The 61,678-nt window shown below is 46.6% G+C and overlaps 1 protein-coding gene across 1 annotated transcript; it reads left to right on the forward strand.

Annotated features, from left to right (window-relative positions):
* Positions 1-14,744: 14,744 nt before the first annotated feature.
* Positions 14,745-52,986, forward strand: AMOTL1 (angiomotin like 1). The gene is made up of 12 exons (XM_027883304.1): positions 14,745-14,954; positions 17,526-18,411; positions 29,192-29,468; positions 33,152-33,296; positions 34,374-34,463; positions 39,126-39,271; positions 44,517-44,666; positions 48,233-48,423; positions 49,175-49,300; positions 50,713-50,939; positions 51,647-51,910; positions 52,883-52,986. Exons 2-12 carry the CDS (start codon positions 17,585-17,587, stop codon positions 52,984-52,986), a joined length of 2,547 nt encoding a protein of 848 aa, XP_027739105.1. The 5' UTR covers positions 14,745-14,954; positions 17,526-17,584.
* Positions 52,987-61,678: the final 8,692 nt, after the last annotated feature.

Here is a 61,678-nt window from a genome sequence, read left to right on the forward strand (position 1 = left end):
AACCTGGCCCTGGCTGAGCAGGTTATAATAAAAAAGGGTGTAAGAATTAATTTTTTGCTTCCCCAAATTTATTAGAAAAACCACATCAAACAAACAAACAAACAGAGAGACGAAGAAATAATAAAATAGTAGAGTTACTCCCAAATTGGGAAAACAATATATTTTAATATATAAATAAATAAGCAAATTAATAAATGCACATAAATTATATTAAAATAGTGGAGCTGCAAGGAGAAGCTTGAGTGACAGTTGCCTTGGCCTTCTGGGCAGACACAGCTCCCCAGAGGTTATCAGATGTATCAAATCACAAGAGATTAGAGAACTCCCTCTCCAACCTATTGCTCTTTATGGACACTTACAAGTTTATCAGATCAAAATGGAGTTGAACAGGAAAAAAGATTTTGAAAATCATGTGGAAATAGACACCAGAAAATGAATAATGTGGGAGAAAATTGGAATGACACTTATCCTTTAGCAGAAAAAACAGGGTCTATTCCTTGGAAATGTAACAGCATGGCTCACCAGGTCCTTGCAATGCTACTGAAAGACAAGACAGCAGATAATCCTTTTTCTTGATGTATTTGTTTCTCTAGCATTGAAATCATCTCTGATCACCATACAGTAGTAGGTGAAAGGGGAGTACAGACTCTGGGGCCAGTATGAGAAACAAAACAAGCCCTTGAACAGGCTGGATCCGCTTGGCCAAAGACAGTACAGCTAGATTGTCCCCAGTCCTGCATGACACAGACTGGGAAGCAGAATAACCAAAATAACATGTCCCATTTTGCCCAGTCTAATGACAAAGTTGGAACATGACAATAAGTAGTACTTGAATTGCTATTTGAACTGGGCTCAAACAGCAGTGCCCTCATGCCATTTCATCCACCGCTGTGAACAGGCATCTGACAAGCTAAGGGCAAAATTTCACTTTCAGTAACAGCTGAGCTGGTTCATGGTTCATTTGTGTCTATAAGCAAAGCCAATGTATACCTCTTGGGAAGTTAGGAGAGGTCAGCTATACAACCTGAAAAATCCAAGGCAAATTCCTCCAGGGGACAGAGATGTCTTATTACCATCAAGGTTTTTGCAGAGAATTTAGGCATTCAAAAACCTGAATTTGGGCTTAATTTGCTCCCAAATACTCAGGGCATCTGCAGGTCACAAGGAAACCGAACATCCCTCTCTCATCCAAGTCTGGTACCCTAAGCACTACTAGCCTGTAGTTTTCCCCCTGAATAGGTCAAGGATGAAATGGTTTCCCTTACCCTCCACACTGCAAACAGCAGCATATTTGCAATTCACTGCTCCCTCCCTTGAGCGTAAACCCAGCCTGTAGTAGGTGACCTCAGGGAGACAGATAATAGATGCCTCAGTTTCAAAGTTTCAGAGACACCCACAGCAACAGTACCAGAGCAGCTCCCCACTTTGGTGGGCCAGCATGCAGGCAAGGGCACATCTGAGGGTGCTCAGGTCACACCAGAAACATCATTCTGGGGTGACTGCTGCCATGGGAGATGCACCGATGCAGGTACTGAGGAACTTGATTTCATCATCACTGTTTTTTCCTCCTTTACCTGTTCCCCATATACTGTAGCTTCCCCATGTCTTGCACCTAAGCAAAAACCAAACTCTGAGCAAAGCTGGGTTTTGAGATTCAAAAAAGCAATGCCTCAGATGGCTGTGATTCAGAGCACTTTCCCAGTGCCTGGAGCTGCCAGGAGCCCCCTCTGCATCTATCCAGCCCTGTGGTGATGGCACTGGGCCAGCTCCTGTCTTGCTGTGCCTATTCAGAGGGCTGTAGCGGTACTTGGTATGTTCTTCTTCAGCCTGTTGCTGCATTTCTTTCTACCTGCTTTTATCCCTTTGGCACAGTATTTAGGGGGCAGAAGCCACCATCAGTTCTTGGGAGAAAGAAGTACAAATTGAATGGGTAATTCTGGGATCACTGGGCAGCTTGCTGGACTGAAGGAGGTTGAAGCACTGAGATGGGGAAACCCAAGCAGTGTCCTGTCAATGCCAGTTATCTGAAAAGATGCCTACCCTGTGGGGCAGTGCTGGGAAAAGGGTATGGTGGGAGTGCCCAATCCAGTCGGTGCCCACACAGCTGCAGGGATGCGTACAAAGTGCATTGCCAATACCCAAAGAGCTCTGCCTCCATGTTCTCCTCATCAGAGCCTTGGCAGCAGGGTTGGATTGGTCTGAGAAGACAGAGCAGTGGCTCCAGCCCTAATGAACACTTATCCTGTGGAGCTGGTGTGCCAAACCACAAAGACACCCTGAGATGGCAAATGTCCTGTGTCCCTGTTATCAGAGTGCTTGTGTTTGGCATCAGCTGTAAATCCTTTGACACTGAAGATGTGTACATGTCACTCATGTGAACATGTGTGACGGAGCAGGTGGGCAGCAGGGGAAGGGGCTGTGCCCAAGAATGCATGGTTAGTTTAGGAAGGGGTACTGTCCCAGTGATATACGGCCCAGTCACTTCTCCAGGCACAGGGAGCAACTGAAGCCCTGGGAGACGAGGAAGACGCCCGGGGTTAATTCACGTGAGTGGGGTAACCCCCATCAACTGCCCCGCGAGGGACCAGGGAGCCTGTGGCGGTACCGAGGACGCGATTTAGGTCTCGAGCATCCCCAGGGCATGAGGCAGGGGGGCCGTGCTGCCACACAAGCTCACCCCGGGCGCACTCAGCTGTCTTCAGTGGCTCCGTCTGAGGTGCGAGGCTCCAGCAGAGAGCTCTTGGCCCAGCCTGAGGACCGGAGCATCCCGCAAACTCGCCTACCCCACAGCTCGGAGGACCAGCAAGGGCGGTCGCTGCCCGGGCGGGTGTGAGCAGCCAGCCCGCCCCGGGAGTGCCCGGCCCGCCCCCGAGCCCGCCCCCTCGGCTGCGCCCGCCCCCGGCTGTCCCCGCCCCGGCCCGGCCCGCGGCGGCCGGCGGAGCGCGCCCGGGGGCGGCGGGGAGCGGCGCGGATGGCCGCGGTGCTGCCGGGGGCGGCGGGGCGCGGAGCCGGAGGTAACGCCGGGGGAGGGTGGTGGTGTCCGTGTGTCACCGCACAAGTGCGCGTCCGCGCGTGCATGTTCGCGCACACGTGTGTCCGTGCCCACCTGGGCGCGTGGGGGGTGCGTGTGCCCGCGTCCACGTGTGTGCCGGGGAGCACGCCGGGGGTGCGGGAGTGCCGGTGCGAGATGTCCCTTCTCATGCCCGCCCGTGCGCGGTGCCGTGCCCCGCCGCCCCCCGGGAGGATGCGGGAAGGCCTGGGCAGCCCTCACCCGGCTTCTGGACCCAGCGCACCCCGCTGCCCCCGGGATGCGTGGAAGCCCCAGGCGGTGCGGGAGCGGGGCCGAGCCCGTCGTTCCCCGCCCCGCCGCACCGTTAGGGCCGAGCCTCCAGCCCGGCGGCCGCCGCTTCTCCTGCTCCTCCGCTCCCGGAGTCCTCCCTGGGCACTCCCGCGAATTTTCCCCGCTCCGGGAAGGCAGAGCGGCTCGGAGCGAGCAGCCCTGGTTATAGAGTGGGGTGTCCGCAGGATATCCTGAAGGAGGAACGCGCGAGGCTCCGCCGCCCCGGCGCTCCCGGGAAGAGCGAAGCGCCGGCCGGGACGGCGGGGAATGTTTCCAGCGCACCCGGAGCGGCCGCCGCCGTTCCTGCAGCAGCGATCGCGGCGTCCCCGCGGGTCCCCAACACCGGGCTGTCACCGCCCGTCCCAGCCGGGAGCACCCTCCGGGGATACCGGCACCATCCCGTCCCGTCGCGCCGGGTCCGCGGGAGCGTGGGACGGCAGCGCCGGCCACAGGAGACACGCGGGAGGGGCCTCCCACGCCGGGGGAGCGTTTTCTCACGTTGTTGTTGTAGGGGGATGGTGAGAGGGAACTTTTTTATATTTAACCTTCTTGCCCATGCAGAGAGCAAAGCTAAACTTCGGCTCAAAAAAAAAAAAAAAAGAAACAGCATTAAAAAAAAAAAAAGAAAAAAAAACGCCAGAATTTAGCCCGAATCTTTCTGCCAGGTTTTGTGATTCATAGTTTTAAGCACAGGAAGGTCACTGCTTGGGCTTTTTCCTCTTTCGATGGAAAGAGTTTTTTTTTTTTCTCTTTCCTGGTGCTGTGTGAACATCCCGGGAGCCGTGGGCAGCTGCTGCCTGAGACTGGGACCTGATGGCTGTGGGTCTGTAAGACCCTTCTCAAGCATCTACAGAGCTCAGGTTTTGTCTTTTTATGTATAAAAATAAGCCTAAAAGCTTCCTGAGAGAAGGGTGGCTGTGAACATGAGTCCTGTGATTTTTCCTGGGTACGGCTGGCTGGCAGTGCCATTCCTGCTCACAGGTGTACATGGATATAAATAGTTACAGATATATATAGATAGATACTGAATATGTATATAAATATATGTAGATATATATTTATGTATTTTTATATATTTACTTATATACGTAGGCATATGGCTACATATATATAAATAAAAAGAGACCACATATATATATTTATATTTATTTCTGGTTTTATATATGTTTGTATATAATATAGATTTTTGTATATGTTTGTAGTCATTGCTAATGACCGGAAAAGCTCTTTAAAAGGTCTTATAAATACCTTATCGAGAAATGTCAGAGTGGTGAGGTCAGGGAATATTGGATGGGTAAGAGCCGTGGCCCAGCATGGAGGGGTCATTTCCTGCCTAGCCTTCCTCATCCTCAGCCCTGACTGGAGCGGTGGTGTGAGGGGGTGAATTCTGGGAGGCTGGTTTTAGGTTGTTAAATAGGGAAATGTGTGCCCCGCAGCACTGCTGGGGTGGACCGCCATCAGTTTCCCCAGGCTGTGTGGGGCCAGTGGGAGTCCCCCCTGCCCCAGTCATCTGCATGTCCATCCTCCTCAGTCCTGATGTCTGTCTCTCCTCTTTGCTCTCTGCCAGCATTTGGCAAGGGGAACTTTGTTTTCCCTCTTCTTTTGGAAAGCGTTCAGCTGCTGGAGGAGGGCAGCTTCAACCCAAAGGGGCAAGTGTTGTCTCTCGAAAGCCCAAATATCTGCAGGATTGGTGGTTGCTCTCATTTACTTTTTATTTCCACCTGTGACATTGTGGACAAGCATGGGGGAAGTTCCTGAGTCCTGGCCCACCCCACAGTGATCTGGACCAAACTGTCTGCACATTTGCATCCTGGATGGAGGGATGGGTGCACAGATACAGCTCTGGTGCTCCTTTGTGAGGAGACACCAGCAGAGAACTAAAGCTTTGCATTTCTCCAGTGAGGAGACACGGGAGGGGGTTTGTAGGAGTCCCAGCAGCAACCCCAGGGGATTCAGGCACAGCTGGACTCTGTATGCACACAGAATTTCAGGATTATGCAGAGATGTTACTGATGACCATTGCAGCTTTCCTTCAGAAAAGGGAAACCTGAGTCCACACTTGCTTCTTTTTTCACTGATAGGTGTGTAACTTGCTTTAAAGGCCATGTCTGGTATAAATGATATTTGGTGTTAAGGTGAGAGTGTGTGCCTTGCACAGCTTCCTTGTCCTGGAAACGATTAGGAGAACGGCTGCATACTTGGGTTTTCACACACAGACTCTCTGCTCATGTAATAGTCCCAGTGGAAACTTTAGTGCTCGGGAATATTTTGCGGATTTGAAAAAAATCCCAGGAGGATTTTCCGTTTCATACAGCAATTGCTTTTTGGCAGCTTTGGGATAGATGTAATCTGGTTCCCATTTGTGTCCTGAATTTTTAAATAGAGCAGCCTGCCTTTCACTCAGAACAGAAGTAGAAATAGATGGAAGTAGATAGAAAACAAAAGTAATAGTAACAAGAACAACATCACCTCTATTAAAAAAAAAAATCTTGGGGCAACTTTTCTATTAAAATGTTGCATTTAGGAAGAGTATCTCTTCTTTTTTTGTCCTTCTAGTGACTTTTTCAGTAGGTGAGATGCTGCTGTGGGTGTAAATCTGGAGTAAATCTGTAGAAGCTGGTGAAATTGCTCCGGATTTGGATCAGCACATGTGAGAACAGAGTTTTGCCACACAGTAAGGTGCATCCCTTGAGTGGCAGGAGGTCCTGCAGCATTTTCTGTCTCTCGATGGCCTTGTCTAGCTCGGATATGTCCCACCATGGTATGTGGCTGTGCCTTTCTGGAGGCGCGTCTGTGCCACATCTTGAAGTTGTCGTGTGTCGTTCTTGTGCGAGCCAGGCAGGGATGGCCGGCATGTGTCGAGGCAGCACCTGCTGAGGAGGGGTGTTCTATAGGGGGATGCCATATCTCAGGAGAACATAGCATGGGATTAAATAATTGAGAAATACTTGGGATTCATCTGCTCTGACCATATTGGCTAGCTCAAATATAAGTGTGCTTTAGACAATGGTAACTCCAGTGATCAAGTCTGAGGCTGGAAAATAATGCCAGTGTTAATTTCATGCAATGAATGATTTAATGAATTAAAATGCTTTTACTGCAATTCACTCTCTATTTAGGACCTAAACCAACTGAAGTAACTGTTATGCCTCTGTTCTCTCACTTTATTTGGTCTGTTGTGAGCAGATATTTCAGTGAAGTCCCTGCTGGGCTGAAGTATGACATGTGGGTCCTCCAAACTTCAGGGAGGGCAGGAGACATCCAGGTCTACCCCAGAACCTGTTCTGGACTACTGCGTCCCTCAGAAGCAGGGAGGTGCTTCTCAGGGGGCATTCTTCCCCGTGACAGCTACCTGGGATGGCAGTGGTGTGTCCTGTCAACTGGGATATGTCCTCCCTGCCTGCACTGTGCACTGTTTTGGGGCCATTTTTGAGATGATGGCTTCACATCATCAGCTGTTAGTGTGATTTTCCCTGTTCTAAATCTGAGCTGAGCCATCTGGGAGCAAGAACTAAATCTTGTTAACATGTCTATGTATAATACCTTTATTAAATTTCTGCGTTCTAAAAGTTGCTATATACACATTGCATGTAATGATTTAATAAGGGAAGACTTGTAATATATATTCTGGTGGGAAGAAGGTCTGATTTCTTTTTGCTTTAAGTTATGACACTTAAGGGTAGTGCAGAGACTCTGTGTAGGGTTATCACAAGCAGTTCTTCACATGGATCAAATGAATGCGAATCCTTAGCTGATGGTTTGTTGCTTGTGTTAAAATGGAAAAGCTCTAGAATTCTGAAGATCCATACTATAGCGTTCAATGTCTGCCTTTTCAGTTAGAGAGTACTGTACAGTCTTTGTACTATTTTTGTTCTGTCCTTATCCCAGGCTCCTTTGTACGCTGCAAGTTTGTGGGAATGACTCAGGGAGAAAGCTATTTAACCTAAAGGACACCACTGGCAAAAAAAAAATAGATGGATAAAGAGCAATGTCAGTGACTGTGAGTGGGAAGCAAGAGGAATATTTGTGTGTATCTGAGGAAGAGAGATCCTGAAACCTCCTCCAAATGGTCTGAAAAAAATTCTTCTTCAAGATACTGTTTGTTCAGTTCAAATGGGGAGTTTTATAGTATGGTTGCTCGAAGTAACAAGGAACTAGACTGAATGATCCACAGTCCTAGGTCCTATTTCACTTCTGGTTAATTAATGGAAGGGCTTAAATATCCAAGTGACATGGATCATGCCAGTGCTTTTCTGTAACATGATCGTTTTTCAAGGCAGTAAGTACAGCAAAGTTAATCATAGGCTTAAACTCCTGCTCTGCAAGTGTCTTGTTTGTATGTTGTAGGTGATGGATGATTTTTTTTTCCCCTCCCAGTGGAAGAAAAATTCCTTCCCTAAGAATTTACGTGATGAATTTTTATCTTGGAGGCTTTTTATTGCTTGGAAATCAGAATTTATGGTATAGTGAAAATGTCTGCAGACAGTCGTTGTGCTGACAAGTGGCGGGGCTGTAGCAGAAGCGTTGTCTCACTCGTGAGCTCCATTTCAGCCTTTGTATTTCACTTTTTACTGACAGTTTCTTCCCTTACCTTCAACTCTCAGTAGTACTTACCCTTTTATCTCAGAGCAGCAACGCTGACATGAGTTGTCATTGTGCCCCTGGCAACTTTGATCAAAGCAGAAGTTTCAATTATTGATTCAATTCTTTGAATAAATTTAGGCTGGCTTCATATAGTAGACTCAATGTTATAGCTGCAAAGGCAAATTTGTAGCTTATAGTACATAGAGACCTTAAAAATGCACATATTTGTGCAAAGCCCAGCTTGGCTGCCTAAGGATTAGGCATCCTTTCCTCTTTCGGGTTAATGCCCAGATAACTGTTTGGTGCCTGGAAGTGTGATGATAATACTCTGCCTGCATCCTACCTCTCCTCTGGGATGGGGGAAAAAAATCAGCGGGTTGTTCTGACGTTATAAAATCTGTAACCGTCGGAGATGAAAGAGCAGTGACAGGCACTGTTTACCCCCACACTCCCGCACACCTGATTTCCATTGGGAGGGTGGAGAAGTGTGGGCATCCAGGGGGATCTCCCAGGCAGGCAGACTTGGCTCCGTGCTTTCCTTTATCCATCTGATCTCATGCCAGGTTTGGGAGCTGCTTTCAAGGCACATTTGCTTTGCTTCTCCCGTAGCCTTTTTTCTTGTCTGCCTTGTTTTTTGCTGAGGGGAAGCACATATGAAAATAAGCACGTGATGCTGAAGCTTCATGGAAAGTGTTCATCCTTGTAGGCAGTTAAATTTGGATGTGTTAGCACTAGTCCTTGGGAGAGGTGTGGCTTGGCTGCCTCCATTGCCTGTTCTTATTAGTCTTTCTAGTGCTTTTTTGGATGATGCACTTTCTGGAGAGTGACATGACAGTACCCAGGATGGCAGACTACAGGAACTCTTCTTGAGCAAGGGAATAGCACAGTGTGGATCCTGGAGCCAATACTGGAATGAAGATTTCTTTCCCCAGGGTGGTGAGCTGTGGAGGGGGAGCTTGGTCTGGTGAATCTTGCCAGGCACAGGGGTGCGGCTTCTGCCGGCTTTCATGTGGGAAATGAGAGGTGCTGTTCGCTCACATCTTGTGTGCATTATATGCGTTGGGTTTCTGTCCTGCAAGATGTTGCTCTGCTCCTGTGAAAACAGTATTAGTGATGCCTTTTAGTCCTCACAGGGCTTGGGAGCCCTGGCAGCAGATGCGAGGTTCCCAAGCAGAATTATGGGGTGTGAGAATGAATTAGCCACCCCAGAAGTGACCGCCGGCCACCCCAGAACTGACCTAGAAAACCTGTGCATTGACTGGGGACCTGCTCATGCGAAACAGTCACCAGTGGCTGCCTGAGTCTCTGCGCTTCACTGGAGCTGGGGCTGCAAAGGAGTCCCAGCACTACTGAAGGAGAGCTGCTGGAGGTACCAAGAGCATCCCTTGTGACATTGTTGGAAGTCCAGTTTTTTTACCTAAACCAAGAAGCGGGACACACGAGTTTGTTTTTTTTCTGTGCAAAAGGAAACTCCGATCCTCCTCCCAGCCTTGGGAGAGTGGCATGGCTGTGTGGCTGAGGTATGGCAATCCCTGCTCTCAAAACCGGGCCAGTGCTTAGGAATAAGGTTCCTGGGCCAGGGTGGGGTGTCCAGCTTTGACAAGGTCCCTGTGACCCACTAGAGGGACTGATGGGTCTGTCCTGAGCAATTCATGTCACAGCCTTCATTCAGCCCCTGGGACCCTGGAATGCTTTGACTGTCTTTTGTTGTTTCCCTGAAATAATTATCTTCCTTGGTTGACCTGAGATTTTTATGCAGCAACAGGGAAGAGAAAATATTTTAAATGTGGAATAAAGTAGTTCTTTTTGGCTTGGCTATGAGACAGAAAGACAGATGTGGGCTTGGAAACGATGTAATTTTTGTTCTGTCATTTTTGGACTTCCCTTACAAACTGTGGCAGGGTTTATAGGAAAGTGCAAAGCCGCCTTTTTAATTTCAGATGATTGCTTTGGATGGTATTTGAAATACCTCAGTCTTTTTTGAACCGCTTGGTGAGTAGGGTACACATTGAAAGAGGATTTTTTGGAGCACAACTCTGCGGTTTTGTTTGGCTGGGTGGGTTTGGGTGGCAGAGAAGGAGCCGTATGTGCTGGCAGCATGGGCTATGCTGCAGGCAGCCACAGTGTGTGGGTACCTGAGTGGGCAGTGGGGTGGAATGCAGAAACTCATTACCTGGGCTCTGCCTTGAGGTGTTGCCTCTAAATAGCACCAAACTGTCCTTGCACAATGGGCGTCTTTCGGTGTTTCACTGAAGGTGAGAGTAATAGTACGGTTTGGCTGTAAGAAAACTGTCTTCTTTGACTCTTTGTAGATTTGTTTTTTGGGATGCTGTTATTGCTTTAAAAACATGGCTTTCCTCTAATGTTGCAGCAATGAGCTTCCTATGAGGTTTTACTTTAGATCCTTTTTAAAACCAGACTGAAACCACATCAGAAACAGGAAATAGTTAAGTTTTGCTCCTCTGTCTCTGGGTCCTGGATGACTGTCTGGTGTTAATCTTAGCAACTGATTCATTTAAATAGTTCTGAATCTTCAAATGAATTCTACTGCTATGCAGTATCCTCCAGGATAATATGTCTGCTTCTGTACAGTGTAATGCACGCTTATCTAAAGGAAAAAGGAAAAGAAAACAAATGAATTGGTGTCAGGCAGTCACTTAGATGCAAGAGAGTTGGTAGAGATGCAGAAGTGAAGGCCTGGAGCAGCTACCCAATTTAGAAAGGACTGAACTAGGCTAGAGATGTGGTCATGTCTTACAGAGCTAGCTGTAAGGGACACTGGATATATGGCAATGGAAGACATGGTGTCTATGGACTAGATTGCATCCTGGCACGCTGGGGCTGTAGGGGGCTGGGCTGGCTTTGAGAGGGGAGAGGAGAGGGCACAGCACAACTGGCAGCTGCCTGAAGGCACCTACAGACATGATGAGGCCGGTTTTCTTTGGTAGTGGCGGTCACAAAAACACAGTGCAGCAGCTGTGGTTTGTGGCTTAGGATGTTTGGACTAGATATGGGTGGAAAGCCATTCCCCAAGGGCACGTCCTTGGAGCAGTGATGGTCTTCATTCTAGGTTGCCCTCCACCAGCTGCTTACTCATGGCTGCTGAACACCACTGGTTCGGCACCCGGAGTTAGTTATAGGGATGGAAATTGCTCTTTTGGTGAGCATTGTAAAGGAATGAGGATGTTTGGGGAAGGAACAAGTGCCTGAGCATGGGACGGGCACCTTGCATCCCATCAGAGCTGGGTGTAGCAAAGTCTTTCCCTTCAGAGAGGGGAGCTGGGATTTGGGAGGCTTCAGTGACACCAAGGGGGGAAAGAAAAAAAGTTTTTGCCATGCTCCAAATGGCTCACGAGGCTTCACTAAATTTGCAAGTGGTACCTTATTGCTCATGATCTGGATTGTGGCTGTGTGCCAAGCACTGATCTTTTGGGAACTATTTTCTGTGTTACACAAAAACTGCCTTTCTTTGCCAGTTACATCTGACATTTTATTAAAACCTACTGTGAATGAACATAAAATATTGTTGCATCATTTTTAACATCATAAAACATCATGACATCATTTTATGATGATAAAACATCAACATGGGTATAGCAAAGTGCAGTAGTTTTTGGCTGTGTTGAAGCTACTTGATTTTGACTTTGATATAACAAAGATCAGAAACTGATCAGTTTGGCAAATGCTGGAATTTACCTGTCGTGATTGTAGTAGAACATCATTTTACCACGACAACCAAAGGCAAGTGTTTAGGTGAGAATTTCTGCTCTTATTGTAGAAAAAGCACGTATTTGTTCTCCATCTTAGAAAATTTGAAGCCATGACTCAAGGGTGCCTACAAACTTCAAAATGCAGAAGGCAAGCATACAGTGTTACTAGCAGTTTATTTCTTTTGAATTCTGTTCAGTGAGTGGTGAGGCCAAGCCAGTATCTGCAGGCTGTTCAGGTTGCCTGTAATGCTTAAAGCTGCTCATCTTCCTTGGGTGTGCAGATTTTCTTTGTTTCACCCTAGTCTACTTTTTATTCATAAAACAGGCTCAGGTTCAAAACTCACTTGTTTCATCCAGGATTTTGAGTTCCAAGGCAAGACTGTGTGTGTGGAGAAGAAATGAAGGGTGTCTTTAATCCTATTCTCTACCAGAATAGGCCAATAATTTTGGAAAGTAGGGTTCTTGAGATTTTTCTTGAGTCTGTGTCAGCATCAGCACAATTTCCAGACCAGTCTACCATGCTTGTTTTCACAAACATATTCGGCTTAGATCTACTCAAGCAAGCAGTCTTTCCCTCTTGCTCTCTAAATATAGATAACTGCCACACACATTCATGCATAATATGAATGGTAAAGTGATGAATTCATTAACATTTCGCAGAAATGCCTATTTCCTCTCCTCTGGGCACAGAAGAAAATAGTATCTTCGTGCCTGTAGAAAAGACAGGCTGGATCCTACCCTCCCATGACCCTCCTGCTGCCTTACTCCGTGTAGGTGCATGGGGTTCGCGATAACCTGTACATAAGGAGGTAAGCAAAGCAGCTTCCCTGTGTCATACATACCAGTGAGCACGCAGTTAGCTGAGCACAAAGCAAGCAGTCAGGATTAATAAATCCAGATCATTCATGGCCAGTTGTTCTTCCTCAAGAGCAGAGTGCTGCAGGTCTCAGTGGGCTTCCTGCCCCACAGGGGACATATGCCCCATTAGGACAGATGGATGCATCGCTGGTGCCACTTTGAGCACTTCACCTCCTGCTCAAGTAAGTCCCTTGGCAGTGGCCATGGCAGTGGCCTCGCCAGAGATCAGTGGCCATTCCCTTAGTCTAAACTTATGACAATCAGTGGGGTAAATGGAAAGTGCTTCTGCTTTGTCCCTGCTGTGCCAGGTTCTTGGGGTCAGGAGATGCTCATCTCCAAGATCTGAACCTCAACGAACCTTCTCTTTAAAAAAATGAGGTAATGTTCAGAAAAAATAAGTCGAAAGGAAAAAATCATAGAATCACAGAATGGCCCAGATTGAAAGAGACCTCAGCAGATCATCTGGTGTAACCTTTTGAGGGAAGAGGGCAACTTAGATGAGATTATCCAGGACAATGTCCATTCGCATCTGGAAAACCTCCAGTGATAGAGAGTCTGCCACATCCCTGGGGAGGTTGTTCAGTGAACGATTGTTTTCACTGTAAAGGATTTAATTCTTATGGCAAGATAAGATATCTCATAGTGCAACTTGTACCTGTTGCCCCTTGTCTTGTCCATGTGACTCTTTGTGAAAAGAAAGCCTCTGTCCTTTCTGTAGCTCCCTTTGAATACTGGAATACTGTGATGAGGGCTCTCCTCTAGGCTTCTCCTCTAGGGAGGAAGGACCTAACTCCTTCAGCCTTTCCTCATAGGGCAGGTTCAGCAGCCCACTTTGTGGCCCTCCTTTGGACCTTTTCCAGTCTGTCTGTGTCTTTCTTGAATTGTAGCGTTGTGCCGGTCATTTGTGACTTTAATTGTGAGATCAAACCAATGTCGTTTATGGCTTAACACTGCTATGATGCATTTTGTATCAGCGTTGTTAAAACAAGCACACTGGAGAGTACCCCTGAGAACAGATTTAGGATGAGTTTTGTTGCTTGCCAGGAGAGCTTATTCTTACTCACTGATTGTGAAGGGGCTGGGGCACTGTAGTGACATAACCTCAGTAGCAACCAAGCCCCATGCAGTCACTTTCTTGCTTCTCCTTGGTGGCACAGGGGAGAGAATTGGAAGGGTAAAAGTGAGAAAACTTGTGGGTTGAGATAAAGGCAGTTTAAAAGCAAAAGCCACGTGCAGAAGCAAAGCAAAACAAGGAATTAATTCATGACTTTCCATGGGCAGGCAGGCGTTCAGCCGTCCCCAGGACATCATATATAACACTGACTTGAAAAGACAAACACCATCACTCTGAAAGTGTCCCCCTTCCTTCTTCTTCCCCAGCTTTTTATTGCTGAGCATGACACCATATGGTCTGGAATATCCCTGTGGTCAACTGGGGTCAGCTGTCCCAGCTAGGTCCCCTCCCAACTCCTTGTACACCCCCAGCCTTCTTGCTGGTGGGGTGGAGTGAGGAGCAGAAGAGGCCTTGACTCTGTGTAAGCACTGCTCAGCAGTAACTAAAACATCCCTCTGTTATCAACATGGTTTCCAGCACAAATCCAAAACACAGCCCCACACTAGCTACTGAGAAGAAGATTAACTCTCTCCCAACCAAAACCAGCACGGTCCAACCATCAGTGTCTGTGGGATGCTGGAGCTGGGGCACGCAGCTCCTGTGCAGTTGGTCTGCCAGACAAATTCCCATGGCTCTCCAGCTGCATCTGCTGCTTACCTTATTAAGAACATCTGGACAAAGTGATTTATAAACTTTCTCCCTTGATAGCACTGGTTGTATTTTGTGTCTCAGCAATTTTCTATATTGCTAAACTATTACTTATGAGCAGATTTTGTGGTAAAGCCTTTCCCAGACTTTGGCCCTATTGACTGTGGCTGTGTCCTCGCCTTTCCTACTTTTTATCCACTCCCTCTTTCAGTTTTACACTGGCTCTCTTGGCCTCATTTCCTGGAGACATGCCTTGATTTGTGAGCTTGTGACTTGTCACTGTTAGCTCTTATAAGCCCTGCTTTTTACCTTGAAGAGCAGGCTGGTGCATGAAACAGCACTGATGACTTGGTGTTTGCCTCTTGTTCCTCAGAGCTAATGTGTTATATGGGAGGTGAGGAGAGAAGAGATGGTTTGCTCAGTGGCCTCAGAAGGGTTTCTCCACACCTAGCCATGCTCAAGAAATTTTTGGGGTCTTCTATCATAAGTCATGGCTTCATATTTTATCATTCAAGTGGTTTCTTTCCTGACATCCTGTTCGTCTTTCTTACAGGCTCCACATCTGTTTGTTACAAGCCTACTAGCCCAGTCCAGGTACTGGAAGACACTGGCTTTCTTTACCAGGATCACCAGTTGTTTGCTGGCAGGCATGATGTTTCTCCACTAACAGCTGAAGTGATCAGTGCCAAAGAAAAAGCTGGTAAGTGCGTGGCCACACTTCTATATGAACCCACTGCATTTACTTCCCAAAGCATAAATTGAGCAGTTTGGACCATTTACAAATTACATTTATGGAGCTGAAGGCCAGCTTCTAATCCTTGGTAAAGTCAAAGGGGAGTTACCTTTGACTAGAGTGTTATAACCCGTCATCACTTGTCGCCTGTGCTTGTAGAGGTGCAGCATTTCCACTGGTCCTTCAGGGGCATGGCTGCTCTTCACTGCACAGCTGGACCAATGTCCGTGGCACTTCTGCTGATGGAGCAGGCAATCAAAGTACATCTCCCAGGATGCTGACATGACTAACTGTTGTGGGTTTTGACTCTGACCGGATTTTAAACACTTACTGAAAACCGCTTTCCCCCCTCCTCCCCCCTTTTGTTCTTCTCTGAGTTGAGGGAAAAAAACCCAGAGAATTCCTGAGTAGAGATAAGAACTGGGAGATTCACCCACAGGAGTGGAAATCCTGTATTGACTGTTGCCTTTATCCACCTTGAGGTTGGCTTTATCCACTTTCCTCAGGCTTGTCTCAGGCATTGCCTAACAACCTAGACTGTAAGCCTTCTGGTATGTTAGGGAGACATTATTGCCTTTCTGCAAAAGTGTCCAGTGTGGTGAGGCTGCTGTGTGCTGTCATAACATGAATAAAGCACTAAGAGTTTACTGTAACTGCAAGGAAATATAAAGCAAATGGATACTGGGCTGTTGAGCACACAGGTAGATGGAGATGTGTGTGTCTGTGTATCTTCCTAGCTCAAACACCATTCCAAGGAGCTGACAGACCTTCTGGAAGCTGGTGGCCAGGCTGCAACCCCAGTGAGTCAGGCTGGCAAGCAGATAATGTTGTTTCAGGGAAAGCAGGAGAGGTGTATCTCGTAGGACTGGCATGGAATTCACAGTCTGTGAATATTCTCTCCCTCTTGAGTCCCCCACAATCATCTTTAAGGCTTTGCCACAGAATTGTTAGTGGTAATGACCTATTCTCGGTTTTACGAGTCAAAGGCTTTTGATTCCCTCTGGCCTCTGGGTTGCACGTAAGTTATCCCACAGCATGTGCAGTAACTGATGAAACCTCGGGGAAATACCCGACCTCAAGAGAAAATTTGGTTTTTAACTACTTTCAAATGCCAAAAAACAAATGTCCTTCTGATGAACTCCTCTGAGGATTGGAAACAACAGGAAAGAGAAAGTTACCAAGAATGATCTCAAAAACCTGAACTGCAGTCAGCACTTCCTCTTGCCTAGGGCCATTGGAAGACTCTGTCTGGAGCTGCTTTTTTCTCACTTTTGTCTGTACTAGAGTCTTTCAGGAACATCCCTCTGGGCTCAGATATTGCTCAGGCAGATATCTTAAAGCACTTTTGGGATGGGAGTGGAAGGAGGGCTCCAGGAGGGAGGGAGGGATTTCAAACCTCTCAGCCATGACTATGTCATACAATCATAGAATATGCTGAGTTGGAAATGACCCATCAGGATCATTGGGTCCAACTCCTGGTCCTACACAGGACACCTCAAGAATCACACCATGTGACTTAGAGTGTTGTCCAAATGATTCTAGATGCTTAGCTCCAGGCAAGCTCCACTGTGTATATAGTGCAGAGAGGGTGCCATTGGCTCTGAATTACTTCAGTAGCCTGTGTTAGGGTTGTGCAGCTGCTCTTTTGAAAATGCTGGTGTTACATCTACGACCATAATGTCTTCCTTATGCTGACCCAGCAAAACTATGAAAGTTATTACTGACTCCCTTAGAAACAGCATTATCAGCCAGAAGGGAAATGGCAGTTTTAGAGGAAGGTGCCAAAGCACAGATTATTCTTTATTTAGGCGGTTAGGACCCTTTTATTTTCTGTACCATTTCACAGTTTTTCTGTGACACATTTTACAGTTTATTTTGTCATGGCATTCAGTACACTTACGACTTTGGTCGTCAAAAATACAGCATCTTGTTTAGTATTGGCATACAGGTTGCCTCTCTAAACATTTCCAGGGGTGGGTCAAACACTGGAGCAGGCTTCCTAGAGAGAAAGCCCCAAGCCTGTCAGAGTTTAAAGAGAGATTTGGAAAATGCGCTTAATAAAATGCTTTAACTTTTTGTCAGCCTTGAATTGGGCAGGCAGTGGGATGAGATGATCATTGTGGGTCACTTCCAACTGGACTATCTTATCCTATGCTGTCCTATCCTATCATGTGCATTTTAGAAAATGCCAAATTTCCCTATGACATAGCCTGTCCCTTGTTGACTTGGAAGGGAGTTCAGAGCTCTGGGTATGGGATGCATGGAGTATTATGGAGGAGAGGGCCAAGGAGGGGACTGGAATATATTTTTAGGGTTCATTGCAAACAGAATTAGGGTCTAGGATTGGGAGGATGACCAGGGAGCAGGGCCCCGCCTCCTTTGTTGGCTTCTAGCCATGTCCCCTCTGCTGTCAGGGCACTGGCCTTGAAGTGCATCTGGGACAGAGTCACAGCTGTGGGATGTAGCGGGTAAGAAAGAGTGGGAGTATTGGAGCTCCTGGGCAGCAGAGCTAATGGCCACCTCTCTCTCCCTGCCCAGCCGAGGAGACCCTCTGCACCCTGCGCCCACCCAGCTTCCGCCGGGTCCCAGAGACGGAGATGCGAGGGGCAGAGGAGGTGGCAGCCGGCACCGTCCTGCAGCGCCTGATCCAGGAGCGGCTGAGGTATGGCAACCCCAGCGAGAACATGAACCTGCTGGCCATACAGCACCAGGCGACGGGCAGCGCCGGCCCCTCCAACAGCACTGCCAGCACTCTCTCCTCTGCAGAAAACCTTGCTCCCGAAGACCTGCCAATGGTCCAGCCGTCAGGGCGGCAGGAACCACAGGGGCAGGAGCACCAGGGGGACGGTGCTGCGATGGAGAAGCAGCCTCGGGCCCCGCAGCCCCCGCACGGCACTGAGGAGCTCCCCACTTATGAGGAGGCCAAGGCCCAGTCTCAGTTTTTCCGTGGCCAGCCCCCGCAGCCGGCCACCACTGCCGCCCCAGCTTTTTATGGCTCCTCCAGCCAGAAGTCCAGGACGGAGGGGAGGCCGACAGTGAACCGGGCCAACAGCGGGCAGGCTCATAAGGATGAGGCACTGAAGGAGCTGAAGCAGGGCCACGTCCGCTCGCTGAGCGAAAGGATCATGCAGCTCTCGCTGGAGAGGAATGGGGCCAAGCAGCACCCTCCAGCCCCGGGAGGCGGGAAGGGCTTCAAGGCAGCCCCACCACCTGGCAAGGCTACAGACCCACGGGGCCCACCGCCCGAGTACCCCTACAAAGGCAAGGCAGCAGCCCCGGGCAGCAAGGCACAGGAGCACGGGCTCTTCTATGGCGAGCAGGCGACACAGGACGTCCTCAAGGCCGCCTACACCGCCCCACAGCCTGCCCGGGCAGAGCTGGCCCTGGTCCGCTACCAGCCGCCCCCAGAGTACGGGGTCAGCAGGTAATGCCCATCGGTGGGGGGGTCTGCAGGGGCGACTGGTCCTGCTCTTGCTGGAGGAGCCAGCATTCTGTGGGTCCTGAGCCTTGTGTAAACACAGCCATGGTGGGGACCGTGTCGTGTGGACATCACACCCTGTGGTGGGGACATAACATCCCACGGCCAAGCTGGCAGGGCTGGCTGGTGGAGGCACCTGCATCTCCCAGAGGGCTCTATAAAGCTTATACACCACTTACACCCTACTTAAATCTTCCCACAGAGCTCACGTGGGGCTTTCACACTACTGGGCCCCTCATGCCAGGCCTCCCCGTGAGCACGGGTTTATTCCAAGCGCATTAAAAATAATCCAGAGTGTTTGCTGGCTGTGCGCTGATCCCTGCAAGCGGTGCAGGTCCTGCCTTCAAAGGCAAGCCCATGAATTGAGGGCTCCTTTTCCTTGCAGTACCTGAAAGCAAGTGTTCCTCTGTCTCATCACTGTCTCTTTGACCTCCTGGACAGTTACTTTGCTGGATTTGGAAGGTTGGAGTTGTGTGGTGTGAATGTGAGTGGTTTTCATGTTGCAAACTGCCTCACTGGGTCTTTCTGAGCCCAGAATCTCCAAAGCTTTTGTTGACATTACCTTAAGCTGCACACACTAAGTTTATCATAGCACAGATGCAGAGAAAAAGTGGTGCAGCTGACTTGGCTCTTCCTTTCCAAAATGCGTAAGGCATGAAATGCAGGAGGGAATGCTCTGCCTTTCCATGTTTGCAGTAGTGGCAGGCTTTGTGTCAAGACAGGGAGGAACTCCGAGCATGGCTTTGGTGACTGCTGCAAGGTGGCTGTAACAAGTGGAGGGACTGCGCTGAGCATCACTGGTCTTCCTTCAACTACACGTGTGTTTTGATTCCAAAATCAAACATGTGCAAAGTTTATGCAACTTTTTAAGAGCAAGATAGTACTTTTAAGACCTCAGCAAAAATGTCTGTTTGTGCAAAGAAAAAGCTATACAAATGTGAGGGCAACAGGGGCCATACTTTCCTGCAGCTGTTTGTGGTGCCAACAAACATCTCCAGCACCAAACAGATTCATCCCCACAGAAAAGGGGCTTGTTTGAGTTTTTTTTATCACTCTTGGAAATTGCTAGTTCAGTACTCACAGAGTCTGTTCTGCTGAGGCCATGTAAGTGAGCAGACCCAGGTGCTACATACACTGCTTCAGGTAACTTGGAATGGCAGTGGTGTCAAGTGGGAAACCCTTTGGGACCACTTCCAGAGCCTTTTCCAGGTGCCTGGTCAGCAAGGTTAATGCTGAGAAAACCCTTGATTTCAGTGCTGATTTCCATGCCAGTCCTCAGCTTTTGCCAAAGCACTGTAGAATCGCCCCAGGAGCTGTGAGGGTGATGGTTGTCACGGCTCATTCTCGATAAGGCAGCACAGTTTAACCACCACTGCAGAGAGGATGCCTGCTCCCCCTTGTGTGCTGTTTTCTTTGCATGATGGTGGAGAAATATCCCTCCAGTCAGGTGCAGGGGCACCAGTGGGGGTATGCTATTGCAACAGGGATATGCTGTGCAGCAGAGGACTGGCAGCATGGCAGAACAGAGCTGCTGAGTTCTGCAGACTTATTAAAACAATCTTCAGTGGTGTCTTTTTTGCAACTCAGCAGGGCCCTTAATGCCTCTCGGTCTGCATTTATCCCGTGCTGGCTACTCCGGCATGCTTTTGCAGTTGTAGGTTAGGAGATTGGCATGATGGGGGTTGTTTCACCAAACCTAGGTTTGCTCTAAACTGTATGGTCTCTTATGTGCTTTTTTTAAGGCAGTTTGGGTCTTAATATGCAGATGGGTTTTTCGGGCCCCTCTTGGCTCCTTTCTCGTGGTGCCTGGATTTTGGGGAACGTTTCCTGCATACATGTTCCTGCTGCCTGCCTGCAGGCGCAAGCAGGACCTTTGCTGGTTTGCAGACTGTATCTTGAGCTCTTGCTTTGCATAGTGTCAGTGACTGGGGGGAAATTTGGCTGTGCAGATGTCAGACAGCAAGCCTCTGTGTCTCAGCCAAGTGGTGGTCTTCATCCTTATCTCAGGCTTCTTTCTATATTTTATGACACAGGGATGACAACCTTTCCCATTGCTTGGTGCACTGCAGTATTCGTTGCTGACATTACCTGGACTTGTTTGCAATTAATATGAACTGGTTTGTTTTCTTCTGTGCTTATCCGAGTTTATAACTGGCCCGATGGTCTGCAGGATTCCTGTTGTGGTCCTGTTACCCAGGAAAATTTGGCTGACAAAAGCTTTTAGGAAGCGATTGTAATCCCTGTTTACCATTCGTCACTTGTCATTTCTCCATCTGCCGCGGCTGTGCTCCAGTGCATCCCTCTGTGCACCTCAGGCTCTGTCACAGGATGGGCTTACCCAGGTCTAGGATGGTTAAAATGCAATTTCACAAAGTGATCTCTGCTCCAAATATTCCTCTTTGAAGAGGATAAAGACAAGTTAACCTTGGGGGGCATCCAAGGATGTCAGTCTCTGCTAGAGCACTTGTCTGGGCAGCAGCCTCTGAGCACTTGCTGGAGAAGGGACGGGGGTTGTGTTGTACTGCTGGTTTGCTCCCTAACACAAACCTTCCTGTGGCTCTGCCCTTGCTCACTGCTTCCCCCCTTACTTGTGCTCTGGGGAGGCTCACTACCAGCCACCTGGCTGGGATGGAAAACCTTGATAGAAGATGTTGAGGTAGGGGACTACCTGGTTTCCTAATGTTAACGGAAGGGGTGGAGTTTGTTTTTTCTGTTAGAGGGCAAGCAAGGTGAGAAATTCCAGCTTTCAACTCATCAAGGGGGCCTGGGAAAGAAGCTAATGGAAACAGCTTGCCCATGGCCAGATGGGAATCTCATGTATCCCAACATCTCCATTCCTCTGTCTTGATCTTAGCAGTTCCCCAGCCCATCCATCCTGGCATCCTCTGGACAGGGACCATGCAAAAGGCTTCTGCCTTCCAGAAAAGAGAGGAGAGAAGCACAGAGCTGCATTGATCCAGAAGAAGCACTCACAGATACACAGATCACAGGGATGGAAAAGACCTATAGGGTCACAGAGAACCCCCAGTCCTTCTTTGACAAGGGAAACGTGGCTGAAAATGGACAAACACTGGCAGGGAGCTGTCAAGGGAGATAGGATAACTGTAGCTGCTGCTTAATTTCCTTTTTTGGTTTGGTTTTGGTTTTTTTTGCACATGACTGGTTTTAAAGGAAACATTGCCTTTATAATTATCAGGATGAAATCTTGAAATTTATTGTAATTCGTGTTTTCCTAAAGAACTCTCAAAATCATATGATGCTGCAATAATCTCAGCATTTATATAAATTATATTTAGTGACTTCTGTTTTATGGACATCACAATTGCCGAGCAGAGCTTGAACCTTGGAGCTCAAAAGACAAGATAGCCAGAAGGCAAATAAAAACGAACCAATATTTTTTCCTTTCAAAATATTAGTATCTTTAAGCCAGTTGCTTGATGCTTGGAGCCTTGAGTCACAACTTCTGAATGCTTTAAGCTGGCCAAGTGTAATAATCTTTAGAAAACATTTCCTTTCCTAGATGTTCAGCTATTCCTTAATAGTGTCTTTGCGAAGTGTCCTTAGGTGCATGTTCAGAAAGTTACAGCTTGTTAGGTAAAAGCGCTTGGAACTAATCTAAGTTAGTCTTTTGCACAATGCTGTGAATTAATTCCAGTTTGTGAAACATTCAGTCCTGGTGGTTATAACTCTCTGTGTCTGGAGAATCCATCACTGCCTTTACAGACTTGTTCCACTAGCTAATTGCCATCTCTGGCATAGATCTGCATCTTAGTTTCCGTCTGTATTTTCTGGTTACCAGGAATTTTGCAATATCTTTGTCAGATACACCAAGGAGCCCTGTGCTGTCAGTAGTTTCATATATTTAACAGATGGAGCCTGGAGTCCTGTACTTATTTCACTGTTGTCAAAACCCCATTTTTCACTGTGGAAAGCTGACCTGAACACTGTTTCAGTACCAGCTGGACCAGAGGCTAATCAGATGTAATAACACCTCTGCGATGCGACTCAATGTTCCTTGTTTATGTAGCTCATTAACACTTGCTGTTGGCACCCCAGGATCTCCCCATATAGCTTGTTATCTGGTCAGGCATGTGAGGGTTGTCACAGCCCAGGATAGAATTTCCCACCCTTTTACTGTAGCTTGCTGTATTTTTTCCTGGGTGGATGAACTTGGACCTGCTTAAGTCCATATTGTTTCTCCGTGTCCTGCTTAAGCAGTGATCCAGATCACTTGGTGCAATGAATCCTCTTCGTTGATCCCAGTGGCCCTTGTCAAATCCTGGTGTCTTTTATCCTGAATGATTTCTTTCTCTGCACTGATTATTAAAAAGTGTGTATAATGCAAATGAAGCCTTGGACTGGAAACACCGCTGCTTACTGAGGGAGCTTCATTTGTGGCTACATGCAGAAGACAATCATGCAGGCAGCTTTTAATTCTGATTTAATCCGTGTGTTTTAAAAGACAGCATGCAGAATTAATGAAAAGAATAAATCTGTGCTGTTTTTAAATACATCCCATTTCTTTATGTTCCTCATAAAATTTCACCCTACCAGGATGTAGAAGCCTATTTTTAACTGCTGGAATAGTCTGCGGCTTCTCTGGTTATTTATATATTTACCCCACACACACATACTCCCGCTGTTTTCAGACAACCTGTTGATATTTACTGATTCAACCACATGTCTGTGGCTGCTGACAGGACTACAAGGAGCTCCCTTTCTTCCCTGAGACACCCCAGGCAGGCGGATGAGCTGGCAGCGTGGCCGAGCCGAGGGATGTCACACCCAAGCTGACTTGTGCTGGCATTTCTCTGCGAGGATAGCCCAAGCATGAGCATGGGTTGGAGTCGCACTTCCAGCTGACGTGGATGCTGGCAGCCCTGCAGAAGAGCTTTGCTTTTTGTCCTCTCCTGGTCTAATATGCCTTACATTAAAATAAATAGAAGAGAAATGAAGCTGTTCCCACAGCCTGGGTGATGCCCATGTTGTTCCTCCTTACCCTTCTCTGTTATTATCCCAGTTGTTTTCTCTAGTTGTGCAGAGCATTTCTTTTGCTGAAAATCAGCTGAGTTTAGAAAGAGGATCTGTTCTGGGTGTGAGTCTCTGTGAGGAAATACAATATCCTGTTCTTCTCTTAACTACGGAGGATGTGTTTAATGCAGTGTCTTTTCAGATGATGATTTTGCCCTGCACACCTTTATGTAATCGCCTCAGAGAAGCCAGGCCAAATCTTTCCAGCACTAACAAATGTCGCTAACAAAACAGTGAATTCAGGAGATGTGAATCCCAGTCCGCAAAATGGCTTTTGAAATAAACTTTTGTGTTTACAAGGTGCTGCAACTATTGCTGATTCCAGAAGCCAGAGAATATACTATGGGGGCCATGTCTGAGCTATGGAAAATGTTATGGCTGTAGCAGCATTTAATGATGGGTCTGTAATTGTGTTTCCTTGTGCCATCACCATCAGACTGGGCTTATTGACGTTCCCAGGATCTTGTCTTTTTCCTGCATGGTGATAACACTGTTTCCTCTATGTCATTCTCAGTGAGAAAGAATAGCATTTGAAATCTGCTTTATGACTGCAGAAGTCATAGTGAAGTCAGGCGGACACCTGGGTCTGAAGTTTGTATACAGACTGAATGCTCCCAGTCAATGGGCAGGAATAACTATCTTTCACACACTTTTTTACTCTCATTGTAAGGTAAAAGCCTAAGGCAGTTTCAGAAAACTGCACCCCAGAAATACCTCTTTCTCTTCGCTGATTCAGCCAGATCATCCCCAGTAGATGCAGGTTGGGAGATAAATTTCCCTGGGAGAGTGAGAGATGGAATAGGTCCGTCTGCCCTAGAGTCAAAGGAAGGCAGAGCATTCAGAGAAAGATGAACTAAATAGGTTAGAGGAGGGCATTTTAATTAGGAATGTAAATGCTGTGGTATGTTGGAAACAAAGTCCTTTCTCCACTGACCCCTCTCCCTCCCTTCATAGAGGAGAGCTTCATTGTACCTGTAGCAGGGCAGAGGTGGAATTTCCTTTCCAGAGCATTTACAGGCATTTTCATTTTATTCCTAATACTGCCTGGCTTTATTGAACAACAGCTCTTCTGTGTTTATGATTTCCTGACCATTAGCAGCAAGTGGACTTTATAATTAGTTTTTCTTTTGGGGTTTCTTATTCCTACATACAGCTACAAATTCCCCCCGAATTCTTCTGTGTTGGGTCATTCTTGCTCCCAGGTTTTCCAGTATAAGAGGTGTATTAAGATATCCAAAACTCATAATGTTCTACAGTTTTGTGCTTTTAAGAAGGATGATTTTTGATGAGACTGTGTTTGGCTGAAAGATTCTAACGTATTGTAATGCCAAATGAGATCAACATTTAAAATACAGCGGAAGCATTTTGAGAATGTCATTCTTTGCTAAGCCTGAAGGAGCTCAGGATAATCCTGATTGCTCTGTTTCTTTGGAGCTTTACATGAAAAGTTGGATGGGAACTAAGCTGATGTTATAACACTGCTATTTTTACAAATGTTGATTTGTTAATGTGAACCACTGTGTTGATTTTATTACATATATACTCAGAGATTTTGCAGTTGGCTAAGTCAGAACTAAATTGAGACAGATTAAACAAGTAAAAGGAAAGTAAGAAACATGTTAATTATGTTGAACAGCCATGCTTCAAAATTAATAAAGTTGATTGTACCCGTTAAGTTTCCCAGCTGGAGAACACTTCAGAGAATCCCTCCTGTGGCTGTGGCTGCGGCTGCTGAGACTTTGGTGGCTGGCTGCTGCTACAGGGTGTAAATCTTTAGTTACTCAAGAAGTCATTTTCAGTTCAAGAAAATGGAGATCTCTGGGATCTTTCCTTCCTCTGTAGTGTAAAACTAGACAGACTAAAGTGATGAGAAAATGTTAAACCGATGGAAGGTTGAGATTTCCCAAAAGTGCAGTGTGAAGAGCTCCTGCAAGGATCTAAAGGGTGTATCGATGAACAAAGATTGCTCTGCTTCATAATGACAAAGAAAAATTGGTATCTCCACTGCTTTAGATTCAGAGTTCAATTCAATTCTTTTGCTCTACACTATTCCTATAAAGAAGAGAGAAAATATTTACCTGCAGCAAATCTGTGTCTTAGTAGGGCGTAACTGTGTCCAGACAGCCAAGCTTTTTCTTGCTTAAAATCCTGTCCTTTTTTTTCAGTAAAGACAAACAGACTTGCACTGAGCTGGATTAATTGCTGTGGTAAAACAAGTGAGCACAGACTGGCTGTCAGCAGCGTTGAGGAGGTGCTGTGTGCTTGGCTGCATTCACATGTGCTTGTGGAGCATCTGTGGCATTGTGAGTGACATCCCTCACTCATGATGTCATTTTTCTTCAGATATTTGAGCAAAAAAATATAGAGAAGTCCCACGACAAGCATGATGTCCCTTGACATGTTTCATGTGCTGGAGCACCAGAAGGGAAGAGGTACTGTGGGGATGGTGTGAGAGCTATGGTGGGCTGTCCTGGTGATTTGCAGAGAAGGTTGGCACAAGGCTGCCTGGGCTTACTGGCTCGCATGGCCTCAGGTCACCAGGCACTGCCAGGAGACATGATTTTGGTCTAAGGAAGGTAAAACAGGCCTTCCAGGCCTGTGTGACCCCCAGGGCATCCTGCTGCAAGGTCTCAGCAGCAGGCAGAAGTGATGAGGCTGGAGAGGCAGTAAACTCCAAAAGGAGAGGAGCAGGGAGCAGTATCTTAATCCACTGCTGGTGTTTGGGAGCTCTGGGGCTACCTTGGGGCTACGGCCTTGAAGGGGAAGGCCTTTTGCAGCCGGTTGAATTGCTAGAGGGAAGAGATGCCATCCAGAGGGACCAGGAGAGGCTTCAGAAGTGGGCCTGTGCGACCCTCATGAAGTTCAACAAGGTGAAGTGCAGGAAACTCCATCTGGGGCAGAGAAAACCCAGCATCAGTAGACTAGGGAATGAGGGGATTAAGAGCAACCCTGCTGAGGACTTGGGGATGAAAAATTAGACAAGGAGCCAACAATGTGCACTTGCAGCCCAGAAGGCCAGTTGTATCATTGTATGGCTAGCAACTGGAAGGAGACGACTCTCCCCCTCTACTCTGTTCTTGTGGGACTACGCATGGAGTGCTGAGTCCAGCTCTGGAGTTCCCAGTCCCAAGATGGACCTGTAGGAGCAAGTCCGGAGGAGGCCACGAGATGATCAAAAGGCTGGAGCACCTCTCTTCTGAAGACAGACTGAAAGTTGAGGTTGTTCAGCCTGGAGAAGAAAAGGCTCCAGGGAGATCTTACTGCGGCCCTCCAATACTTAAAGGGGACTTATAAGAAAGCTGGAAAGAGACTTTCTACCAAGGCCTATAGTGACAGGACAAAGGGCCATGGTTCTAAACTGAAAAGGGCAGATTTGCATTAGATATAATGATGAAATTTTTTATACTGAGGGTAATGAGGCACAGCAACAGGTTGCCCAGAGAAGTTGTGGATGCCCCATCATGGGAAGTGTCAAATGCCAGGTTGGATGGGGCTTAGAACAACCTGTTCTAGTGGAAGGTGCCCCAACCCATGGGCGGAGTGTTGGACTAGACAATTTTTAAAGATGCCTTCCAACCCAAACCATTTTGTGATTCTGTGAATTTCTGTGTATTTTGTTGTGATGTGTCATACAGCACCTCCTTGACTTCCTGTCTTTGTGAAAGTTTTATCCACTTTTAGTAGACATATAGCTCCTTAGTTATTAGCCTGCACCTCTGCCAGAGAACTGCCATTCCTGGGGCTGATAGCAAATCCTTCTGGCCCTGGGAACTGCCCAGGGGGAATGACCCCTCCTGTGCTCTTGAGCTGCCTCCATGGATACCTGGAGAGACACAGCCTTAGGGGATGTCCATGCTGTGCAGCTAAAAGCAATCCCAAGGCCAGAGCAAGCTCAGCACAGGCTTCCTTAATGCTGACTGCATGAAACTTGGCTGGAATCTTTTTCCTGAGGACATTGGTCTGTGCTTCTGGGCAGGTTAGTAGTGTGCACAGGTTCGGTCTTTACTCCATTTCAGTATCTTTTGGTGCCACAGGTGATGCGTTGGGCAAAGCTAGGATGGAAGCATGGGGCTGTGTGTGTTGTGTCTGGGGGTCTGCAGAGCCCCATTTGCTTTCACTCTAGTTTGGACAGAAGATAAGACTGAATTGTTGGCTTTCTTTGCCATTGTGTGGCTTGGTGGTGACAAGTTTGTTAGAGCAGTGCTATTCACTTTTAGGGCAGGACTTTTAAATTGCCTTCACTTTTCAGCTTGTTCTGCTGCAGTTGAAGGTAGTGGTGGGTTACTGAGAGCTTTTGAAAACCCTGTTTAGAGAAGCTGTGTAGGTGCTGAAGACAACAAGTAACCATAATTACTGTGTATTAATATAGCACAACATTGTCTGTCTAAGAAATAGCATTTTTGGATCTTTGAGGCCAAGTGGGGTGAATACATCTCTTCAGTGTGTCTTGTGCCTTGTGTAGGGTACAGAAGTAGTGGTAATGATATCTACAGCCTAATAGCTTGTGACAGTTAAGCTAAAATACAAGTTCTAGAACATGCTTGACTGCAGACTTCAGGTGGGGTCAAGCAGCCAGCTTATTTTCTAGCCAAACTGGGCTCTGACACCAATGGTCTGGGTTGAATCTCTTGGGTTGAATCTCTTAAACCAGCGCAGTGTAGAAATTTCACATCTTTGGCCTCTGGGTTGAGGACTGGCTCAGCTGTGCAGGGTGAGGTTCTGTGTAGGGCCGCTTGCCCTGGCCTAGGCTCTGAGACTGCCTGTGCAATGGATGAAGATGTCTGCTCAAGCAGACAAGCTTTGAGCTATGCCCTGCCTAAATTTTCTTCTTTTGAAAGAGGGGTCTTCTACCTTCTTGAGCTTACACGGGTGGAATGTGGGACAGAAGGGAAGGACTTCCATTCCACCTGGCCACCACCTGCAGGGTTACCCTCACTGCTAAGAGATCCTCCTAGGTTATGCCCCAGCCATTGCAAATCTTGACTCTGGTGGATTAAAGAGCCCTGCCCCATCAGCAATCCTTGGTCACAAGCAGATCTGCCACCACATCACTTCTTGTTCTTCCCTGATATGAGCCTAGTGAGTGATGGATGCTCTTAGTCGGGGAGTGACACAGTGAGGTCTCCCACTGGAAGATGGGTTTTGTGGCTCACCGTGATTGACTGAGGCTGTGCCTACAGCAGCTCCCCAGCAGCCCTTCCCTTTGCCACTTACTAAAGCCACTCAGGGACACTGCTTCACTCACATCACTTCCTTTTGCCTCCCAGCTCGGCTGATCAGTTGGTCTTGCTCTGGGCAGGGAGTGGTGTTCGAAGGGTGAGTAATACATCCCTTGCGTTTCCTTCAAGCCTGCCGGCTTACGCTTCTCAGCAGTGGCATTTGTGGCAAGGGGATGCAGGGAGAGGCTGGCTGCTGCTGAAGTATTAGCTGTGCACCTAGGCAAAAATGCTGTTTTTGAGTCAGTGCTTCCTTTATCTGTTCGTGCCAGATGTGTACGTCACTGTCAAGGGCAGGTGAGGAGACAATTTACCCAGTCCCTGCTGTGATTGTTGGTATTTAGGAGTGACTGAAGACCATAATCATGACCACACAGTTACAACACTATTAATAAACCGTGCAGTCATTAGGTGAAACTCCTGCACGCATTTCGAGGGCGCGCGGCTCTAACGCCTCCTCCGTGTGTGCTTTCCCGCAGCCGACAATGCCAGCCACCCTTTCCACCACCGCCAGCCCAGCAGCACAGCCCCATGTCCTCGCAGGCCACCGCAGGCCCTCTGCTCCCAGGCTCCTTGCCCCCGCTGCCGGCCCCTGCTGCCGCCCAGACTCCGACACTGCCGGGCCAGCAGCTGACGCCCGACGCCTTTGCCATCGTGGAGCGGGCACAGCAGATGGTAGAGATGCTCTCCGAGGAGAACCACGTGCTGCGTCAGGAGCTTGAGGGGTACTATGAGAAGGCAGACAAGCTGCAGAAGGTATGTGGAGAGGTGGGGATGGGGCCTGGGCAGGACAACCATCTGGATGTCTTTGGGTCCCCTGAGCTGTTCTTCATAGTTGTGTCGCTGCAATGGGGATGCACCAGTGGCCATCTCTAACCATTGCCCCTCCAGGGTGGTCTCCCAGAACTGTAATCCTGTGTCTTGTGAGCTCCCCTGGCTTTAGGGCAAAACAGGGCAGGCCATCAGATATCTCTCAAGTGGATATTTTCCCATTCCATCCTTCCATGCTGGTCTCACTGAAGCTTTTCCTGGAAGTGTCCCACAGGCAGAGTCTGCTCCTGCTGCAGCTGAGTTGTGCACCATCTGCACAGGTGTTAGAGCTGCAAGAGAGGACCATTTAAAGAGCACATCCACATCTGTCCCAGGCAGTCTTGTTCACCACAATAAGTTTGTGTGGTCCTCCACATTCTTTGGAAGTGCAAGAGCCATCGGTGGGCTTGCCCGTTATTTGGAAATATATTAACTTCGTTGTCTTAGAGCCTTTCACTGACTGTTCTGAGGGTCTTTAAGAACTGATGTTAGACATCCATCTTTGAACACACTGGTTTTAAAAGCACTGCCCCCTTACCTGAAAGACTGTTTGGTAATGATTTTACTCAAAACCCCCTTTTTAAGAGATCCTGCACCCTCTTTTCTGTATGCATGCAGGTTTTTTCAGTGCAGAAGGACAATGTCTTGAGCACTGCCTGGGGTGAGAAGATGAAGAGTGAAATCGAAAAAGTAGAAGTTGCTTAAAACTGAGACTCACTAAATGCAAAGCAGAGATGCTCCCCAGGTCTGCTGGCTTTGGGTCCCAAGGGCTCAGACCAAATAATTTATTTAGGATCCTACACTGCTACTTTATTTCTGTCTTCCCACCACTTATACACCAAGAGCTTAGACTGCAGGTCTTTTCTCACCGAATTTAGGAGTCTAAATAGGAGCTCAATTTTTTTCTATGGTGTGCAGATCAGGGTGTTCTTGGAGACACCCTTCATAGGAGAAGAGGCAACTCTGAAAGACCATGTCCCAGCCTCAGCTTGGGGAAAAATCTGTGACAATCTGGTCAAATAGGTTAGAGAAAAATACCATTTGTTTTGTAGCTGCTGTCTTCTCTGTCTTTTTCTCTGCAACAAGATAAGTTGAGTTTATTCACAGACTTTCCTAAACTTAGTTGAAAAATTTTTGCAGCAACATTAACTGTTTGTGAAGACATCTGCAAAGACTTTAATGCTAACTTCCCTGTGGACTTTGCGGGCAAAAAGAAATATTCCAGCTATTAATTTTACAAAAGCTGCATTGTTCAGTAAAAGGTATTTGAGTGCAGTGCCCTATAAATATTCCAATTTTCTTTTTCACTCTTGGAAATTACTCTCTCTTTATCTTGGATGCCCTGCAAGGCGATTGCATCAGACACCAACAGAAAGGTATTCAAGCATGGGCTGAAGTCTCACTTCAATCAACAGAGCATGGACTCGAGTCCCATTGACTCTGGGGGAATGTAAACGGAGTATTAAAGTGAAACACATACTCAAGTGCATTCTTTCTTCAGGAGACCAAATCCTTAACACATGGTATCCCTCCCATGCTGTTTTTTTCTGCTGTTTTAACACAAGGACAAGGCAGGCCTTCCTCTGTTCCCACAGTTTCAGCTGAACATCACCTCTGAAAATGTGATTGAGTTAAATTACATACTTTGGGTGTGAAAACTCTTCCCTCTTGTTAGAAGTGGAATGGTCAGGAGGAGTACTTCTTGTTTATTTGTGCATAACAGTTTTATTCTAGGTAGAACCACCATCCCATCACTTTTATTCATTACAGAATAGAAGAAATTAGAGAAAATCAACTTGACTAGTAGGGCTTCCTGGGCATTTGGACAAGCAGATCAGCCCTGAGGCTTGTCATATTCTCAGTCGTGTGTGAACAGACTTTTTTGCAGAGAGATACAAGGTGGTGGTTGATCCTTGTGCTATTTAAAAAGTTGCCTGGTTTTCTTACCTAAAAGGAGTTGGAAGAGGAGTCGTGCACATTTCATTTTGAGCTTTTTTTTTTTTTTTTTCAAAAGCAAAGTATTTACTTTCCCTTTTCTGTGCGGTGTTATCTTGCTGAAGTTTAATTGCTAGGCTGGGCTGACTCTTCCCCATGCCATGTGTGTGTGGGTTGCTTGAGTGGGTCAGCTCCAGGAGCTACCAGGCAGAGAAGAAACTGAACTGGTTTTTTATCTCCATAAAAGAAGGAGAAGGAAATCCCAGAGCTCTTGAGAAACACCGACACAATTTGTGGCTGTTGTTCTGCTCTCCTTTAATTTTATTCAGTGCTGATGGAGGTTCTTTCTTTTTATACAGTAAGTTTTTGCTTTCAGGGCTGAAGGAGACTTGCATGGTGATGTGTTTTGGGAAATAACAGAGGGCCAAGCAGAGCCCTTGTGGTAACCAGCAGTGTTGGGCCATACTGCTGGGCTGTGGAAACCCACTGCGGTGCTGGCAAGTCTGCTTTGCTGTGGTAGGAGCTCTCTGGAGCAGGCATCTTTTCCTCCACAGAGTGGCTCACCTTGGAGAGGGGAAACATGGGAACAGGGTGTCAGGGCACCCAACTGAGCATGATGTCTGATTGGGATCATGTAGTTAGTGATTCAGGAAAGTGCTTTGATTCTGGAAGATTCACATGAAATAGGCTTTTGATTGTAGGTCATAGTCACAGACTAGAATAGACTTTCAGTTGGAAGGAACCTACAGTGGTCATCTAGTCCAACTGCCTGACCAAATCAGGGCAAGCCAAGTTAAAGCATGTTGTTAAGGGCACTGTTCAAATGCCTTGTAAACTCTGGCGGGCTTGGGGCATCAAATATCTCTCTAGGAAGCTTGTTCCAGAGTTTGACCACCCTCTCGATAAAGAAATGGTTCCTCATGTCCGGTTTGAACTTTCCCACTTGTTTCAGCTTCTGTGCTTGTGAGTGAGCTGAAAGCAGAAATTGGGGAAGATAACCTGGTTTCCCCATCATGGCTCTGCCAGACTCTCCTTGGTGTGTGGTTTGGAGGTGCTGCCTACCCATGGGCTGTATCAAGACAGGGTGGTCCCAGTGTCATGTGAAGTGCAGGTCCAGGCTTCTGGAGCCTGGCTGCAGGTTCCTATGCAGATGGTGGGGTGGCAGCTGCAGCGTCCCTGGCAAATCACACCTGAAGCTTAATGAGGGACTTAACTCCACAGCAAGTGGAGGTGAGCTCGCACCCTGGCTTCAGAAATCACGAATCTGTACCACCCATGATTCAAGAGGCCAAAAAAGTTCCAGATTTAGAAAGGTATGTGGGAGGCTATATATATCTTGTGGTTTTCCAGCCCTTGCACATTATCAAGCTTTTCTTCACAAACACAAGGGCCAGGCATGCAGGAGCAGATTCCCACATCAGTGTTGATCATTCCTACAGCAAGGATTTTACCAAAGATGTACCACTTAACATGACAGGGCATTTGCAGGGGTCCCTACTGCAGGAGCCTCCAGCATCGTTGGGGCTTCACACCATCCTCTGCCAGGAGAATGGGTCATTTGTAGAGTTGCTGCCTGGTGTGACACATGGCGTGAGCATCTCCCTTACCCCCATGTCTCACTGAAACGCACTGGATAAACCTTGGGGCGAGGCACGTTCCTGCAGGGCTTCAACAGGAGCTCTCTCTCCTTGCAGTTTGAAATAGAGATTCAGAGGATTTCAGAAGCTTACGAGGGCTTGGTCAAGACCACCACTAAGAGGGAGTCTCTGGACAAAGCAATGAGAAACAAACTTGAAGGAGAAATTAGGAGACTTCACGACTTCAACAGGGACCTCCGTGGTATGTTACAGTTGCTTGTGTGTTTTTTTCCCTCTGTTTGACAAAGTGTTTCACTTATAAGCTCCAGAGCAGCAGGCTTTGGAAAAGTGGTTTCACACACTATTTAGATAAATGTTGTTAGAAATAAGGCCCTGCCCCTTGGCGTAAGACAAAACTGCTGTCACCCCCCCCAGTGGCAAAAAAACCTGGCTAAGTATGAGAGTCACTTCCTGATGGTGCCTTTGTGTTCAGCACTTGCAAATACGGATTTGTGACAGCAAGGCCACCAGTCACAGTGTCGTGTCCAAAACTAATGAGCTGAAGAGCAAATTGCAATGTAGTGCAATGCTGTGCTACCATAAATCTCCAAGTTCAGTGCCTTCCCTTCCCAGACCAGTAGCGAGTACCAAAGGCCATCTCTTTTTTGTATTAATAACATAAAATTGAGGGTGTATCTTTTTGAGGAAGGAAGTGGAGCATATATTGGATAGCAGTTGCCCATCCAGGTTCCTGATGGGGTGCTTTTGTTCCTGCTCATGCAGTGAGATGCCTTCTGCAAACTGACTTACCCTTTTTGCAATGGTGCAAGGTGGGTCACATGGTCATTTTGGAGGAGGGAAGAATCTGAAGGCATGATCTTTCTTGGAAACTTCCCAGGAAACTATCCCTGGCTGCAAAACACTTCTCCTTTCCTGTGGGCATTCCCAAGAGTTGGCATCAATGGGGTAGGGGCTGCCTTCCCTCGGGAGGCACCAGGGGCAGCTCTTCACTGCAGGAAAGTACCCATCCCATTGCAAAGCTGGTTAATTCAGATTGCAGATGCCTCATTGCATTTTGGACAGTGTGAGAGATGAACTGCCTGGACATGTCAGCTGTGAATGGCAGAGGCCTTTCCCCCAGTTTTTGTAAATCTGAACGGCACAGCTTCATGGAAGAGGTCAAAGGCTTCATCTTTTATGTATGTATCAGCCTACATTTTAATGTCCTCCTTCAGAGAGTCTATTTATACTGCTCTGCTGGCATGCATCTTATTTTCTTGGTTGGTCTGCAATTTTATATACATATATTTATGCTTAAAGTATTTCCTGTTTTTTGCAGAACGACTGGAGACGGCCAATAGGCAGCTAGCCAGCAGAGACTTCGATGGGCACGAGGATAAGGCAACAGAGGGCCTTTATGCCACTCAGAGTGAGTACTGTGCCTATCTGTTTGGAAAGTGCATGTATGTATGGGTGTGTGTATATAAGCACACACGTGGTGGAGGTAAATGCTCAGCAATTAATTGTTATTGCGCTTGTGGCTTGGTTTTACTCAGCTAATTCATCACATACTCTTATTTCAGCTGCAGACTGGATTAGTTAGGGTAGGTTGCTTTTTTTTTTTTTTCTCACTGAGCATCAGAACCAAGCAGTGTGAGTTAATGGTAACACAGCTTATTTTTGAGAAATACGTATCTGAAATTGTGAAGTGTTGCTTGCAGGGTCATCTCTAGAGATGCATGCTTCTAAGAGAAGCCGAAGTCTTCTCTTGGCTGGGAAAAGCCCAGAGCAGCCTCTGCTGAGTAGTTATCAGTGCCATGGTTTGGCTAGCAGGAGAAAGAGCAGAGCTGGACCTTACCTTTCACTCAAGGACACAAGGGACAAAGATTTTACAACTTCTGCTATGAAAGCATCTGTTCCTAACAAATTTTAGGCTTCCATAATGACTGGGCACAGTGCTGCAGATTTCCTTGCCATGCACTGATGTGTGTGAGTTCATCCAACCCAAAACCCGAGCAGCTGGATGCTGTGTGACAGTGTGTTACTTCTTTTGTATCCTGACCATCTTTAGCACACATCCAGAAGGTCTTGATCACCTGAGAGCTGTGCAGTATCTTGTAAGGTTAAATCCTGTTGAAGCTCAGTGCTGCGTACAACTGAATCTTCCGTTTTATTTATCACACCAAGAGCTTCCTTGGAAGATGAGCCGCAACTGCAGTGCAGAACATCCACCTCCATTAGCAGTGCAGCATTTGATACTAGTCAAAACGCTTCACCACCAGCCTTGCAACATCCACCATCTGCTCTAAGTGTTGGAGAGCCTTCTCCTGGCTCCCACCAGCAGCAGTGATGCCAGCACAGCTGATCATTTGGTGCATGTGTGCACAAAACAGAAGAGAATCTGGTGATCTTTTCCATGACATGTTAGCTTTGCCGTATTAGCAGATGGCATAAGGATGTGTAGATACTGCTGTGAATGCAAGGGAATGATCTGTTAAGGAAGTAGAATTGCTGTGTAAGTCTTGTCATCCTTGGGAAGAGTTCAAACAGATAAGCTGCACAGTGGAAATTGGAGACTGGGATCTTCTCTCTTCGTATAGAAACCGCCTGGTAATGTTGCTATATATTGTTGGCTACAAGGGGGAGTTAAATCCCCCAAGATGGACTCAATTTGAGTTACTTTCCAGTACATAAACATGCTCTGTGCTTCTGCTGATAAATAAATAGCAGTGAAACTTTGTGCTGTGCACTCAGCATATTACTGCAATCAATTCACAGCTTACAAACAAATATAGCTCTCCATATCCTATCTCGTAAGACAGTCTGGATGCTTGGAGTGCCTCCTGGCTAGGCCAGAGAGCTAAATGTTAGTAATGCAATGTGGAGTGCTTCCGAGAATAGAAAAATGGGCATGTGTAGAGCAGGTTCTCTTCAGTCATGTTCTTTGGGCTGCTGGGACACTCACAGAAATGACCTTCATATCAGGGTGTCTGCCTAAAACACCCTTCTGAGAGTCCATAAAAGGTTTTGCTTCGAAGTCCTCTGTTGCTGGCTGCATTTATATGCTGATGGTTGTGAGTCTTCCCCAGGGGCAGACCATGACCGGAGTTGGGTTGCATCTCACTGCCAAGATGAGGATTTTCACAAGCATCGCCTCATATCTTTTAGTGGGATGCAGAGGCAGAAAACTCAGAGTTGGAAAACTGAGTTTCATCTGCCATGTTTACACTTGTCTACTGAGATTAAAATAGCCATTTTTAGAAGAAGAGAAAAACATTTGTCATGAAACTAATTTTTTGTTTTTTTTCCCTAAGGATCACACCTTATTAAGACAGATATGTACATGCAAATCTTAATTTTCATTAGGAAAGGAAAAGCAGATTCCTATCCCTATGTTTGTCTAAAACATTCTGGAAACGTGACCCTTAGCATCCCCAATCCAAGTTATATAAGAAGACTCCAACAAGTTCCTAAAAGTTATCTTTTAAGCCACTCTCATGATGAGTTGAAGAAGGAAAGATAAAATTCTTGAGGATGGTAATGCTGCAAACAAAGTTTCGTGTGGTAAAACTCCAGTAATAGGAAAAAAATCCCTGAAGAACAAGTCTGGCAAAGCAGGATGTGCAAGGATAATTTCTCAGTTTCTCACAGAGCTCTCCATTAGCAATGCAACAGTGCAGAGCAGTTGTGAGCTCCGAGATGGAGACTGAAGGTGGCAAAAAAATCTTATTCTTCGTAATAATAATAGGTGAAGCCAGGCCACATGCCTGGAAGTATTCAGTGCTAGGCATTTTTACCTAAGAGAAATGGGTACTTAAAGAGGTACTAAGGGTACTTAAAGAGAACTTAAAGTATGTTCAACCAAGTTCCTTCTTCACTAAAAATTAATGCAAGTAACGCATTTATAAAATGTACCCCTAGCATTTTGCAGGCTGAAGCTGACATGGAGAAGTGCTGGGAGCTGTTCAGGGAATTTTTCTCACCAACTTTCTAGTGGTGGTTATTTTGTGTACAGCATAATTTTCCTCCTTTGGGGGCATAGAAAGCATAATGCAGCAGGGCAGGCTGAGTGCTTTAAGTTCCCTGAAAGGAAGCTGAAAGTGAAGATCCCAAATCCTGTTTTGCTAGGTGTTATCCCCATATGAAATATGAGTTTCAGATCTGGAGGAGAGCATGTGTGGTCCCAGCACAATATGGTGAAGTGCCCTAGGGCTGAAACAGCATTTATCTTCCGGCTTCCTCACCCTCTAATGACATTAGCTCCTGGATAATTTGCCGACACGTACACTTTTGTACAGCAGATAATAATGTTCCTTCTGGTCAATCTCATTGAAGTAAATGAATTTGCATTGAAGGAAGAGGTCTGCATGTCCAATACAAAATTCTTTGCCAAAAAAGGAAGATTAGGACCACATCTTACCAACACAGCTCGTGGTGGCAGTCATTGGTGTGGTGTGCACTGGGCTTTGCTTGTGGACTCTGCAGTAACCAGCGTGCTGGTGTTGCTGCCAGGGTTTCTTGTTATGAGCCATGGAAAGATGGCTGGGTGGCTTTGGGCTCATGTCATCCACTTTTGCCTTGTTCCGCAGGGCTCAGCTTACATACACCTCCCGTTGCTACAGACACCTACTGATGATGTGAAAATTAAATCTGTTCTCATCCCACCTGACATTAAGGAAGAACATGGCCTTGCTGGGGATAGTTCAGGTCTGAAATTGACTGGCTTTGGCCATGTGAAATTTCAGACCCTGCCTGGGGCTTCCAGCTTGAGTGGTCCAATTTGGGTGGGATGAGCTAGATATTTAGGGCAAATTTTCCACATTTCAGTGTTTTTGGAGAAACTTTTCACTTCAGTTAAAAAATAATAAATTCTGTAATACTGTGTTTTAAAAGTCAAAAATCAAAACAATGTTTAATTGATGCCAAATTAATTTTTGGAGGAAATTTTCCTTCCTGAAGGCTTTCCAAGTGCTCTATTTTTGTTGTCATTAAGAATGAAGGCCAGATTTTGAAATCTCATATTTCACTGAATGAAACCTCGATCCCCTGCTTGCTCCAATCATTAACTGCTTGCATTCTGACATGGGGGATCCAGTGATTGGCCCGTGACACTCGTGTTCCCTGAAATGGCTTCTCAGCACTGACAGGGCAGAAGCAGATGGAGCAAAGCATTTCCCCAGGCAGCTTGCCAGTGAAGTCATTTGTGGACCTGCAGTTTGTTGCTGAAGAAAAAGATGTGAGCGAAGCTGACTGAATTTAGCCAGTTGTGGTTTTTCAATATAGTTTTAAATCTTACCCAAGAATGGCATAATTTTTCAGCACAGAGGTTTAGTCTTGCTTGTGATGTGTTAAGGTGTTTAGCAGGAGAAGAGCACTGATTGCTGGATCCTTAGGTCATGCAGGTCTGGAAAGTTACCCCAGGCCCCTGTGGAGCTGATGTATGTACCACAGCCTCCATTTCTCTGCATGCCTAGAGAAAGCCTGTACAGACGCCTTCTATTTTACTCTTCCTTATTGCTTTCCCCTCTTTACATTTTCAGGCCATCCAGCACAGATTGGTGTTTATTATTTTGACATTTTCTGTATGTCATGATCTCTGTCTTTGCAAATAAAAAGGACCAGACACAGCAAAACACACATCCATGTGTCTGAGATTTCTTGCCCATTGCAGAAGGGCAGCAGCATCCAAACTAGCAGCTACAAGCAACCCTCAGGCAGGGCTTGGGTGTTGTACGGGAAAGGAGTAGTTGGTGCAAGCCAAAATTTTCCTGGGCAGCGTGCTAGCAGTTCAGCAGAATGGAAAGCTGTGAGGCAGTGCTCATGTCCACAAGCTCTGCTATTGCAGATGCAGCCCAAGCTGCCACTCGTCTCTGCTGCTGGTTGTCATGTAGGGCTGGGCACTGAGGGGCTGAGCCCTGGCAGTAGAAGCTCCTTGCCTGCTGTGTCTCAGCTCCGTGTTGTAATGGCCCTACTTGCTGCTGCTTCACATAGTTTTTGCTTTTCTAGAAAGGTGGCAGCTCACATCTGGTGTGTGATCTTGGGCCTGTGAGCTGTCCTCATGGAGTGGCTCTTGTTCTTGTCTTTCTTTCAGACAAAGAGCACTTGAAGGAGAAGGAAAAGTTGGAGATGGAGCTGGCAGCTGTGCGTTCTTCCAATGAGGACCAGCGGAGGCACATTGAAATCCTTGACCAGGCCCTAAACAATGCGCAAGCCAAGGTCATCAAACTGGAAGAGGAGGTGAGGCATGGACAACATTTCTGTGCTCTGAGGATAGATGTGGCTTACAGTTAGGCCTTTCTCCATCCAAGTCCTGATTCTCTTCTAGCCACAGTGTGGAAGATCTTCCTGTTTCGCTTGAACTGGTGCTCTTATAGAGAATATGTGTACTTATACAATCCTGAGACAAGAAAGCAAAGGAGACCACAACCATAGATGTTTCCAGAGCAGAATTTTCAACATGTAACCAGGAGCAAGACCAAGCTCAACTAGTTAGTTGGTGGCTGAGGTAATGGTACAGCTTAACAGAAAAATCTAATTTTAAAACTGGCCTGGGACTGTGATACAGACATATCATGTTGGTGCATCCCATTTCTCTCCAAAGAATACCAGGAGGCTTTTGAGATGTGCACAGCAACACAGCAGTGCAAGGCTTGGTAACTTTACATCTTAAAAGATCTGGCTGGAAGCAGACTGATGGGGATTTAGGGGTACAGAGAGCTAGAGGTTTTATTTGAGAGCTGAAGAGAACCTGTCATACCATGTCTCAATTTACTGTATTCCTTAAGGACCTTCCATCAGGAGGTGTGGATTTAGTAACTAGTTCAAAGTCTATGCATTCTGGCATACCAGGTAAGACTGACAAAACAGGCCTTTTTGGCTCTAAAATCTCTGTCAATGGGACCAACAAAGAGGGATAATGTTTTATGGGAAGTAAAAGAAACAGTCTTTACCATCTGAGTGGGCAGGTCATTGATGACAGAAAGGCCATTGGTGAACCTCTACCCTTGCGGATTCAGTAGGGTTTCAGGACTTGGCACAAACTGTTGGCACGATCTTGGGCAGGTCTGTTCCCCTTCAGAGCCTCATTTTCCACCTACACCCTCCCCAGGGTTGGCCAGAGGGGGATTCCACAGGACCCTGCTGGGTGTATGGATGCAAGGGGTCTTGTGAGGAGCCAGGAAAGCTCTTCTCAAACACCTGCAAGTAACTTAGATGCTGTTCATTGTCTTGGAAAGATAAAGGGTGAATTGACCTCAGTGATATTTGAATGTTTCCTATCAGGATATCCAGCAGACAGACCCCCTATTAGGCTAATTAATGGTTAATTTGAGTCTTTAAGATTTCTGGAACTATATGTAAGTGCTGAAGACATTGCTGTTTTGTACCTGATAATTAGACCATTCTGACTTCCTATTTAGAAACACTTTAAAAACTCCCATTTCCTCCAGTGGATACACTCAGCAGCAAGAAGAGGATCACATTAAGTTTAACTGCTCCTTTGTTAGTAAGATTAAAGCCTGCTCATTGCCCTGGTGTATTTGGGGCAGTCCCTTTGGTGTAGCTGCAGGAGCCAGCATACCTTTAATCTGGACATAATTCACTTGACACTGTTTGGCTTAAAGGCAACCTGAGGTTTTTTATTTGCATTTCATTACAAAGTGGCTGAATAAGGGAATGTTTTAGGTGGCAGCACATGCTCCTACAGTCATGACATCATGCAGAGGGTGGGAAGAAATACATTTAGCTCCTGTCTGCTTCACAGACTGTCAGTGTGGTGTTGGCAGGTAACACTGACTTGCTGAGTACACACTAGTGAAGGCAGAAGCATAATGCCAATGCCCAGGCAGGTGGTGCAAGAAGTTACCTCGTGCCTGCTGGGTTTTAGTAAATATGTTTGCAGCCTTATGCCTCTGTCTCTATGAGCTTGGCAGTAGCCAGGTTTTAGTCTAGTCATACAGCATAAATGTACCCCTGCTGGATCCTGGATTGTGGACTGGTGGAGCTGAAGAAGGGTTAAAGCTTCCCCTCTAGAGAGCTCCTAACCTCCTTCTTGGGCATGGCAGATGTTATGGAGGTGGTAACTTCCTGCCTGGGGCACTGTAGGTGTTACAGAGGTGGTAACCTCCTGCCCGGGGCATGGTAGGTCTCAGAGGTGACTTATATGAAAGTGATGCAACTGAATTTGCCAGAGTCTGTCTGACAGCCCTCAGCCTGGACAAACCCATGTTGACCTAGTAGTTTTTAACTGCTTTTTTCATTCTAGGGGGAGTCCAAATGAATTTTAGCCCAGCTGCTGTGTTTTAATTGTTCAAGGCAGTATCAGGCAGCTCGGGTGAAGTGCAGTTAATCTGAGGCTTCTGGCATGTGCCCAAGCGCCTGTGCTCCCTTTCCCTTGTTTTAGTCCTGTTTCATAGCTAAATCAGAGCACCTTTTCAACAGTCTCCAGTGTTTCTGGGTCATAATTTGAAACATGCAGCAGATACAACTGTAATGTTAAACCTTCGTGTTAAACCAGGGATTTTTACTGTAATTGGGAATATATTGAAGGAAACAGAAAATCACTCAAATCAAAATGACTTACTGTTAACAGAGCTCTAGCTCATGTGCTGCTCAGTAAATCCACACAGATTTCTTCTGTCACCAGAATGTAATTAAGTTTAAGAGCTTTTTAAATCAAGCCTTGAGAAATAAGCAGTAGCTACTAAGTTGAATTAAGATAAGATAGTGTACTATGTAAATCTGCATTATCCTGAGTGCCTGCTAGTAGAAGGATTTAATTCAAAAATATGTAGGTGGCATTAAGGCCACATGTCATTTAGGAGACTGCTGGTGGAATTGTGTTGTCTCATCCATGCTTTGGATAGCTGCTTTCCAGCAGGTCAGTCCCCAGCCTGTACTGGTGCTTGGGGTTATTCTTCCCCAGAAGCAGGACCCTGCATTTGCCTTTGTAGTATTTCAGAGCATTCTTCTGTGCCCATACCTCCAACCTGTCGAGTTCCTTCTGAAGGGCTGCAGAGACCTCTGGGGTATTGGCCACTCCTCCCAGCTTTGTGTTGTCAGTGAACTTACTGAGGAGGCATCAGCCCCTTCATCCAAGTCACTGATGAATAAGTTAAACAGTGCTGGGCCCCTGGAGAACACCACTACTGACAGGTCTCCAAATAGACATTGTGCCACTAATTATGACTGTCTGGGATCTGCCTTTTAGCCAGTTCTCAATCCACCTCACTGCCCACTCATCCAGTCCACACTTCCTGAGTTTACCTCTGAGGATATTGTGAGAGACAGTGTCAAAGGCCTTGCTGAAGTCAAGGCAGACAATATCCACTGCTCTCCCTCCATCCAGCCAGGGATGGATGAAGAAGGGATTGCTCTCAGACAGATTAAACTTTGCTATTTAACAACATAAGAAGAAATGATGAGATCAGTATTTGGGGGCTGAAGCTGAGCAAATCAGGCTGGAAATAAAGAGTTAGGGTAATGAACACTGAAACTACCTACTTAGGTGATAGTGGGCTCTCCATCTCTCCATCTCCATCATGTCTTTCACTCAAATCTCATATCTCTAGAATTCTGTTGCTCAAACTGGAGTCACATTTCTAGTGCAGATATTTTTCCAAGACCTACTCATCTTTACTCAGATTTATTTGCTTGGATCACCCCTTTTTAGCCTCAGCTCTTCTTTGTTTTGATTTTTCTAATCCCCGGGACAAGGGCAGTGTTCAGGCAAGTTTGCTGATCTTGTAAATAAGAGAATTGTTTAATTAAATGCTTCTTGCTCTAGCAGATCACAGTTTGGAAACAGAACAAGAAGTAATTTGCTTAAATTGCATAAGAGAAATCCAGATTAGGCATTAGGGTAAAATTTTTCTGGCAGTAAAGGAAATTAAGCCATGAAGTAGTTTGCAGGGATAGGTTGTGGAGTCCTCACCCTCAGGGGGTTTTGTAAACTGATTATACAGACATGTGCCAAGTTTTAGGTAGTTGATCCTACCTTGCAGCAGGAAGATGGACTGGTACTTCTCCGGGTGCCATTCAGCTTTTTTTTTATTAGAATCTGTGTGTCTGTGAGGTGTTAGAGCTTACTATCACCTATCTCTGATTGTAGTCCCTCCTTCCTTATGGATACACACTTCACTGACAACCCATTAATTCAAATTAAAGCGTTTTGTACCTAATTTTTTTAATGTATGGGTGATTTTTTTTGCTTATGAATCTACACGCAGGATCGAAAAGTCAAGAATTGGCTCAAAAATCACCCTATAAATTTATGAATGTGAGATCTGTCTTGTTGCAGATCTCCTACTATATTGTTTTCAAAAGCAGAGGACATGTGAGAATCGCTTCACCGACATGGGCAGAGGTGCACTCATGTGCGAGTGTGTGAACCCTTTGGGCTCAGAGGGGCTGCTCCAAAGCCAGATTGTGGCTGTTGTGACACAGATGGACCCTGCAGCATCTGGCAGGACATGGGAGAGCAGATGAGGGACCCTGAGGAGCTCCCTACCCCCCTCCAATCCCTGCTGGTGCGGCGGGGAGGTGACACAAACACCTTCCTACTGCCAAAATTGCACATTCAGCAAGAAGCCACTGCTGTGTCTGTCTTGCCAAGTCGTGAGCTCCTGAGGAATGCAGTCTTCGTGCTGCTGCCAGAGACTAGTGGGGATTATAATCTCATTAATTTTCATGGAAAGCCCAGGGAGCTGTAAGCATTAGCCTGGATTGCAACAGAGCTAGAGTGGTCACACTGCCAGTTGTTGGCTCTGCCTGGGGAGGTTTGTTTAGGCCAAGCTTTGCTTTTGCTGTGAACAAGCCTGTATTTCACTTCACCTGTGACATGGATGGATTTAGGGTGGCAGAAGAGGAATTCATACCCCTTTTGGGGTATGCTTCTTGAGCAATCTCTGGCTGTAAAACCATGTATTGGAAATTCCTTGTCTCATGTTTACCCCTTCAGTAATTGCATTATATGTGTAGCAAAGGCCCAGCTTCAGCTGCCAGGACATCTACAGATCGTCATAGACAAGACTGTGAGCAGGGCAGAGCAGGTGGAGCACTTCTGGCTGCTGGCACTCTGTTTCACATGTGTTGAACAAATATGCAGAACTGAAAAAAAAACCCCTCTCTGTTTGGGCGCAAGTGTCACCAGTCAGTAAAACCCACCGAGATTTCTCTTAACTGGGTCCAACCTCTGTGTTTGCCCAAAGAGTATCCACCAGTGTGATGTCTCTGGCTCAGAAATGGCCAGAGAAGTTCATGGTTAGCAGATCCCCGGTGGTTGGAAGGTCTGGGCAGCATTCCCTCCTAAAGGGGTAGCACTGCCCCAGCAATGCCTGCTGTGCACGTTCCCAGTCCATCAGAGAGGCACCATCCTTCCCCTAGGGAAGCTCTCAGAAGTGAATGGCTTGAGGGCACAGGGGTCCAGCAGCCCAGGGTGGGGGTGCAGGGCCCTCCAGCACTGCTGATCCCCTGTTCCCCACAGCTGCGCAGGAAACAGGCCTATGTGGAGAAGGTGGAAAAGCTGCAGCAGGCACTGACACAGCTGCAGGCTGCCTGCGAGAAGAGGGAGCAGATGGAGCGGCGGCTGCGCACACGCCTGGAGCGGGAGCTGGACTCACTGAGGATGCAGCAGGTGAGGATGGGGCCTTTGGTGTTGATTTTAAAGAGAGGTGGTCACTTGCAGGCCTGCCAGCTGCCACCTTGCCTTTGGGTTCAGGTTGTTGTGCTTTCCTCCCAAACCATTCCTTTGGGTGGGGCTGTGGATCAAGTGTTCAAGGTCGTGTTACATGGGGCTTTGAGACTTTTGATCTCATGATGTTTTCCCTGCCCATGATGAAGGGAATGAATTTAGAAGATCTATGAAGGTCCCTTCCAACCCCAACCACTCTATGATTCTTACTTCAGATCTCCAGCAGAGGATGGGGCAGCTCTGCTGTGGGGCTGCTGGACGCAGCCGAGTCTGCCCGCTGCAGGGCTGGGAGGTCCTGGTTCCCCTGCCCAAGGGCAAGCAGGGCTCTACCCTTGCGTGTTCCCCCAGACCTACAAGGGGAGAACATCCTTCCAGGTTTCTCTCCAGCAATGACAGATTGTGCAAAATCAGCTCCATGCAGAAGGAGAGGAAGGGTGCGGTACACATGGGTGTGAGATTTAGCCCACAGATTTTGGTCTGTCTTTCATTGAAAAAGCAAGGTGGGATGATGTGGGATTGGTAGGAGCCACATTTGTTCTGTGCACAGCTTGATGTATGTGGTTCACAGTAACCTCAGTCCATGACAGACCTGGAGGCAAATGGTATAATATTCAGACAATAACTTATTTATTTATCGGTCCAGTCTGCAATGGGCTATAAACGTAGATTTGCATTTCTCTGTGTGTCCCCTTGGTTTTTGGCAGCCCTGTGTCCTTAGAGGGGTAGTGTTATGCTTGTATTTTATGCACAGTCATTCCTTTGTTATAACTCCTCCACCCTTAAGTCCCAAATTCCAGTCATCTGTGAAAAGGAAAATAAAAAAAAAGCATGAGGAGGTTGCAGGAAGAATTCTCAGGCTGCAGCCCGCACTGAGTGCCAAATACATGGGCATTGGCTCTGGAGGAGAGCGAGCAGATGTGTTAAATGTATCAAACTACAGCTTGGGGAAGAACCAGCAACATAAGCAAAGCATGATGCTCTTGCAGTTCTTGAAGGGCTCACTCATATCTGTCATCGCAGGCATCTGCTACTATAACCTTTCCTTATTTATAAGGCATTAGTGGAAACCAAAGCAGCTGTTACACAGAACTTGTGCTGCCAGAAAGCAGAGGGGCTGATCCTGCCCACAGGATGGGATTGGGAAATAGCACTACAGTCAGTGTCAGTGGTTTGCAGAGTCATCAGGTGGCCAGACCTGAGAGCATCCCCTTCTTGCCAGCAGCCCCAGGGCAGGGCAGATCCCCCTTGAACCCTTCCACTCTCACTGCTGGTCCCTGAAGACCCTTCTCATTCATCTCAACTCCTCCTTGCAGCCATCTAAGTGTGTTAAGTCTTCCTTGCCCTGTCTACCATGGGCTTGCTGTTCAAGTCCTGTTCCAGTGGCTCTTCTCAGTTCCCCCTTAGCCAGCTTTCCTCCAGTTTAACAAAGGAATTACTTGGGGTATGACGTGCTAATGCTGGTGTAGATGAAAGAACACTTGGGAAACATACAATTAAAATTCAAATGAAGATAAAACTAGAACTAAGAAAGGCTGTAATACAGGGACAAGTTGATATATAGAGTAACTGGGATGGACTGTTGCTGAAGTCCTTGTCTTGGAAGTTCAGGCTTTATATGTTGTTATATATTTTGGCAGAAAATTCCTCTGTAACTTACAGATTACTTAATTTTTAAATTTTTTTGGCACTGTAACTAGCATTTGGATTTTGGGTTGACACAGTTCTCAAATGCCTGCACCCATTCTGTCTAGTAAGTTTGAAGAGGGAAGTTACTCTAACTTCTTGTCTCACCTGTCAGCTTTGAGAGGAGACTTTGGTTTTTTTTTTGTTTGTTTGTTTGTTTTTTGTTTGTTTTGTTTTGTTTTTGTTTTTTTTTTTTACTATTGTTATTTATACTTTTGGTTTATGAGCCACAATGCTGCAATGAATCATATGGCATCAAAATACTCCAGGTTTTTGCTTCAGAGCTGTCTTCTCTGAGTTATCAAAATTATAGCTACTGAAACATCTTCTAATTGCAGGAAAAAAAAGGACATTTTTTTTCTCTTTTTTACTGGATTCAGCAGAAGAGATGCAAGGAGACAGTGAGCCAGCATATATTCTACCCCTGGCTTGCTGGTAGCTGAGTCCAAATGGCAAATCTTCATTATCGCTGATGAATGAGTTGGGCCCAAAAAACAATCCTTTTGAGTTAGCATTGCAGGCTGAGCACACAGGGCTGGCAGTGCTTTTGACTCAGAAGATGACAAGAATCCATGATGTTCCAAGTTGCCATTTGTAGACCAGGACCATGCCTCCAAAATATTACCTTCCTGCCAGAGATTTGACAATATTTTTTCAGGAGCAGAGTCGCAGCCATTGCTCCCAAGGGCCACTCCATATTGCATTTCCAGAAAGCAGCTTCCAAACGCATTGTTACTGCACCAGAGACAAAGGCTGCAGCCTTTCCCTGGTGTCTCTAGTTTTTCATAAGCAGGAGATAAGTGTTTAGAAGAAAGAAATGTTTGGAAAATGGAAATGGTTGCTGCAGCCCTCACTGCAGTGTGATGGTACAGCTTTGCCAGTGCACATTCATGGTGTAGCATGGATGAGAAGCCAGTGCTCCTGAGGCACCATTTCCCCTTTAGCACAGTACTGTGCACCATGCAGTGCAACAAATCTCTTGTATTTTTTATTTAAAAATTCATTTATTTCAACTGAGTTCTCCAGAGCTTCACACCTTTCCTCTTGACGTGCTCATCCCTCTGCTGAGCTGAGGACTCAATCTCCATCTGCTTGCACTCTCTCTCTGCAGTGAGAGAAGCTCAGGGTAGGTATCCATGCTGCTTAGGTGACTTAATTAAGTGCTGTAACTGGATGGGATAAATCCTGCCTGGGTAAGCACTTTTCTTTCAGCGTAGATGCAAAGAGTTACTCACCCATTGCTACTTGTCAGCATCCCGTGGGAGCCACCCCACAGTGCCTCTGATCAGAAAGTTAGCTTCTACACAACAGAAGGCATCTCTTGAGGGCACATGAGAACTAATGTGCCAGAAGAGGCCAGAGTAAATGTGTGTCTGGGGTATTTTCCCAGCTGCTGTTTTCAATGGGTTACATGTTGCTTTTCTTTCAGCTTTTGTGTATAGGTAGTAACTGCCTATCCATCCTGAGCACTGCTCAGCCATGGGATGAAGTCACAGCAAGAAAAACATCTTTCAAAGCTTCATTGCTTCTTTTTCTGACCAGCTTTTTTTCCCATTTTTTCCTTGGGATATTTGGGATATTCCATAAGATCCCTGCAGATCCAGGGAGCAGCCTGTCAGCATGGTCTGGGGAAGCATATGCTGGGGTTGCACATATGGTCGACTTTCCTGTTCTCCTTCAGGCTAAGGGGTTTAGCCTGGAGTTTCCACCTGCCCCTGTCAAAAGACATGGGGATGTCTTTGCATACTCCAGGGAATTGGGGAAAAAATATCAGCAACTCCCATGCTTGACAGGGGATGAATGTCTGTTGCTCTTTCCAACGGCAGAGGCAGGGCAGCTACCAGGCAAGCAGCCTCCCGGAGCACAATGCCCCAGCCCTGATGGAGCTGGTGCGGGAGAAGGAGGAGAGGATCCTGGCCCTGGAAGCTGACATGACCAAGTGGGAGCAGAAGTACCTGGAGGAAAGTACAATCCGGCACTTTGCCATGAATGCTGCAGCCACAGCTGCAACGGAGAGGTAAGATGACCTTGCTGTAAGCAGGCAGCTCTCTTCACCATGGAAAGCATGGGAAACAATACAAAATGGGTATTTTCTTAAGGCTGGGTATTTGATTGCCTTTCCCTGCTGAGTTGTGCCACCAGGGTTAATGCACCTCTCTGTGGTACCATGCCAGTGAGATACAATATTTGGTTAAGACAGGATTTATTCTTCTGACTAGGTCCAAAAGTTTATCAAACCTAAGCACCTTATTCAAGCAATAGCCTCAATAGCAAAGTCTCAGGGTGCCAAATTACACAGGACAGGTAAGGCAGCTCCTCACAACACATCAGTGGAGTGCAAAGGGACTGTTGATATATGGCTCTATCCAGGCAAAACTTTGCCTGTTTTTCAGCTGGCAAAGTGTAGAGCTTTGTTACTGGTTTGCAACGTAGTCTTGCTGACTTGGGACCCAGTGAGTGAGTCCCTCCAATGTCTGACCCTGTCCTTCAGGATGGTTGTTACCCCTGCATGGGCCACCCATGATTTCAACATGCTCTTTGTTCCTTCAACCCAGTTAAGTTAATGGCTTTAATGACCAAACCCAAGCTGAGAGTAGCCTGCAGCAGGATGACCCAATGCCAGATAGCCCTCAACTTGACAGGCAACCATCGCTAGCTTGCTCTTCGAACGTGGGGTTGGGGTTTTCTTTGCAAGTGCCAATCTCACTTGCAAAAGCCACCCTCACAGTCTCGGGAGCCTGACTCACTGTGGTGACCCTCTTTGCCAGGGATACCTCAGCCCCAAGCCACTCACGCAATGGCAGCTACGGCGAGACGGCACTGGAGGTGCGGGGCTGGCAGGAGGAGGAGGAGATCGTGCAAGCCAACCGGCGCTGCCAGGACATGGAGTACACGTAAGGGGACCTCGTGCCATACCTGCTTGTTGTAGTGTTTGGGCTGGGTTCAGATAAACCAGGATGCCCTTCTGTTTCTTCCTGCATGCCTGGAAAGGATGGGCTTAGCTTTACGTTGACTTAGTTTTGCTCTGCAGCATTAAAATAGGGATTAAAGGCTTGTTGTCGTTATATAACTTCCTTCCTACCTTCCTGTGACAAAACTGACATTCTCACCAAACAGAGGGTGTTCTACAGTTAAAAGTAGGTTGGCATGCAAGGAAGCTGAGTGTTCATTTAATCTCTGTGAAAATCCCCCTCTGGAAACAGGAGCATCTGGCCATAAAAGCTGAAGTTGTAATCTCACTCCTACATAATCAGCAACGTGAGGGCATTCCTTTGCCTTGCTCTTCGCTCCTTGCCTGCTTATTGTTCTTTCTAGATTATGCTCAGTTTTCCGCATTCAGGTTGTTTCTTCTTCCCCACAAAAACACAAGTCTGCAGAAACTTTCATAAAAAAGGTGTATTTGTTGCTTGTGGAAAATATCAGTGATTGTTTTTACTGGGTTTGGTTTTTGTTTTCCATTCACAGATGTAAGCTAATCCTGCTTCTAGGGAAGTCATGGAGTTTTGCCATTGACTTAATTAAAGATAGATTAGCATCTTGTGTTTTCATTGCAAATGAGGCATCTGATTATGAAAACTAATACCAACATGAAGTTACTATCTCCTTTGTATATATAGGTGTTCCAAATGTGGCATTTTAGCTTTCACTGCTTCAGAAAATGCAGCTGCATTGTACTATATATTGTACAGCAAAGTCAAGCTGTAATCATCTGACTGTCATAGTGTACAGGGTTTTTTTTAAATATAGTTTTGTAGTCTTTGAGTATGATGTGGTGCTAATCGTTCCCAGAGAAGAATCTCAGATAATCCTGTTCTTGAGTGATTTGAGTCTTCAGGGTCTGTATGAGAGAAGTGGTGAGCTTTGCTTGGCTCTGCACACCATGTGCTGATTGTTTCTGCAGCAGTGAGGGAGAAGCAAGAGCCCAGCCCAGCTGTTAGGTAAACAAAAGAGAACCTTCCCCCTCGCTTCAGGAGGTCTTTACTCCAGCTGACAACAACTGTGAAGGTAGCAACCTGCAGCCCAGTCAGGATACTGCCCTAATTGCTCCTGCTGGTTTGAGAAAGCGAGAGCATAGATGGGTTCAGTTAACCTTGCAGAAAAGTTTTGCCTTAATAGCTAGAAATACTGTCTGTTTTGAAGCACATGGTTATCCTTGGAGGAACTGCTGGGAGCTGCCTTGTCTAAGTAGCTCAAAACCAGATGGGACAGAGCAGCAGGGGATGTACCTTGGGACCTCCCTGCTGCCCCAGGGTGTGGAGCCTTGCTCATATAAATGCTTTTTCCATTCCTGTTCATATTGTGGCAGAATAAAGAATCTCCATGCCAAAATAATTGAGAAGGATGCCATGATCAAGGTCCTTCAGCAACGGTCACGGAAAGATCCAGGGAAAGCTGACAGTGCCAGTCTGCGACCAGCTCGGTCAGTCCCCTCCATCGCTGCTGCTACGGGGGTGCATTCACGCCAGACCTCGCTCACCAGCAACCAGATGGCTGAGGAGAGGAAGGAAGAGAAGCTCTGGAAGGGAAGCATAGGTGAGATCAGCTTTTGTTTTGGCTCATCTTGATCCTTCTGCTTGAGCTTAGCAAAAGTGCCTCAGCACACATTGCCCTGACAGCTCATTTCCAGAATACTTTCCAAGGTTAGAACGTGTGTACTTTTGCTTAAGTAGAAAATTAGTCATTTTTAAACCTTGCATTGTATCTTAATTATACTTTTAATCATCTTAAATAATTCTGCATTGATTATAGAAAGCCATAGTTGAAAGAAGTACTCCCAGATACAAGAACATAATGTTTACAACTTTTTGGGAGTAAATAACAAATCTGGGCTCAGAAAAAAAGCCTGGTTAAAGTGAATCAAGAAGGTGAGCATCTCTGTGTGTAGAACTGCACGATGTGGCAGCTAAATGGGAAAATGAGTGTAGGACTGCCTGTGGTTTGGGGCTGCATAGGATCAGTGGGTGTGTGGAGGTGTGCAAAGATGTGCCAAGGAGTAAGTGCCACCGGGATGAGTGTGCAGAAGGGAACACAGGAAGGGGAACCTGCTTTCCAAAAGCTATTTGTAGGGAAGTACTACTTGTATGTTAGAAAAAGAGCTACAGGTAACATCAAGGGGAAAACCTAATCCAAGCTAAGGGTCTGGAGACATACCCAGACCAGCACCTTGTAGCTGAGGGGTGGGACGGAGGGACAGCACTTGCATTTGAGCCAGCACATGACCAACCTCTGTTTGTTTTCAGGGCTGCTCTTGGGGAAGGAGCACCATGACCACCCACCAGGCCCCTCGCTGCCTCCTCCTCTGCCCTCCTTGTCGTGCATGCCAGTGCCAGCAGCCTCCCACGCGAAGACAGGCAGCAAAGACAGCAGCACCCAGACGGACAAAGCTGCCGAGCTCTTCTGGCCCGGCACCGCCTCCTTCCCTGGCCGGGGACGGCTGGGTACCACCCCGTCACACAGCCCGGCCCCACGGCCTCCGGGGACACGAGGGGCCAGCGAGAAGCTGGGTGAGCTCTGCCAGATCCCCACGTCAGGGCAACATGTCAGCACTCTCAGGGCTGTCAGCACATCCCCAGAGACACCCCAATATAGATGGTGGAAGGAGATGTGTATGTGTGTGTGATGCTATCACAGTTTGTAAGGCAGAGTGGAGGTTTCTCCAGGGAAACTAAAATTGTATAGAAAGAACTTTCCAAGGCTGCCCAGTCTGGCTTTGCAGAGCTTCATGCTCGACAGCTTCTGTAAAGCTCCACTCACCTGTGGCGATCAGTTTGCAGCAAATGCAGTTATTCATGCTGCCAGATATAAAATTGCTGAGTTTCAAGCCTTGAAAACACTCCACACCTGCTCACATTCTCAGACTCTTCTCTTTTTTTTCAACTGAATCTGTGGTTAGTTAGTGAAAGTACAATTTTCTCCCTAATTTTTAAAGGGAAGCTGGAGGGAATAGTGTGGAGAATGTGGAGATCTTGTTTTAGGAGGAATAAAGAAATACAATTTTAATTATTTTTGAAAGATGGAAACAGCTGCTTTGCAGCCCTAACTCAGGAGATACCTCTTTTGTGCCCTTTATTTTGAAAATACCCATTTCCTACGTATTCATCTCCTCTGAAAAGCAAGCTTTCACTCTAAAAGCATGCCATATATCATTAAAGGGCTGACTATCACTGAACTAGACGATCTTCAAGGTCCCTTCCAACCCAGACCATTCTATGATTTTAATTAAAGAGGTATTTTGGTCTGTATCTCTTAAATACCATCTTTGTGCTGCCCTTGAGGTCTGCGTACCTGCTCTCACTGTGCAGGGAATTAAGCATTACATGTTCTCAGTGTCCTGAACAAATTTGGGTTTCAGGATGTAGGATGTACAGTTAGGACATGCCCCACTTTTGCTTCCCCAAAAATGGGTTGATACTTGCTTTGAACAACCTGGTATTGAATTTGAGCTGAAGACCAACTTTCCCTTCTTTACATTTCAGAGAGCTCCAGCCACTCGAAGCTGCCTGACAGCAAAGGCAGAGTGAGCAGCTTGCTCCACAAGCATGAGTTTCCAGATCAAGACATGATGGAAGTCCTCATCTGAGCAGAGGACAGCGTCTCCGGGGTCTCATGTGTGTACAGCCAGGTCCAAGATGGTCCTCAGTGTGCCAGCTTTGAAAACTAACCTGAACAGTTTGAAGGAAGAGAAAGTTTGTTCCCAAAATGAGGCTTGAGTCTGTTATGCGTAGACTTTGGACCAGGTGAGAAGTCAAGAGCGCTGAAGAGGAGCGATGAAATGAATGTCTGGGGTTTTCTAAACAGAGAGGGGCATTGAAAATGGAAGATGGTGTGAGAAGGGGATCATTGAGGAAAAAAGAAACTGAGTTTTCTGGCATAAAGAGAAGGTAGTGAAGTTACAGACTGGTTGCACACTGCCACTCTGTTTTCCTGCCTCTCTGCAGCCAGGACAGGGAGCGAAATCCTGTCTCCTTTGAGGCCAGAAGGAGTTTCTGAGTAACCCAGGAAAAACTTCGATCTTCCTCAGTATCAGTGCATTTCTGAAAAGTTTCAAAGTCTCAAAAATTTCACTGCTTAGTTTTTGTGAATAATTGGTCTGTAGGTGTACACGGCAGGTTCTTGTAAGTATTTGTTTGAAGTGGCGTGGTGAATGTTTTTCCTGGGCAGGCAAGTCAGGTGCCTCTTTCCTGGCTGGGCAAGAGTTGCTCTTGTAGCTGGATTTACAGTGCAAATATTCGTGTCTTGCAACCTCAGAGCTTGCTGAGACTTCTTTTTTTGGTAGGAGCAGTTGTTGGCTGGAATTCTCATGGAGGATAAATGTGGTGGGGGGAGGGGGACCCTGCTGAAGCAGTCCCTGTTGTAGCCATAGGAAGGTTTCTGGAGGGAACAGAGTTCCTTCAGAGGGGGCTGCATGGGTGTGTTTTCAGAGGTGGGAAGCTAGGTTTGCGTGTGAGATCAGAAGATGCCTCTTAAAGTGTGCTGGTTCGTAGCATTAGAAGAATCAGTGTGCTTGTGGTAAGAACAAGATTTTTCCTTATTTTCAATGCCTACAGCCAAATCCTACTTTCCTTGAGCATACAAACCTACTGTTCAAGCTGATGTGGGACTGGGCATTAAGGGGTGTTGAATCATGCCGGGAGGGCTTTAACTGCAAAGCGATACGTAAGCATCATGTATTTTCTGTGGTGAGCTCCGGTTTCTTGTCACCTTATTTTACCCAGGATGGAACATTTCTCATTTTCGGCTTTGTCTCTGAATTTAGTAAGAAGTGGCGACTGACTGTAAGGCAGCCAACTCACCAGCTCTGTTAATCGTGGCGTACCATTCTCTTTGTGCATTGCACATGCTGATAGGGAAATTTTCCTCTGTGAGGTATTTTTGTATTGGCTTTGCAGTTCCTGAACCTTGTGGTGCACCGTAATGACTTTAAGAAGAACTTGGGTTTGGGAAAAAGGGTGATGGGATTTAACGTGAAGCTGCCTGGAGTGGAAGAGTGATGGGTGCTAGAAGTAATCGTGTGTTTAGGGCTGGCTCAAGGTCACCCCTTCCTGTAGGTATCCAATCAGAGCCCTTGACCATGAGAACACCAGGCATTTTAAATTCTGCTTTCACTGAAAACTGAAGTCCTTGCGAACTCAAAGCCTTCACGGGCAAGAGCCTTGTGGTCAATACTGTCTGGCTGATACCTTCCTTTTTTTAAAGAAAAAAACTGCTATGTTAAAGCTATGCACTTATTTTTGTGTGCACATAGAATTAGACATATGTTGTTGTCACCCTCTTTCTGATTTTTGCACTTGTTAAATGGCAGTAGTGGTAGGTAGGTTGTATGGGCAAGCGAACTGTGTGTTTTAAGTATTAGCAGCTTTGCATTGTGAAACCAAATGTGTAAAAACCCTTGGAAGATGTTACGCAGCTTAATATATGCCTTGTAAGATAATTTTATTTTTTTCCTTAAAGTTAATTTAAACGTTGTAATTGTTTGCATCAAAGCCAGGCCTGCACGTGACATCACTGCTGTCCCACCTCCGTGTCCCTTCCTCAAGTGTCTGCGGTAGGACTGGGGTGGGAGGAAGACAAAGCAAGGGAATACAAGTAAAGTGTTGGTGAATATTTCATTTCATCATTTTTTATCCAAGAAATAAGGATACCCAGGTGCTTGTAAGTCCCTAAGCATTTTATTGCCAGCTGTATTATTTCTTTTGATGAAACTGTTCAATAAGTTGTGTGCAGGTGGAGAGGGAGGCATCCAGCAGAAACACTGTTGGATCAGCATGCATGATAAGGCTTTCAGTTATGTGTGGTAGTGGTTCTTCTCAGCTTCTCCAAGTCAGCTAGAGTACAGCATTCCTCCTTCTCCTCGTGGAGACCACAATACTTCCAGTTTCCAAAGCTGTGTTTACAGTTGATGCTGCCCCAGAGTCATGGTCACATATAGGAAACTGTTAGATACTATGGTGTAGGCGACAGCTCAAATAAACTCAAAGGTTCATTCTCCTCACTTGTGTTGAACTCGAGAGATGTCGGTTTTCCTGGAGGGAAGGTCTGGAGGACCAGCAGGTTACCCCCAGCCTGAGCACTAGCAGGACTTGTGTGGAGTACTACTGCCATCGATCAGCTCCTCTCAGCAGAGCGGCACAGCTCCGTTTGTGCTGGTTTTCCCAGCTCTTTGAACTGTTTTGTGTTTTTGGGAAACTGTGCTGTAGCCATTCCAGGTAATGCTGGCAATTAGTTGTAAAATACTGTCATTTTTATTGTTGTTGGTTGTATAGAGAAGTTTGTGTACAGTGTTGTACAGCTGGAGGGTTATTTGTACATAAGGGGGGAAATAAAGAATGTTATGTGTCACCCCCAGCAAATGTTGATATTGTTGGTCAGCCAAAGATTTCTTATTCTTTGCTGTTTAAACTTGTGCCTTACTATTGTATATAATAAATGTATAAACATGTTTATTTTCTCACCTTTCCAGTGTGAATATATTCAGACCACAAGAAGAAAGGACTTTTAAAACTAATGTCTAAGCTTTGCACACAGTGTGCTAAGCCTCAGAGAGGATACCGCGGGGACTTTGGGGTTGCATCTACTGTTTTTCACCGTTGTTAATGAAAGGCCCCATGGCAAGTGCCACCAGTGGGTGTATGTGGGCATGAATTCAGTGGGTCTCCAAAGCAGAATATCAAACTGGGAGCTTGGCCAAGCAAAAAAAGCAGCATTTTGTTGAGATTATCTTCACCTGAAGGAATTGAGGGTGGAAAGTTAATGAGACAGTTTGGTGAAGATCTGAATATGCTTTAGCTCTACATTCACGCTAAGCATAGAACTTCCACTGGATTTTTTAGTTTGTTCTTGAGGGTCTGGGGCTTCTTTTTTTGACAGGTGTTGGGTCAGTGTGAGTGAGGTACCTGAACGCCTTGTAGATCTAGGTATTCTTGAATTATATAACTATAATGCCTTCAGTAAGAAATAAAGGTCAGATCTCATTTGAAGTTGTTGTGCGGGCAAAGGAAATGCTCCAGCCTGGTGGAAATATTGTTCATATGTTTGTTTATGCAACTGATATAAATGGGGGGGAGGGGTGAAAAAGTTCCCCAAGTGTCTGGCTTTGAGTAAGGGAGGTTTGCTCAGCAGGCTCTCACATGCACTTGAAAGTATCTGTTTGAAAATTCCTGAATCAGGTCCCGGGGAGCTGCAGGCACGAAAGGCATGAATGCCACTAAGGGCATCTCTCTCATATGAGTTCTCCTCTGCCTGTCCCAACCTCCTCTACCCAAATCCTTGCACATGTTGTCAGCAAAGGTCCAGGGGAGTTGCAGAAACTTGAGCAGCAGTTTTGCTTCACCCACATCCCAGTACCTCATATTCCCCATGTGAGCACAGGTCAGCCTGACCCACCTGATCACTCCATCTTCAAGACACGGCAGCTGAAAGTATTTGTCATGCTCTGGCTCTTTACCGACAAGAACAAAAATTTGGTGATTATTGAGATTTGACAGTAAAATTTGGGGCTTATCTTGTTTTTGTGAAGGTCATGGGAGAAAAGAAACTAACAGAGGGCAAACCAGTAGGGTGGGAAAAGTCTCATGGCCATCTGCGTTCAGGTATGACAAAGAGGGGGCTTATTCCATTTTTGGGTTGTGTCTTCACCACAGATGCTCCAACCAAAAATAGAGAGAATGTCAGTGTAACACGGTCTGCAGGTTAAGTACGTTTTGCATATTAACCTCAGGCATAAACATGCAAAGAAGCAAATTCCAGAGTCAGTTTATTCAAACATTAAAATCCCAATCCCAAAAGTAAGTAAAGGACAGAGATCTCCTTACTTGCCACATAGAGGGAGAGAGAGCTCAGAAGAGCCAAAAACGTTAACAAAATTGCCATTTAGAAGCATTCAAAAATCAAGCCCCATCCAAAATGACGAGACCTTTCCGGTATTCACTTGGATTCAGTGCACTGTGCAGCTGCGAGGTCTTTTCTGCCCTGTTTTGTTACCATGTTCAGGACTTTCTCCTCCCTAAGTTTTAGAGGAGCAAATAGACAATCAGCAGTGAGGTACATTCTTGGGGAAAAGATTGCTCATGTCACTAAATGCCTCTTGGGGTAGGACTTAGGGTATGCTGAAGTGAAACATGCACAAGTGCAGACACAGTCTCCAGCAGGAAGGATGCTGCCAGGTGTCTGCTTGTCATCAGAATCCCCAGTCTGGGGTCTAGATGCAACCTGACAATCCGGGCTGGGCCTGAGCACTGCGTTGTGTTCCTGGACCACCATTAGTTAGGTTTTTGGATACCCTGTGAGCTGCTCACCCAGAAACAGGGCAGCATCGGTGTGGGAGAGCCACAGTGGATGGGTGGTAACCTGCTGGTGTTGGTGCTAGGCTGCCTCTCCCGATCATCAGCCTGCAGTGATGGGGGCTTGGGAGGCCAACTGCACATGAACCCCAAAACCCTCTTCTTACAGATCTGTAGCTCTTACTATACAGAGATCGTGGAAATTTGAGAAACACTCCTCCTCCTCCCCACAGTGCAAGAGTGTTGTTCAAACAGCAGCCTGGCAGGAAAGCAAAGTACAGGGAAGTGCCTGAGGCTGGTGCCAAGCCAGTACTTGGCCCTGCGTCAACATACTGGTCATGGGCCCACCCCTTGAATGCTACTGCTGAAACTGGTGATTGCCGTGGCCCCACAAGCCTGAAGGTAGTAACCCCCCTTTCTGCTGACCAAAGCAAGTGGGTAAAACAGGGCACAATGTGCAAAGTGTGATACCCCCTGAGAGACGGGTAAAGCACAAGCAGCTGTCATCGTCCCACTGTGATTGATGTTCATCTAGACCTTAAGCCGCGGTTTCGCAGCCTTGTAAAACCACCCTCCAGTGCCCAGCATTCCTGAGCTATAAAAGGCCCAGGAATTCATTGACTCAAGGTATGAAGACCACAAGCTATTTTCTTTCATACCGACCACTTCAGCTTTAGATGAATAAAATATCAGTGCGCATATTTTCCAGAGTAACCCTGCGTGGCCCTGCTGTAGCCCAGACCTCAGTCCTATTCCAGTGACCTCCACTTTGACACAAAGCAGGGCAGAAATAAGAGATGAGACCCCCCGCTCCCCCATCTTGTGAGGGGCTGAGGACCTGTTGCAAAGCTCAGTGCTGGATGGGGACTTGTTTTCCCAGGTACCACACAATGAGGCAGTAATGGAGCTCTCAGGAGATCATATCCACAACTGACCAGTGGCTTTCCTGGCTGCTTGGTGGAGTCTTTGTCTCCCCGTTTATAGCTCCCCTAGTTCCTGCATGCCATAGGAGTGCCCTCGGGCCCCTGCAGAAGCAGGGTGGGCAGCTAGTGACCCTCCAGGCATGCGAAGCTTCCTGCAGGACAGCTGGGCTTAGAATGAGGACGAGAGACTGTGATGGCATCTGACATCTGTCTGCCAGTCCCTGGTTTGAGACTCGATTAACACAAGTAGGAAAACCTGCTGGGAGGAAGCTCCAGGAGGGAGAAGGGTGTCATAAGATGTGAGGAGAGGAAGGTCCTCTCCCTTGGCAGGTTATTCAGAGCATTTTTAAGACCACCCTTTCTGGTAGTCTTGCTCTTAAAATCACACTGCAATTTGGTGCCCAAAAAAATTGCTGCTTGTGTGAATTCCACCTGAATTCATGGCACACCCAGAAATGACCAGGCCGAGTACCAAATCCAGTGGTTTTCTGCATTTACTGGAGAATTGGTGGCCACCATGTCTTTACTGTGATGCTAAATCCCAAGCCCATCAAAGTTGGGACCTGGTAACCCCATGGAGCACCCAAATGACTTGCCTCAGGACTGTTGAAGGAGCAGAATTAGCCCATCATTCAGGTTCAGGCATACCCTGTCATGGGGAAGCCCCTCCCTTCCTTGCTGCTGGGTGAAGCAGGATACAGGGGTGGGGCAGCCTGTGGGTCCAGCCACCTTTCACAGGGGCTGGAGAGGGGTCCATTTATAGGGCATGATCACCACAGCCCCACAGGGAACTTATGTTGTGTGAGTTTAGTCCCAGTAAGAAGCAAGTTAGAGAACTGAAGCACCAGCTGCACAAACCCATGTCTGGGGTGGGCATGATGCCAGAGGCAGCAGTAACCTGTCTGCTCCCTCAGCGGGGAAGAGTGAATGAACAGAGTGGGCTGTCCCCATCTGTGCTCCTCCACAGGGACACATCATCATCCATGCCTTGTTCTTCTGCAGGGAAACACCCTCAGCCACGACCTGTTTCCTTGCAGGGATACATCCTTATCTGTGCCTTGTTTCCTTGTAGGGATGCGTTCCCACCCCTTGCCTTGATCACCCATGCTGCACAGCTGGCAGAATCATAGAATGGTTTGGGTTGGAAGACACCTTAAAAATCACCTAGTTCCAACCTTCCCTGCCATGACCAGGGACACCTTCCACTAGACCAGGCCTTGAACATTGCCAGGGATGGGGCATCCACAGCATTGCTGTGCAACCTGTTCCAGTGCCTCAACACCCTCACAGTAAAGCATTTCTTCCTTATACTTAACCTAAACCAACCCTCTTTCGGTTTAAAGCCACTCCCCCTTGCCCTATCTCTACACACCCTTGTAAAAAGTCCCTCTCTGACTTTCTTGTAGCATCCCTCTTGTAGCTCTTGCTTTTATCTTCACAGCACGCATCCCACTCTGAGTTTCTACTGTCCCCCTCTCACACTTCTGCCTCCCACATCTTTTTCCTACTCAACCTTGCCAGAAACAGGCAGGGAAAGCTCAGGAAAATCAGATTCTCATGTGCTACCAGTTCCCCATGTTTCATAGTTAAGTTTTAAGGTTGAACAGCTGGTAGGAAAGGGGTGCCCTTATCTAGGTATTTGTACAGTGCCTTGCAAAGGGAGGCCATGTGTAGTGGCCCCAAATCCTTGTCTCAAGGTGTAAATAATTATATTTGTTGCTGATTATTATGATTATTATTATGTTCCCACCAGCTCGGTGCACCTTTGCTTTTAAAATGAAATCATTGTACAAGTTCCCTGAGCCTAAATCCAATGCACGAGTCAGGGCCCTTTCACTTAGGTGTTAAATAATGCCTTACCCCCATGACAGGGCTTTTTTTAGATGGATGAGCCATGAGTGCCTTATTGTGTTACCCAGATGGCTGTGTGTGCTGGCTCTGGGCAAATCCAAGCTGGCAGCAAGGTGCCTGCCTCTGCGCTGGAATGCTGCCCTGTCCTGCCTGCTCTTCCATGGCACTTAAACTAGAACAGCTCTAAGGTGGGGGTCACGGACATCGTGTGTTCGTGCAGCATGCAGCACAGATGGATTTTGTTCTGAAGGGTGACTCCAGCCTGTAATTATGATGCTAATACCAATAGTGTTATAGTAACTATAGCAACAGCAATAGTAGAGGAAGAGATGGAGCAAGAGGAATAAGACTAAGACCAGGAGGAACCTGATCTAGTTGATGTCCCCCACCGTTACATGGGAGTTGGAGTAGGTGAACTTCAAAGGTCCACTGGAACGCAAACTATTCTATTATACTATGATAAAAATATAAATAAGAGTAAGAATAGGAATGGGAACAAGAAAATAGGAAAACAAAAAAGAATAGGATTAGGAAAAAGCATAATAAAAAATACAATTAATCATGGGGAACCAGAAAATTAGGAAGAGAAGAAGAAGAGGAGGAAGAAAAAGGAGAAAAAGAAATTTTTATGTGGCAAAAGAGAGGTTTGAGTGTGAAGAATTTGATTATACAGCGAACTACACATTCACTCTAGAAGAAAATTGTCTGTTCACAGTGGCCAGGCCAGTTCAAATATAGGCCTCTCCAGGTAAAAAGCTCCATCTTAGCACAGGTCTTTGAGTTTTCGTGGAGGAAATGGAATTGTGTGCTTGTGGGAACTGGGCTGCACTTGAAAACTCTTTATTACATAGCCTCTGGGTTTAAAAGTCCTCCTTGCATCATCATCCAGTTGAATTCTTCAGACCCAAAACAGCTATCACAGACCAGGTTCATTTTGGTTTTAGAGAGGAATTTCATACACCTCTCAAGAGCAAACATTTCCCAGCACTTGACAGCCTTCGCCCAGAACATGTCGGCTTTCTCTTTGGATCTTTCACCAGTAGCAAGATTTTTCCCATGTGAAAAATGTGCTTGAAGTCCCAAGTAAAAGAGACTTTTTTTTTAAACACAGCAACTCACACCCAGCTTACAGGAGAGGAGAACAGTTTTGAGGCTTCCCTCGGGAGCAGTTCCAGAGTTGCACTGCCCTGGACATTTGTTGGTGGGACATTGCAAGATC

This window comes from Empidonax traillii, unplaced genomic scaffold, assembly GCF_003031625.1.
Source record: "Empidonax traillii isolate 1590-97213 ecotype Southwest subspecies unplaced genomic scaffold, ASM303162v1 scaffold123:size1378231, whole genome shotgun sequence".
In the NCBI taxonomy this organism is placed as follows: Eukaryota; Metazoa; Chordata; class Aves; order Passeriformes; family Tyrannidae; genus Empidonax; species Empidonax traillii.

Coding starts and splice junctions, on each gene's coding strand:
- AMOTL1 (XM_027883304.1), top strand. CDS start 17,585: ATGCGAGGGGCAGAGGAGGTGGCAGCCGGCACCGTCCTGCAGCGCCTG. Junction 33,297..34,373: donor CTTCAACAGGGACCTCCGTG/GTATGTTACAGT, acceptor TGTTTTTTGCAG/AACGACTGGAGACGGCCAAT. Junction 51,911..52,882: donor AGGGGCCAGCGAGAAGCTGG/GTGAGCTCTGCC, acceptor TTTACATTTCAG/AGAGCTCCAGCCACTCGAAG.